The 60,948-nt window shown below is 32.8% G+C and overlaps 2 protein-coding genes and 2 long non-coding RNA genes across 20 annotated transcripts; 2 read left to right on the top strand and 2 right to left on the bottom strand.

The window, feature by feature from the left end:
* Positions 1-3,850: 3,850 nt before the first annotated feature.
* Positions 3,851-8,769, bottom strand: LOC121216158 (L10-interacting MYB domain-containing protein-like). 4 transcript variants are annotated; one of them, XM_041091491.1, is made up of 5 exons: positions 8,424-8,547; positions 7,511-7,561; positions 4,741-5,088; positions 4,460-4,633; positions 3,851-4,426 (listed from the first exon to the last, which is right to left on the bottom strand). In XM_041091491.1, exons 3-5 carry the CDS (start codon positions 5,086-5,088, stop codon positions 4,295-4,297), a joined length of 654 nt encoding a protein of 217 aa, XP_040947425.1. In that variant the 5' UTR covers positions 7,511-7,561; positions 8,424-8,547; the 3' UTR covers positions 3,851-4,294. The 4 variants fall into 4 exon arrangements, with proteins under 4 accessions (XP_040947425.1, XP_040947423.1, XP_040947424.1 ...); XM_041091489.1 differs by lacking the exon at positions 8,424-8,547 and adding an exon at positions 8,632-8,769 and having other exon boundaries at positions 3,851-4,633; XM_041091490.1 differs by lacking the exon at positions 8,424-8,547 and adding an exon at positions 8,628-8,761 and having other exon boundaries at positions 3,851-4,633.
* LOC121216159 (uncharacterized) lies at positions 5,598-13,473 on the top strand. 6 transcript variants are annotated; one of them, XR_005912182.1, is made up of 5 exons: positions 6,266-6,467; positions 7,346-7,443; positions 9,276-9,411; positions 9,552-9,633; positions 9,741-10,716. It is a non-coding gene; the product is annotated as an uncharacterized lncRNA (long non-coding RNA). The 6 variants fall into 6 exon arrangements; XR_005912183.1 differs by having other exon boundaries at positions 6,275-6,467; positions 9,324-9,411; XR_005912181.1 differs by lacking the exon at positions 9,276-9,411 and adding an exon at positions 13,325-13,473 and having other exon boundaries at positions 6,299-6,467; positions 9,741-9,953.
* A 16,357-nt stretch (positions 13,474-29,830) lies between these two features.
* On the bottom strand, positions 29,831-31,805 carry LOC107899521 (uncharacterized). Of its 9 annotated transcripts, none has more exons than XR_005912177.1 (7): positions 31,421-31,772; positions 31,045-31,229; positions 30,728-30,880; positions 30,542-30,644; positions 30,316-30,395; positions 30,104-30,210; positions 29,831-30,011 (listed from the first exon to the last, which is right to left on the bottom strand). It is a non-coding gene; the product is annotated as an uncharacterized lncRNA (long non-coding RNA). The 9 variants fall into 9 exon arrangements; XR_005912175.1 differs by having other exon boundaries at positions 31,109-31,229; positions 31,421-31,771; XR_005912176.1 differs by having other exon boundaries at positions 30,125-30,210; positions 31,109-31,229; positions 31,421-31,771.
* Positions 31,806-57,009: 25,204 nt separating this feature from the next.
* LOC107921378 (cytochrome P450 76A2) lies at positions 57,010-58,915 on the top strand. Its single transcript, XM_016851242.1, has 2 exons — positions 57,010-57,998; positions 58,075-58,915. Exons 1-2 carry the CDS (start codon positions 57,081-57,083, stop codon positions 58,693-58,695), a joined length of 1,539 nt encoding a protein of 512 aa, XP_016706731.1. The 5' UTR covers positions 57,010-57,080; the 3' UTR covers positions 58,696-58,915.
* Positions 58,916-60,948: the final 2,033 nt, after the last annotated feature.

The raw sequence follows: 60,948 nt of genomic DNA, 5'->3' as shown, positions 1-60,948 counted from the left end.
TTAGGGTTTATATGGTTTACGGTATATGGTTAATTTAAGATTTAAGGCCAGTTTAGGAGTTACTATTTTAAGGTTTGGGGATTATATATGGATTTAGGAAGTATGGATTAGGGATTATGGTTTAAGGGTTGGGATTTAAGGTTTAGGGGTTATGAGTTAGGGGTTAAGGGTTAAGAGTTAGGGATTTAGGGTTTCAAGGGTCGAGTTAAGGTTTAGGGTTTAGATTAATTAGTTTTTTTTAATTTATATATTAAAATGTTCTTATATAATTGTAAAAGATATAATAATAAATTTAATATATTAAAATTATGAGTATAGTTTATATTATTTAAGAGATATATAATAGATAGACTTTATGTATATTGAATGGTTAATTTAGGGTTTAAGGTTTTTTTGAGATTTGTTAAATTATACAATTTTATACAATTAATTAATGCTTTTATATTTAAAAATATTTAATAATTCTTTATGTAAAATTTATAAGAAATATACAATAATTGAATATAAAAAATATGCGAGCTTTAGCGGCGTTTTCAACAAAAAACGCCATTACTATGTATTAAAATTTCCTAAAACGGCACCGTTTCAATAGAAGAATTTAAATTTCTTATTGGCGTTTTCAGGAAAAACACCGCAAAATGTACACATTATCGGCGTTTTGATAAAAAATGTCGCAAATATGTATTATAATTTTTCAATATGGTGTCATTTCAATTTAGGTAGTGGTGTTTTTTCTTTAAAACGCCGCAAATGTGGAAGCAAATAAAAGATAATCAAAATCCCGCTCACTTTCAAAAAAAAATTTTGGTTACCCGCTCATTACTCCCTCTTCTTCTCATCTCCGTCGTGCGCCCTAAATCCCCGAAATAAAATTTTATTTTTGTTCAGCTGAAATCCCCCAAATTTCCCATTTCCAACAACAGACTTCAAGGAAGAAAACCAGAACATGGGATGGGATCACCCAGACATATCGCTGGAAGAAATGATGAAACTGATAGAAGGGTTTGTTGATATCCTGGTTTTTTGTTTTGCTTTATTTTTTTAATTTTATTTACTTTTGGGACTTTTTAAGGAATGACAAGAAAAAAGAATTTGGCGATGACAAGTTTGACAAACCCATATCAGAGACTAGGGTTTCAAGGGAAGAATGTGGTTCAAATGGGAGAAATCTAAATAAGAAGAGAAGTTATGCACAGTTTCATTTAGAGTTAGGTCAATCTGATTTTCTTCTCCATGCCTGTTCAATTTGTGGGGTCAAGTGTTCTCCCGGGGATGAAGCTGATGAAAGGAACAATTCCATTTTTCACAAGAATTTCAGTCTTGGGGTTCAATTCAAGGTACATCCCTAATTTGCTTAATACTATATATATACACATGAAGAAGCTTCTCTATGTTTTCGCTTTGTGCTTTTTAACATGTCTTCTGCAGTTCAGGATTGTTTTGCTGCTATTTACATAAATACAATAGTAGCAAAAAAAGTAGTGAATGAAGAAAATAGAGTATTTGAAGAATTTGAAAAGTAGTGAATGAATGGTAATTTTCACAGAATCTTTTGACTTCTAGCTTCATTTTACAGGGATGATGAAATGAGAGGGTTGTTCATGCATACCTTAAACAGAACCAAGGACCATTTTTCGCAACATAAGTATTAAGTACTGGCTGAGCTACTGTTAAGAAAAATGGATTTTGCTATGATTAAAAATTTAACATGGGCTATGTTGTTAATCATTGTTCTCTCTTTTTTCCTTTTTTTGTTATTACTTGTCTACTTCAGTTTAAAGTGATAAAAGGGTTTGTTTAGGGCTAGTTTGGATGGGCGGTGTGTTTACCTCCGGTGAGGTTAAAAACAGCGGTGGCGGTGAGATTAGTTACTGTAGCGGTGAGATTGGGTACTGTAGCGGTGATATTAGAAACAATGGTGGGGTGTGTGTTTGGATTCAAACGCAGCTGTAGCGGTGAGGTGAGAATGAAAAATGACTATTAAGGACATCAGATTAGAATTGATATATAATAGAAGTTATTTAAATTATTTTATTTTTTAAAATTATTAAAATATGCAAATTCATTTAATAAAATATTAAAATGTATCTTTCAATATTTTAATGAATTATATAAATAATTTAAATTATTTATTAGATAAAATGATAATTATTTTTAATTTTTTTATAGTTATAATTAAATATTTTTTTATAACAATGATAAATATTATTTTCATAAATAATAACATTATACTTGGATCTAATTTTGAAGTATCTAAACGGATGATTTTTAATAAAAAAATATAGTAACATAAGACATAACAAGTTTCATTATACTAGAAATTAGGTTATGATACAAAATGTGTTTACAAATATTGATTCATTAAACTAGTTGCAATGGTTTCCCTTAACATTGTGATTTCAAGGTCACTTTCTCTGTTAGAAGAACTCGATTCACCTCTGTCAAATTGGCTTGAAGAGACTGGCATGTCCGGTATATTCTCAAATTTTCAAAAATCCTCATCATTTGACCAAGCATGTCTTCGAATGTAATTATGAAAAACCATTGTTGCAATAACTATTAAAACTTGCTTGTCGAATGAATAACTTGGAATATCTCTTAATATTGGCCATTTTTTTTCCACACTCCAAATGTTCGTTCAATCACAGAGCGTAACGAAGAATGGGCATGATTAAAGATTTCTTTTTTTCCAGATACTTGATGATTACCTCGACGAAAATCAGGTAAATGATATCGTTCCCCCCTATATGGACCTAGAAAACCTGCCATTTGTGGATATCCGGAATCCACAAGATAATATTTTCCTGCAAAAAAAGTAAAACATAATATCAAGTTTAAAAATAAATTAAAAATATTTTTTATATAAAAAGTAATTAAAAAATTAAAGTTCGACCTGGTGGAGGGTGTGGAAACTTCAACTCTTGCTTTCTAAGTGCTTGCAAAAAAATTCTACTATCATGTGCTGTTCCTTCCCAACCAGGAAATGCAAAAATAAAGCACATGTTGAAGTCACAAGCTGCCATAATATTTTGAGTTGGTTCACCTTTCCGTCCGATATAAGGTATTTGAGAAGAAGGCGAAATGCATGCTTTTATGTGTGTTCCATCTATGGCCCCAATACAATCCTTTAAAATAAATACAAGTAATGAGATAAAAGTTAGAAATAATTTATGTTTTAAAAATATAAAGATTGTGTAAATTTTACCTTAAAGTGAGGCCAATATCTTGTATCATGTCGAATATGGTTCGGTACTTCCTCGAATTGACCTTCAATGGGTTTAATCGTGTCTATTCCCATTCGAGCAAATATATGCAACATATCAGTAAAAATTCGACTAACAGTTTCCCCAGATCGTTGAAATCGCTCTGTTGCATTTGAATTTGATTCTCTATTTCCAAGAATGTACAATGATAATGCTAACTTCTCCATTGCCGATACTTTCCCATTCTTTAAGCCATAATTTGTTTGCAAATCATGCAACAATCTGTGAAATATATTTTTTGGCATTCTAAAACTAATCATGCAACGATCATCGTGCCCATTTAATACTTCGTCCACCCACATTTGACCAGTATAATTTGAATCCATACGCGGTTGCATAGTGAAATAAGTTTCATGGTGTACCAATACACTGCTTAACACATATTCTTCCTCATTATGATAATTGTTGTGCTCAACTTGGGTAACAATTGTGGCTATTCTTCGTTGAGCTTCTTCACTTAATTCAGAGGGATCATAATTCATATCAAAACTATTATACATATTGTTAAATTCATCCATAACCTGAAAAAGTAATCAAATGAAAATAAATCCTTTAAAATCTCGTGACATTCTATACAACACAGAAACTTGATTAAAAGCATAACATAAAAATACCAAACATACAAAGTAGCATACATTAGTCTTACATATAAAAAAGTAGTATAGTTATATTACAATAATATTTCTAAGGAGCTGATGGTGGAGGTGGTTGATGGTATGGTTGGAAGGGAAATGGGGATGTTGCTACCAAGGATGAAAATGATGCAATTGGATTTTGTTCAGCATACTCACGTCGAAGCCACCAAACCCTATCATCTGGATCTAAGTTCAAAAACATTTCTCGTTTCACTGGTATTTGGAACATTTTGGTGGCAAAATAGTACAGTTCATCTCTTTTTGGAATTTCATCTCCCAAAGCACGCAAAGCATCCATTGCATTTGAAATAGTATATTGAGAGTGAGGAAAAATAATTTCGTTCACTGACTTCCTTGGACTAGCCATACTCTCACACAATTTCTCAATCCGAGTAGTTAATGTATTTCTTGATGATTTTCTACTTGAACTTGATTTTTTTCCCTTACCGTGTACAACCCCAAGTGTTTCCTTTCTTCGATTAGGGATTCCATGAGAAGGGTTTGATGGTACCTCATCAGGGGGAATACCTTCATTCTCGTTACTATGTTCATCTGAATCACCAAATCCCTCATTAGGTGCATCATCTCCCATAGGAACCCCACGTGGAAGAACACCAGACGAAGGTGCCATGCGTTCTCTCCAGTGGCTACAATGCCACCAAACATTTGCCACATTAACTCATTCAATTGTGGTTCAATTCCTTTCTTCTTAAATCCTTTAAAATCAGGATTTTCCTACATAATATGTTAAACGTTAAATGTTATACTAAGATTTTTATAACTGTAAATTATTAATTTTAAAAAACTTTATGCATTAAAATAATGATAAAGTTAACATTAACCTGTATTTTTTCAGCCCACCACTCTTCGGTAGCATCGACCGTCTTTTTCAATGGACACCATCCAATACCTGTAGATTCCTTAAGCAACTCCCTCCATAACCTCCATTCCTTTTTTAATGTATCCCACTTATTTTTCAATTGAGGTTTTCCATAATTTTTTTGTGTTTTTGCTTGAAAAAGAGCAATGACATTTTCCCATCCCTTTGAGTTTAGATGAGTTGTCGGTCTATTGCCAGCATTGACTTCATTTACGCAAAGTTCACAAAATATCAACGCCAACTCATCGTCCCAAACAGCTTTTGTTGCTAAGCTACTATCTCCCTCCACAAAATTTCGTGTCTTTACCATCTATTATTATTTTGATTTTAAATGTCAATAGACCATAAATATATAATTAGATATAATAATATAGTTTCATAAAAAATAAGAATAGTACATCACGAATGGATGAAAGCCATAAGATAAACACTAAAGAAAAAATTCTCAAAGATCCTAAATAAGCTCATCAGGGCCCTCCTCCCCAACCACAACCTTAGTTCTGTTTTACTTGGTTCAGCAAACTATTAAGATGGTTTTACAACTTAGGATTAGGCTATGTATGTATTGTAAAATCTCCTTGATGAGCTTTGGCAAGATGGTGTTCAAGACTATCTAACTCATGCTTTAAACATCATGGTAACTTCTGATTTTTTTCATCGACATTTGAAGTATTCATGGTCATGAATGTGCAGTTTGTGACTGTATTTGATTGCAAGTTTATGGCTTTAGTGATCAATTGATTGAGCTCTGACTTTAAAGGACTTTTGTTTTGTGGTTTCATGCTACTGTTGTTTCTATACTTTTTGTACTTACTAGCATTTTTTTATAAGTTTGAAAAAAACTTTATGAGATATTTTGGTTATTTTTAGCTTTTATTTTTGCATTTTTGAGATAATTTTCTCTAGTTTTCATCATTGGTGTCACTAAAAATTATCTTTACTGTCATAGTCTACAATTTGAGTGTCTTTAGTTCTTCTCTTCTTCCAGGGAAAATTACCAGAGGAGTACATCGTGTGCTTTTTAAAACACTTAACACTAACAGGTAACTCGTGTTTAAATTTTAAGGTTTGTGTGCTTAATTAATTAAAAAGGATATGATTGCAAATTATGAAAATATTGAGGGCAGTTTTAATAGGATTGAATTGTATGTGGTTTTATTAATTAAAGTGTTTGCATGGTTATTAAACCATTTAGTTGTAATGGACGGTAGAATAATAATTTAAATGGCATTATGCATGATTTTTTTTATATGTTATTTAAGTTTATTTTGGTAAGATAATTATTATTGTAAGTATTATAAAACATAAAAATTAGAAAGCCATGCATGCATTCATTTTAGTGCCGAATTGGATTGGTTTTATAACTTTGAGTGCTTATGTTGTAAATTAACCTTAGACAAAAGCATAGACGGTAATTTGGAGATTGTTAAGATGAAATTATTAGTGAAGATTGATCTTAAGTACTTAATTGGTAAATAACCCTTTTAATTTGATGAGTGCCGTATATGTCCATGCTATATGTGCCGGTTTAAAATCAATTAGAAAGGCTAATATAGTAAATTAGTAATAACTCAAATATTGATAAAACAAAACACAAATATGTGAGTGCTTGCATGTTCATCTTTTGGGGAGCCGAATGTTGGAGAAGAAAAGCTTTGAAATTTCGGCAATTTGAGATCAAAATTCAAGGTGAATTTCTAGTTAATTTTGTTACATTTTAGTAGTTTTGAACTCCTTGCTTAATTCTCTTCAAAACCCACTTGATAATTTTTGTTATAGTGACTAATTGATAATCTGCTATGGTTTAGAAAGCTATGGAATTTGAGTTTTTATGATAGAAATTTAGATATAAATAATAAGAACAAGAGTTTTTGATAAAATGAATTCCATAATTCTCAGCTTATTTGAAATTTTCTCGGGAAACAAACATAAAAGTATTGTAAACTAAACCAAAACACAATAAAGTTAAAAGAAAAAAATTATTGCCATTTCTTTCTCTCTCAGCAAACTTGAGAAAGAATACCCAGATTTCCCAATAAAAAGAAGCTACTTTGTTATCAAATAATTTTTTAAGAACCCATGCCATTGATAAAGTTTGACCTTCCACTCTCTTCTCTTTTTTCTTTTGTTTTTTTTATCTCTTTGTAATAAAAAACTTTGTTCCTTCTTAGTTTCAGATTTAAAATTTTAATAGTACTTGTTGAATATAAATTAAATTGATAAATTGTTCTAGATGTGGTATATTTGGATTACTGATTGTAAATGTGAATTGAAAGTGCTGGAGTAATGACTTTTACTAGTGTTTCGGCTTATGAAAGTTAGCATGATCAGCTTAGAAAAGCATGAACTATGCATGTGAAATGACTTTTGTTTCGGAGTAATGACTTTCATTTGTCTGCATTTACATATGCATGAAGCGAATATAGTTGAGTGGGCTCCTATCAAGAGTATTTTTGAAGCATGACAATATCAGATGTCTTTAATAATGGTGATACTACTTGATAGGATTGACTTTTGTTTTGTTCTACAGAAATGGCTTAAAATTGTTGATATGTTTTCATTTTCAGGAGGCTGATGCATAAAATAGAGTTTACTTCAGACTTCACAGGATTTAAGAAAGATGGGGCACAATGGTTGGTTGATAACACAGACATCAAACTTGTAGGTAAGATTTTACATTTTTCCTCGCAGTTACACGATTTTAAACAAGTTTCACTATTTCAAATACATACCTTGCCTGCTTCTACACTAACAAATGAAGTAGGCACCTCAGAGCCTCCAACCTGCAAGACACAAATCATAAGAACAGAATATTGAATGTTGAACTAAGCTCACTTTTTTTTCTCACATTTCATAACAAACAAACAAAGAATTTATTTAATTGTAAGGTTCATTTTCTTCTCACTTTTCATAGCAAACAAACAAAGAATTTATCCCAATGCACTTCTAAAAACTCAATCCCATCAACACAACAAGGACTTGTTTTTTTTTCAGTTCCCATATATTTTTTCAATTAACCAAATTCAACTAAGTTTAGTTTTGGTGTTCAGGACTTCAAATTTAAGTCCCAAAGAAAATCAAAATAGGCTCATATGAAGAAAACAGAAATGGGAAAAGTTCATCTTGCTTTTCCTCATATTTATTAGCAAACAAACAAAGAATTATTTGTATGTACTTCCAAAAACTCAACCCCATCAAGGCCGAAGTCTATTTTCTTTTCAATTCTCCAAATTCAACTAAGCTCATTTTTTGCTGTTCAGGGTTTTAAATTTGAGTGCAATAATAACAAAACAGAAATGGTAAAAGTTCTTTTTTTAAGCTCACATTTCTCAGCAAACAGACAAAAAATTAACCAAATACACTTCTAAAACATTAGATCATTAATCTACTGCTTTAACATCAATAGTCAAAAGGACTAACAACTGCGACAAAGAAGAGTAGAAGAAGCCAGAACTAGAGATAATAAGAAATTAATGAAAATACCTCAGCCACAACCAAGAACAAAGCAAAAAGAGGGGAGAAATCAGTGTTGCAAAAGAAAATGGTTGTTTCGTTCTCAAAAATAATAGTAATAATAATAACAACTGTGACAAAGAAGAGTAGAAGAAGCCAGAACTAGAGATAACAAGAAATTAATGAAAATACCTTCAAAAAGCAGCCACAATCAAGAACAAAGCAAAAAAGAGGGGAGAAATTAGTGTTTTACTTCACAAATATGAAAAAGAAAATGGCTGTTCCGTTCCCAAATTTGAAAACAACTGTGGTTGGGGAAGAAATTAATTTAAGTTTCAAGGCTAAAATGGTAAAATAATAAATAAAAGTATGGGTATGTTTGTCTCAAAAAAATACCTACAATTGTACTGGCTTTCACTGCAGCTGAATCCTCCAGCCTGTTTTCAGCATATCAGTGTGGCTGAAATAAGTTTTCACTGCATTGTGCTGTTGAACCAAACAGCATACCAGTGAGTTTACTATCCCTCACTGCACCACACTGGTCTTCACTGGTAAACCAAAGGAGGCCGTAGTGTCCTTTAATCATCATTTTGGTGGCCATTAATGAGTAAAAGGGGGCGTGTAGGGCATCAATGACATAACTTTATCATATATATGCTACATAACATAATGTGTCGGATTTATATTCATATCTGATACTTGTTTTGTGTTTGGTGCTAGATATTGCTTTGTATTGTTCATGATTTATCTTTTTAAATAACAATATTATTAGAATAACTCCATGAAAGGGGTTGAGAAGCATATAATAATTACATGGCTAAAGTGATGTCTTTTATTCACATGAATCAATGATGCAAAGCCAAAAGATACTTATTTATGACTTAAATTTTATTAATTTTTGGGTAAGCTACAATTATGCTTTAAGTTTTATTTTTGGTCATCTAATTAAAAAAATTACAAAATAGTTATCCAAATTGTATTTGTTTTTTTGTTTTTTTTTGTCTAATTTTGTTAATTGTCGTTGACTTTGTGATGAAATTGCAGTTCTAAAATCTTCTATTTTCCTTTTTGTTCTAAACTCCTTCCCCATAGAGGATGGATTTGGGAAAGTAATGGGGGAAAAGAAAGGAGAATACAAGAGAAAAAAGAAAAAAAGTTAGGGAAAGAAAGATGAAAAAAGGTTATAATTAGTTTGTTTTTAAATTACTTTTTAAGGCATGCACTTTTTAAGACATGCACTTTATACAAAAATATATGTCCTCTACATGAAATTAACGTGTTATTCACTTTTGTTCTGTTTCCTCTTTCTTTCTGGATTAGTCATGGGGAGAAGTTGCTAGATGCATGTAGAATTGCTTCTGTGTTGTATGAAGTACTAAAGACAGTTATAGCTGGTCCTCAGGTTCTATTTCCCCCTATGATTTAGCCTTCTTACCATAGTATTTTGTAATATCTGGATTTTGTTACTATGATTGTCATCTTATGTTATATCACTTTTTTCCTTTGAAGGCCCTTGCTAACAGAGAGAGCATTCAAGCTAGATCTGAGTTGTTTGCCTACAATATTCTGCCACTTGATCATGGAGGTATTCAGCAAGCAATTATGAAATTTCCCGAGGTTTGACACTACACGAATATACTCTGGTTTTGTTTTTTCTGTCCACTTTTGTCTCTAAGAGGTAGTTGGCTGACAAGATGAGCGGCAATATACTGCTTGACCAAGGTATACGTTATCCCTTCTGTTGGCCAATGTTGCTGTGATTTTTTATTTTTCTTGAAATACCTGAGTCTGGCACCCATGTTTGAGTCATGTTTGGACATGATAGGTATAGAGTTATGACCCTTCAGATTCATGGAAAAACTTGGAAAAATTGAATATACCTGTATTGGATAAATTGAATATATCAATGATCAATTTAATTATTATGGTGTTCTTCTTCTTTTTTTTGTGCCTTAGTTCTCTTTTATGCTATATAAGACATTTCTATATAACAGTAAACAACAGTAGTGCAGCATGTTTCTGTTTTGCTTTTTGCAAATTAATACTATTGTTCGTTGTTAAAAAATTGAATAGTTTAGACAATCATTAGAAAGAATGCCTATTTGTGACACATGGAAGAGCTATGATTGAGATTGTTTGTTAGTATGGTTCAAGCTGCTACTAAAGCTGCACATAATTGTTTGTTATATTTTTTTTGAGCCTTAATGGCTATATATATTTTTTATTTTTAACATCTCTGTTGTTTACCAAGTTTGTTAGTTTATCTGATCATTTGGTTTTGCATCCTTTAGATATTAAAGGTGTAGTAGAGGATTCAGTCTCTTCAAGTTGGAAAAGCCAAGGCTTAGCACTTTTTCAAGTGGAGTGTTATTTAATGTTGCATTCCATGGTCGTTTATCTTAGTCGGAACTTGAATTTGGTGTTATTGAAACAGGGTTTTGTAGCTACCTTGTGTACTAGCTTCTTTAACCATGATTGTTAATTATTACGTGTTTTGTAGCCGAGTTAATATAGATCAAATGAGTTGTGAGGTAAATTGGTCATTTATTTAAACATAATATTTTAATTCTAAATTTAAATTTATTAATTTTATATTTAGCTTTAAAGTTAAAATTTTAATAGAAAATTTAATTTAATTAATTTTCTTTTAACCTTAAAAGTATATAGTTTAAAAGTTTAAATTACAAAAATAAAACATAATATAATATTTATCAAAGAAATAAATATTATTTAATTAATTTTTTAAAAGTCATGTTTTTAGCGGCGTTTGTGGTAAAAGCGTCGCTAAAGATCATGACTTCTAGCGACGTTTGTGGTAAAAAGCACCGCTAAAGATCATGACTTTTAGTGGCGTTTGTGGTAAAAGCGCGGCTAAAGATCATGACCTTTAGCGGTGTTTGTGGAAAAAGTGCCACTAAAGACCATGATCTTTAGCGGCGTTTGATGGAAAAGCGCCGCTAAAGGCTATGATCTTTAGCGGCGTTTATGTAAAACATGCCGCTAAAATTAGTGGCGATGGTTATTGACAAGCACCGCTAAAAGTAATAGCGGCGCTTAAAACGCCGCTAAAAGCTTAAAAAACGCCGCTAAAAGCTTAAAAAACGCCGCTAAAAGTCTCTTTTGCTGTAGTGATACAAATAAAGCTCAAAATTTGCCCTTCCGAGGTCGAGATGCTGGTGATTAGTTTTATTTTTGAACTTCATCGCTTCCTTGTTGAACTTGATAGGATCGAAAAAATTCTTTCATTAATCAAAACCAGTGTTTTTAGTGTCACGCCCCAAAATATAGGAGGTTAATTGAAATAATTATCCAATAAATGACTTAGGCTTGATGGTTAAGTAGTTAGTACACTCCTTAGAGTCTTAAGTTTAAGTCACTGTTCGCCCATTTCTTCTCTTTTTTCTTTATCATTTTTTTTCCAAAATATTTTCTCTTCATTCCTAAAATTATTTTTGCATCCTGAATCTGAAATTAATTTTTGTTCGAATCATTTTTCCTATCGATTGTCAATTTCATTGTTGTTAGCACTCATTTCTTTCATCCAAGACCAGTAAGTATTCCTCGTTTCAATGATCAAAACTTGTAATTTCTATAGTAGTAATGAACGACGTAAATTTTTGTTCAATCTAACAATCTTTTTCGGATTCTTGCCCAAATCTTGAGTAAATCATGTCAATCTTGAAATCCATCATTAACTTGTGTATAAATATCATTTGAAGGACCTGTTTTAGGTGCATCGACCTAGATTTGAGTGCAAAGAACGTTGGTTGAGATCCTGGTGATAGATGTGTGATCTTTATGAGTAAATCGGAGCAAACTGTGTCTAGGATTAGGGCCACATGGATGTGTGGACCATACGTATGGTCCACACGTTCAAATACACGACCATGTGCTTCTAAAACCCTAGGATAGTTCAAATTTCACATGGCCAAAAACCCTCCACACGGCCTACCACCAGATCGTGTCTCCCCTATAGCTTAATTTTGAAAATTCCATATGGCTACAATCTGTTACACGACCTGGCCACACAACTGTGTAACCCCTCCACACGATCTATAGCATCCCATACGGCTGCGTGCCCATACTTTTCAGAATTTATAATTTTTCCCAGAATTCTATGATTTTTTCAGTTTAGTCTCTAAATGGTTTTCGAATTATTTTTAGTGTTTTATTTTATTCAATCAAGTCCTTGATGATATGAATAATGTTAGAATCCATGATTTGATTGACTAGAGTAATATTATATATATTTGCATGAATTGTGATTAATACATTGTCTATTGTATCGGTATTTGAGATTGTACGTACAACATGCCTTATGTTACTGTTAAACCGAACACATAATAAGCATGACTTTTGCCACCAAATTGATCTGTTATAATATATTATTTGCTATTATATCGAACTGTTATAAACATATTGATTGGCACCGTATTGTTCTGTTAAAATCATATGAAATGCTATAGTATTGATTTGTTTTAAGCATGCCATATTGCATTGCATTGGGTGGGATGATATGTATGTAGGAAGTACTGGCAATTTATCTGCAAAATTTGGTATGTATCCACAGCTAGAGGCAGATTCCATTTGCGGGATATTTGTTATGTAATTTATAGCCAAAGGTAGATTTCATCTGCAAGACTTTGCTGTGTACCCACCCACAGCTAGAGGTAGATTTCATGTGCGGGATTTTGCTGTGTGTCCATAGCCATTGGCAGTTTCTCTACAAACTATTAGTGGCTAAGCCACAATTTGGTGTGTTAGTGGATAGAGTTCAAGGGAACTCTCAATTTGGTGTGTAGCAGTGGGGTAAAATATTTGCTGTTAAAACTGAAACTGTAAGGCATCCATAAAAACATGTGCATACAAAAACTGGATTTTTGATATGACATATATATATTTTGATATGACATATATATGTATATTGTTGAATGATCTGAAACATTGATATTCTGATGTTGCCATTGTAAATTATCTCTGTGTGACATATTTCCATATGCTTAATTGTTTGTACTGGTTTTCTTGTGATTGAACTCACTGAACGTCATAGCTCACTCATTCTTTAATTTTGATCCTTACAAATAACCCACCAGGTTAGGACGCGGACGTGACATTTGAAGTGATTGACTTGGTTTTAGTTAATAAAATATTTGAGATTTATTATTTGATCTTTTAATTATTCAATGACTGTATTATTTTATTTTGGAATTGTGGCATGGGACATAGAATCTGTGTTTTATTTTATAGCTTGCATGACATTTAATTTAATCTTAGGAGTTCAAATTATGAATATAAATTAGTTATGCATGAACCTCGATTTTATTAAAAAACATAAATAAATATCACTTTTCTGTTATTAAATTATAATTAAAACTTTGAGTAATAAAATAATTAGTAAATTAACTAAGTTTTCTTCTAAAATAAATAAATGTTTTAAGGTGATAGTTTAATAAACTTTGATAGCTTATTGGGACACCTTGGTGGCTAATGTAATCTTCCAAATTCGGATCTAACGTTTAGGTCGGGTTGTGAATGTTACATTTGGAACCAGGTTAAATAGACATGTTAATCTGGGAACCAATAGCGGTATCGGTCTGGCGAGAGGAATTGAACCAGTTGACCTATGAAACAATACGGGCCAATTGAATAGATTTTCTCTATTTTTAATCATTTTTATTTATTTTATGAATTTTTAATAATTTATTTGATCGAATTGATGGCTTGACCGGTTTGATCACTTATCCTTTTTTAGATAGTGAAATACAATAACAGGGAAAAAGCTGAACAACAAATGCTACTAACGCGACTTGAACCTAGGCCACGCCTAAAGCAGTGAACACCCTTAAACTATCAAGCCATCACATGGAGTTCAAGAAAAAAGTAGTTTAAGTACTACTTGTAACCCCAAAAAATTTAGGTGCCAAAATAGAAAAAAAGAGAGATATAATTTAGATACCAATTTATAGATTAAGCAAGAAAAAAAAGCTAATGAAATGTTGTGACTTGCAATAAATATAAAAAACCCTCCTTAAATTCTTTTAAAAAAATTAAAATGGTGAAAAATTTATGTAATAAATATATTTATAAATATTAATATAATAATAAATGAGATTTTGGTTAGAATGGTAAAATTAATATTTATGAAATCCCGTTACCTTTAACTTAAATCCAACTTGTTTATTTTTGGGTAAACTACATTATAAATCATCTACCTATGTTTGATTTTATTTTTTTTGTCGTTTAATTAAAAAAATTACAAAATGATTATTCGATTAATCGCATTTACCTTTTCTAGTTCAATTCCATTAATTGTCATTAAGTTTGTGAAGGAATGATGAAGTGACAATTTAAAATTTGTATATTAATAAATTTAGCCTTCAACATTTGTAAATTGTATCAATTTGATTATAGTTTTTTAAAAAAATAACCTTTAATATTTACATATGTTCCCAAATTGGTTATAATTCTAAAAAAAAATCAAGAATAAAGTTAAAACTAATTAAAAATCTTACATTTTCCTTCTCCACTTCCCTCACTGCCTCCACCCCCGCCACCTCCTCTACTATTTTGTCACCTCCCACCCCGCTTCTCTCTCTCAATCAACCTCATAAGTGATATTAAATTGGTAACAAAGATCAGAATTGTTTCTAATGTGACTTAATACTTAATTCTGCATGGTTTCTTGGTTGGAGATAGGTTTCTTTTTCCTTATTTAACCTTTTTAGATAATTATGGGTTTAGATTAGAGTCTTTTAGGGATTTAGACTTGGCTTAGTAGAGTAAAAGAAATTGAAGGGTAAAAAAATAGAAAGATAGGAAAATATAATTTGAAAATGTATAATTTTGAATTAATATACACATGGTCTCATTTTCTTTTCTCTCGTGTTTCAATTTGGAACGATTTATTTTTATATATTAAGATAGAAAATGATCACCACTCCTATTTTCTTTTCTCTCACTTTTTTTTCTCTACCAAGCACATTTAAAATTGATTTTCTTTTTACTTTTCCACTCTCCTACTCTCCACCTAACCAAATACACCTTTTAGATATAGAATTAATTCTCTTTTCTATTTATCTCCTATGGTAATTTGGCCAGAACATGATTAGAAACAGAAATCAAACTTGCCTTTTAGGGTTCATGCCTGGATGATTATCATTGCATTTTTTAACCACATTTGGCTTTCTTACAGAGAATTAGCACAGATCGGTGTTACTATAGGTATAGAATAAAAAAAAAATCGAACTAGAGTTTTGGATTTTCTTTAACAAGGGCATGAAGATCAGGTCCTCGAACTGTCAAGGGCTCTCTTTAGTTAGTTTCAACTCTTCTTTCATTTACCTTTATTCATTTTATGCTTCATTTTTAGTGAACTAGGAAATGCCAATCTGGACTTGTTGATGAATATCTCCTCCCCTGAAAAGATGGATATTTGAAGGCTTTAATATTAAAAATTTGGGTGTTACATATTTCAGAGTATTGTGTATCCCAAGATTTAATAAGCTTTTGTGGGCTGTGTTTGTTAAAATCCTCTATCCCAAAAATTTCTTGATTGAGCAAGAAGCATCAAATCACTGAATATTCATAAATTTATTGAAATTAGGTGGATCAAACTGAACACGCGGTGTAATGAAAACGGGAATTGATTAATGGGATATAACAAGAGAAATGTGATTTGCAATGTGGTTCATGCTGAAGTTTGGATAGTCTTGGATGGTTTGATTAGGGCATGACACAATGGACCTAGAATGTGACAATTATATGATGGTGAACATGTTCAAAGCTAGAGATGAATAATCACCTGTCCTTAGTGAGAAGTATATAATAAATCTTGCTATTAGTGGCAAAGCTAGGGGGAGGAGGTGGCAGGGGACAGGCCCTTAAAATAGATTTTTTTTATTTAAGTCCCTTTATAATTTATAAAATTTTAAATTAATAATAGTAAAATTATATTTTGGTCCCAAAAATAATAAAAAATTGATTTAATCTTTTAAAAATTATAAAAATATATATTATTAAACTAATAAAATTACATTTTTATTATCCTAAAAATATACAATTTAATTCCAATCCTCCAAAAAAAAAATCATGTTGTTGATTTTAATTATCTTTGTTTAACATTTCAGTGTTGATTAATTTTGGGTTTAGCACTTTAGAAATGGCAATGGCCATGGACTCTTGCATGATGTGCCATTGAAACCCAAATGTTAGTCGATGCTTGGGCGAGAGAGCTGCTTAAGTCTAACCATGTGGTCTACGAAGGATATCAATTCGAATTAATACCATTGGGGTGTGGTCGATGAGCCCAATTTCAATGCCTTATACGGGAGCCAGAGAGTTGCATAAGCCTAACTTTGTTGTCCGACGGCTGAATCCAAACTATGCTTAAAGATTACAGTGCAAAAACTTGTGATTTTCGTCTCTACATGTTTGGCTAACTAAGAAATCTGTCCCGACAAAACATTCAGGAATAACTAAGAATAAAAAATATTATTTATGAACTTTGATTCAAAATAATTAAACATAAAAAGTTTTATTTTTAATTTAACTGTACACATATAAAAAGAATAAATAAATTCAATTATTTTTTATGTTATATAAATATAAATATAAATATTTATGTATGCAATAAAATAAATACACTTAAAATGATACTGCGATGGTAACATTATTAATTACTCCTGGCAATTAAACTGTAATAAAAATTTCATATATATAATTTCACAAACTCAAAGTTTATTTATCATATTGTGCTTAAATCAAGGTTAATACTTGTATTTAAGTATTTTACTGTATTGATGTCATTTTTAAATGGATCATCAATTCAATTATGAAATTAGAGAAATACTAATATTATTATGATAACACATTTGTCTTTTCATACTTTTATATCGTATTCAAATAAAGAGATAATTATACCAAACATCTCCAAACTATGACCCTCATTCTAAATTAGTCCTCAAACTTTAAAATATTCTAATTACATCCTTAAACCATCAACGCTATATTAATAAGGTCATTCTATTCTTAAAATAATTTTTAACCGCTAAATGAGACGTCGTGATATAGTTTAAAATGAAATATTTAAAAAAAGGTGAATATTGTAAAAAAAATGTTGTAAAAATCTTGATTTGAGGTTTTCGAAGCTTTTACGGAAACAATAGTTCATTCTTTTTTTTTTCGGATTTACTTTATTTTTAGTTTATTTAATTTTGAAAGTTGTGTCAACATTTTACTTTTCTTTGAAAATTTCATTTTAAATTATGTTACATAAGATTTTACGTGTCATTTAATGGTTAAATTAATAATTTTAATAATTGAAGGACGTGATTGATATAACATTGATAATTTGGGGATGTAATTAGAATATTTTGAAGTTTGAGGGACTAATTTAGAATGAAGGTTATATTTAAGAGATATTTGATGCAATTAACTCTCAAATAAAAGAATAAAAAATTACAAATTCAATGTTGTTTAATTGTATTAAAATACAAATTTATTAGCACTACACCTATAGTCATTATTGAATAAAATTTAAAAGGATGTGTGTGAGAAAATCTAATATAATTATTAAATTTATCCAAGATTATATATTACTATCAAAATCCCAAAAAAAGCTTGTAAGATTAAGGAATTTGACCTTTTATATTTGTTTTTAGAGATATTACACAGATGTCAGTGTAACTCTGTATACAAAAACAGAAATGGACGCAGGTGACTTCTAATGCCTCTTTACTCCATGGTTAACTTTGATTTTATGTTAAGCATCAAATATTATTAAATGTGGGCCTTAATGGGAAAAACCGCTTGCCTCCTAAAACTTTTGACCTTTTCTTTCCTTAACTCATCTTAGTTGACAAAATGGTTAGCTTTGATACGCAAATTTGTTTAATTACTTACGTTTCCAAAGATTTTTATATTTCATACATCTAAGCTTTATCGCATCTTCTATGCATCTCAACTTACTATGCTTCACTTTGTCCCTTTGGGAAGAGAAAATTCTAAAATATTGTTTATTAGTAAGAAATTAGTAGAATATATTATATAAAATTTCAGTAAATGAAATAAATTATTTTTTTCAAATAATGAAAATTTTATTTTAAGAATAGAAATATTCGCTAGTGTAACAACCTTGCACTTGTACCTAAGATCAAGATTTTCCTCCATTAAGTTTTCTCCTTAAAAACTTAGTTTCTAAAATCAAGTTTCTTAGCTTTTATACTTACAAAATGCACATTATAAAATAGGTTTCTATGAACAGGTTAATTGTTAAATCATTTTATGCCTCTAACCCATACAAGTTTCACATATATAAGCATTTTTAGATTTGTTGATATACATATCAATTACAATAACAATCCCCACCAAACTTGCCATCAAAGTAGGGCTACCAATATCCTATTAAAGCCTATGATAAATCAAAGATATCCCGTATATTCTTTCAAGACTTTCATGCCAATCTCCACAAGACAAACGGTTCAATTTGTTTGATCCATATCAATCCAATCTCAAAGATGTGTTCTTCCAAAAGATCGATCTTTATATATGGACTGACACACGTCCACAATATCAACGAAGTCATGGCCCATTTATTTTAGTTCAAAAGATTACCAACCCCAAATAAGGGAAGTTATGCAACTGTAATCACTGTTGTAATTGCTCTCATAACATCATTAACAATCACTGTTGAAATGTTTCCATTGACGGTTTTTAATGTTTTTGATGTTAAATGACTTCGTTGTAAGCTTAGATATGATTAATGACTAATTTGAAAAGTAAAGTGGTTAGTTTTGAGTATAGGGAATAACTTGTAAACATTTCAAAATTTACATGAAAATTTTATAATTACTAATTGTAGAGGGCTGCAGAAGGATGTATTTGAAATTGGAATGTAAAACAATGTTTAAATGTGAAATATATGATAGCTTCGGTTTTAGGGACTAAATTGAATAAATTGTAAAAATTTAAGGAAATTGTAAAAAGTTATAATAGGATATCATATGAATTAAAATAAACGGTTATAAATTAATTAGCACTGATATTTTGAAATAAAGTACCGTATAGATCAAGAATCGAATCAACCAGAACTTAATAAAGGAAAAGGAAAAATTGCTTACTAGTCCCCAACGCCTAGCTTATTATCTATTTCAAGGTAAGTTCATACGATGTAGTTATATATATATGAGTAATGTATTGTGTTTGGTTTGTCAACTTATTTTATGTAATTATACTTTGAAATTGTATTCAAAATGGTACATAAAAGTGAGTGATGGATTGAATTGTAATGATTGTATCAGATGTATAAATGGTGCCTGAATGAACGATAAGATAGGATACAATTGGCATACCAATAGGCTTATTCGTTTGTTGTACGGGATTATAGATGAGATGTGATTGATGTACGAGAATATACTAATTATACCGGAATCTAACATTTGTTGCAGATTACCGAGTTTGTCCCTATGGAGACCACTACTACCCACTACCTCTATGGAGATTCAGGTGTGTTCTGGAGGGATGTGTAGCCTACGAGCTTGGCAATTTTGGTGCTTAGGTGCGTATTGGTGGTTTAGCTTGTTTGCGCAATCTGGTGTGTTTTGGTGGTTACCCGCATATCCGTATCTATTTATTATAGTTCATCGGGCTAAAATGGTAACAAAAAAGGTAATAAATAGTATGATGATATCCTTGATGATAAAAAAGTATTTATATATGTGATTGAAGGAATGAAAATGATAAACTTGATAGATGATATAATAGATAGGTTTTGAATGGAATTATATGGTAAAATCTAAAGTGTTAAAGTATCATATTTATTAAACTCACCATATTGTTGGGATCGTGTTGACAGGAAAGTAATGTAATTATTTAAATTAGAAAATTAACTGTATATGACAGTAAGCTATATAGTTTCTTAACCTATGAACTTACTAAACTTTGAAATGCTTACTCGATTATATTTCTATTTTGTAGTTGTCTTTTACGGAACTCGACTATTGGATCGCTCTAGAACTTACACTATCCAACTTCTGTTTTGGTTGTCTTTTAATCTTTCAAAAAATCGGTTACATGGTATGTAATTAGGAGTTATATTGTATTTATGTTATTTTAGAAGTTGAATGTTGAAGTATGATGTATAAAAGTGTGTGTGTGCATATTAGTGATATGGTAAGTTAAGTTTGGAGCTTTTAAATGGTTACTTTTGAAATTAGTTGATTATGCTTATGTGATAGTATTGGCATGGTTGTTTGGCATGAAAATATATTGGAACATTGTGAGTTAATGGTATGATTTAATGTGGTTATAGATGACCAAATAGGTGAAGTGCTTGGTGCCAAATAAGGCATTTTACTTTTTTGTTACATTTAAATGATATAGGTATGATACATGGAAGGTTTTGGTGCATAACTTGTGGTATGGAATTGAACCATATTGAATAGATGAACGGTTTGAGTTGATTGAATGATTTAAGTTGATTCATAACATGTTGATTGATTTGGGTGCCATTTGGGGCATATTGGTATATTGTTTGAATGTGGTTAACATGTGATAAATTGGTATGTGTTCTATTGAGTTTATGTAGGTTTTAAGTAAGTCTAATTATACAATTGAACAAAAAAAATTATGCTTTGGTTATAGTTTGGCATGAAGTAGGCACTAAATGACATATTTTGTACCATATGATTTGGCCACCTGACCGTATGTCACACACGAGCTAGTGACACAGTCGTGTGCCACTAGAAAATAGGGTGCATTAGAAGCATATAGTTCCCGATTGTCACACGGCTAGCCACATGCTCGTGTGAGTACTATAGATTTGGTCATTTAGATTTTACACGGTCTCAGTTTGTTACATGGTCAACCACACGACCGTGTGAATTTTGATGAAATATTGCAATTTGATCCACACTGCTTCAGAGAGTTACACGGCCTGGACACACAACCGTGTGACCCTTATTTTGCATGATTGCCTTTATCTTTTGAAAATGTTACAATTCGATCATTCTTTGTTCTCAGGTCAATTCTAGAGCTTATGTAGGCTTATATAAGACTCGGGAAAATTTTTAAATGGTATTACATGATTGAAATAATTAGAGTAATTGAATATTTTACTACTAATTATTTATATCTATTTCATTTTGTGTTATAGCATCCCGTAACTTGACTCGGGCGACGAGGACGGGTGAGGGGTGTTACATATTTCCTTATTGATTCTTTTATGGTAAAGTTAGTATGACTTTAAAAGAATTAGAATCGGATAGATAAAATTATTTAATTGGAAATTAATTTAGTTAATTAAATTAATTAATTAATATTTATTTTGGGAAATAGAAAAAAAATGTTGGGTTGGATTAAATTATAAAGTGTTAGGTCAAAAGTCCAGTAAGCACATATAATTGGACCTAACACATAAGAGGCCTAATACTACCCCTCATGAAAGTGAAGGGGCGACAACCTTAGTAATATTTACTAGGGTGTGCTACCCACCCCTTTCTTAGCTAGATTGAGAGAGTGATTTCTATTTAAATAGTACTATTTGTTTAAGCCTTATTCAATCAGGATTTTTCCTATCTCTCCTTATAAATAGGTGACACTAGTAGAGCTATTTAAATAAGCTTCATATATCATTATTTTGCCAAAAAGTAGTGAGAATTTATTTTATTAAAATAAAATCTATATAAAATCTATTTTATGGGAATTACGATTTCTATCAGTTTTTATTGAGAGAATTACTTTCCTACTAAAAGTAATAATTTCATTTCATGTTTCGTGTTTGGTTCATGTTGCTCGAGCCCACATTCACGTAATTTGGGGTATAAGGATATGAGATGAGGTCATTCGGTTGAAAGCCAGGATCGGCTTGAATCCTCTCGCACAAAGCGCAAATACTTTTTGGAAAAAAATATTTCTATAAATATCACAAATCGACTCTGTTTTCAAATTTGCTAAACTTTCGCTATAACTAAAAATTATTTTCTTAATCGAATTTTTTCAACATGCTTTACACAAACCATTGATAGAGAGAAGTTTCTTGAACAAGAAAGCAAATACTGAAGAAAGAAATCAAGGGTTTCTTGAAAATATTAGACTATTAAAGAATCAATGAGGAGTAGTAGAAACCAATTGTAACTGAATAAGGGTATTTATTATCCAAATCACAAGATTACTCTATGTTAATAAATTTTTCTTCTTAGATTTCAAAATGTGAATATAAAAATGTCACCCTTCCAAAAAAAAAAGAAAGATTTGGAACCAAAATTTTCTAAAAAATAAAAACATTGTAAAACAATAAAAAAGACATGTGTTTGGATGACTTGCCTTAATTGCCAAGTCTCAAATTCGACACAAAAAAAAAGCTCCTTTGTGCTTCAAATATGGTCGAATCAAAGGCATTGGTAAAGAGATCAACCAATTGATGTTCAGTAGACATATTTGTTAATCAGCAACGCCATTTTCTACTAGTTCTCGAAATGCAATAATGGCAAATATCAATGTGCTTTGTCTTGGAATACATCATTGGATTCTTTGATATGTTAATGACACTAGAGTTGTCACAGTATGTAGTTGTAATTGGTAGTGCCACTCCAAAGTCCTCCACCAATTGGTTCATCTAAAGAAGTTTTGCACAAAAACTTCCAAATGCAATGTACTTCACTTCAACTATTGATAAATAGATTTATGTTTGTTTCTTGCTATACTAAGAAACCAAATTTGACTCCAACTAAAAACAACCTCCAGATGTGCTCTTTCTAACATCTACCAATTTCATCATGCTGCTTTTCGAAAGCCATGTCTTTAAATCTAAAGTGCCATTAAATTGTGATAAATTCATAGCTAAACCACTATTAATGTTGCATGTGGTAATCACGTACCTTAAAGAAACCTTCCATTTCCCAAACAATAGCAAAATGATTTCCCTTAATTGCAAAAATCTATGCCTTTTGAGGCTCGCCTCTTTAACATGCTTCTTCAGGCTCAATCATTAAGGCTCACCTTTTTGACCTACCTTTTCAAGCTCAATCCTCAAAGCTTGCCTCTTTAAGCTCACCTCCATAACTTGCCTTCTCTGGCTCTATCACTAGGCTCATCCATTATTTACCTCTCCAAGATCAACCACCAAATTAATGTACATGATTCAATCACCATAACAAAAAATAACAAACCCAATTGTTTAAAAAATGTCATTTTATAACACCTTTCCTTCGACCGGGAGAAATTATTAAACCAGTACCCTACCATTCCTATAATACCTAAAGGGTTTGTGTGATTAAAGGGTTCACCGACTTTAAGGCTCACTTAACAAAGAACTATTTGTATCCTACCAAAGATCAATTAAAGTATCCTCCCATCTCATTTGCTATGTCCTAATGTTTGTCATAACACATTGACATCGACTACCTATCTGGTAGCCTTTCCAAACTAGTCACATCATAATAGAAGCTCTATGATCTTATTATTCACTAAAACCTTATTCACTGATACCGATAGACAATCTACCACTAAATTAACTATCAATATAAGACCTCCTACCCCTTAAAACAAGCTAATGACCTTCTTTTTCACTAAAATATTAATTTGTCAACCTTTATTTGTCTCTATTTAAAACTTTTGACATCTTCTTTATAGTGTGAATTTCCCTTAACTATATTCTTAAACCTTATATCAACAAGGTTACCGATTTTTAGACTAGAAGAATAAAATATTTCGATTGTGGTTGCACAAGAATAAAGTTTGTTTTAAGAACTTAAAAGCGCAACCTAAAACTGTGATTGTTCAAGGAAGTGAATCAGCAGTGGGATGGCTTGTAACCTCTGTTAAGCCCAAATTCGGAAGATTACATTAGCAACTGAAATGGCCTTGTAAACGATCGGATTTTATTAAACCGTCTTTTCAAAAAATTTGCTTACTTTAGTAGAAAAAGTTAGAGTGTTTTCAAAAGGTAATTTTTTTTTCAAAAACCAATTAATTTCAATGTTTACTATTAAAAAAGTTGAATTTCAATTTTGTGTATTTTTTGAAAACTATTCACTTAATAATGCAGCGAAAAAGTGATATTCAATATAGTTTTAATGAAAACCAGATTTCATGCAAAATTGAATCAAATTCCATGCTTTAGCAACTTAAAATCAATTTAAACGTCATGCATGCCAAATAAATCCAAAAGCTAAGTTCTATGCCACAATTCAAATACACAATACAATTCCAACATAACAAAATTTATAGAAATATGTCAAATACTTTTAACTAAAATAAATTGAGCTGAGTCCTCCATATATCGAGTCTGCGTCCTAATGTGATGGGTTATTTATAAAGATGAAAATTAAGGGGAAGTGAGCTTAAGAAGCTCAGTGTGAGTTCAATTAAAAGAAAACCAGTTCATCAGTAGATGAAGCATACAAAATAACAATTCTCAGAACAATTACACTCATATAGTGTTTTAGAGTATCAGTTCTTTAGATTAACACATCAATATAATATTTCAGAATTCACAGTTATACATACACATGCTTATGAAAGGTGATGCAGTTTTAATTAATCAAAGAAGATCCTACCCAATTCTACTACACACCACAGTAAGAGTTATCAGAACTCATCTATCCCTACATACTGCATTGTGAATAAACCACCAGTAATTTACAGATAAACTGCCATAAAAAATTATGGGTAACGCATTAGTATTTTTTTTAAAATATTTGTAGTTAAACTGTCAGTAAGTTGTGGATGAACCACCATTATTTACATATTATTAAGTTGCCAATACTTCCTTATTTCAATCGTCCCACCCCATGCAATGTAATATGGCATGCTAGTAACAGTATAGTACAGAAACAATAAACATGCTTAACATGTATTCGATTCAATAGAAACAGTAGGCATGCTAAACATGCAATCAGTAATACAGTGACAGAAACAATCAATAATACAGAAACAGTAGGCATGTATCATTCACATATCATGCACATAACAATAATAATTTAGTTAATTAGATCATATATTCCAAAATAAACATCTTATCAGGGGCTCAATTGAGTGAAATAAAACTCTAAAAACAATTCGGGGACTATACAGGAACTAATATGCACAATTCAAAAAATTCTAGACAAAACTATAAAACAGTGGTCATAGGCCGTGTGACAAACGCTAAATTTACCTTATAGGAAGGACACAACTGTGTGGCAGGCAGTGTGGAAGGATTGTGGCCATATGGTTCACGAACTAGCCTAGGATTTACAAGGGGCACATGACCATGTGGTCTAATTATGTGGTCTACACGCCCATGTGGGAAACTGTGTGGCCTTAAGCTTCACACGATTTTCCACTGATTCACTTGGAAAAGAATACACACCTTTCACCACGGGTTCGATTCACGTGTGGTCCAGCACATGATACAATTTTTAGACTAACCATTCTTTTTGTTTTAAGCTTTGTATTTTAAGCATACTCTGGTGATTTCTAATTATTCACTGAGTTCGCAATGAACTCACCTACTCCTCTCTTACTTCATAGGAAAGTAGGTCGCGGATGACAGTGGTGAGGTAGATGACTTGGTGAGGCTCATCCTTGAACAAATATTAATGAACTTGGGGAATAGACAATGATGTTTTACTTACGTAGGTTTAGATTTGATTCTGTTATTAAAAGAAATTCCTTAAAATTTAAGTTTATTTTAATTTCGCAAACCTTAAAGTTAAACCTTTATTACTAATTTCTTCTTAGCATAAATAAAGTTTGATGTTTCTTTAGTTCTCCTTGCATGCGTGCCATGTTGTATTCTTTCAATATTGCCAAACTATGCACAAATATCATATGCGGACCAATTTTATTGCGAAGTATTATTTTCTACGACCCTATATGCATGTGAACCCTTAAAAGCGATAGCCTTTCTACTTAGCGAACCCTACCTAAGTCTGAAACCCTTGCATGAATGTCCCTTTTGTTGCAAAGCCCGATTGTGTGCAATCCTATGATGTTTTGTTTTAAGTGCGAACTCATGGTTATTGATGCGAACTCACACGTTATTCTATTCTTCAAACCCTTCCTTTATTTGTTTGATAAGCTCACATGCTTTACACTCTATGTAAGATATTATTTCACTGTTATGCTATAACTTATCATAATATAGGTTGTAAGTAAGTGGTGTGCTGGAGGTTAAGTTGGGAGTCAGTGGAGAGTCACTTCGGTGCCTAATGTTGCTCGCCAAATTTAGATCGAACCTACTCGATTGGGTTTGGGGTGTTACAGTGGGCAAGGTAATTTTAATTTTAATTTTAATTTCTCTTAGGATTTTTGTAGTTTTTATTTTCTTGATGTTTATTTTTTTAGATATTTGTTTGCTTTTTTTTTTCACCTTTAATTCGTTTGTACTTAAGCTTGTTTTAGTATAACAAACAGTATTAATATCAATTAGGCATAATGCTAAATTTAGGGCCAGTTTAGCATTGCTTCGAATGATCACTTTTGGGGTAAAAGGCACTTTTGAGACAAAAAGCACTTTTTGAAATAAAAACATTATTAAACAAGATGCTTTTGAGCTTTTCAAAAGTGCTCTTAGGATAAAAAAAATGTTTTACAAAAATACTTTTTTAGCCAAAAGCAAAAGTAAAAAATTTTAGCTTTTGCTCAAAAGTGCTTTTTGGCTCAAAAGCACTTTTGAGAAGCAATATTGAACTAAGGGCCTGTTCTTTATTGCTTAAAGAAAACACTTCTGACTCCAAAAGCACTTTTGAAAGAAAAGCTGTGCAGAACAATCTGCTTTTGGCTGAAATTTTTAGCTTTTCAGAAGTGCTTTTCAAAAAGCACTTCTGAAAAGAAAAAACTAAAAATTTTAACTTTTCCTCTCCCAAAAGCACTTTTGGTGCTTAATTACTTTTTCACCCCTCCAATAATATAGTACTTTCCTTTTTTTTCTTGGTGCTTAATTACAAATGTGTTAAAATCATTAATTAAAAATAAAAATTATTTTTTAAAATACTAATTATAAATATTTAATGGTTATATTTAAATATTTAAAATATATTTTATATATTCTAATTAAATTTTATAAATAATTAATATTTATTGCTTAAAAATATTTAAAATTTATATTTCATATATTAAAATATTAACAACAAGTTATAATAATTATTTTATATTCTTTCTAAAATATAATAATATTAACTAATTTAAATATTATTTAAATGTATATTTGTTACTTGATAATAACATGTCTAAAATGGACATTTTATTTCTCAAAAGCGCTTTTTGAAAGCAATGCTAAACACTCAAATTTTAAACCAAACCTTTCAAAAGCACTTTTCCACAGCACTTTTCAAAAATACTTTTCAAAAATATTGTCAAACTAGCCCTAAACCTTAGCCCTCAACATCTATATCTTTTAAACCAACCGAATTGTTGTTTTTTAATGTTAAATTTTTAAATATGGTAGCCTTCATGACAATCCACATATACTTTATATTTTTTATTCTTATATATTTTTTGAATTTTGATATTTTATTTTTTTGAATATTTGCATAAAATTATAAATTATTTGTTGGTGTGACATATAAGACAAATAATATCATGTTAGAATGAAGTACATGTGGACTACCACACAAGTTGTCACCCCAAAATCAATAAAAGTTACTATTTTAGTCAGTATTTCTATTAAAAAAATTAATACTCTTTTGAAAGGTTAATGAACAAATATAACTTAAAATAATAATAAAACTAAATTCAAAAAAAAATATAAACGTATTCGAATTAATTAAAACATGTAACAAAAGAGAATCTAAATCCATCTTGTTTAGGAAAATTGATGTGATGTATGGTTATTTTATAATACTTCGAATTTTTAATATTTTATTCTTTTAATATATCTGATAATCATATTAGATACATATGTAAAAAAAAATTCAAAAGAAAAATGTTAAATAAAATAAATGATTGTTTTTTATTTTTTTTAAATTTCACTACCAATTAAGAATATATGAAATATTACATAGTGTTGTTATAGTTATAAAATAAAGTTTAGAAAAATTATTTAATACTAGACATTTTATCAAAACGTATATGTGTGTAGAGACCACTTATTTAAAAGATAAAAATGCATTTAAAAATAATATATAATAAATAATGAAACATATAGTTTGAAACTGATTAATAATAACAAATGAAATATGTATAATATTAAAATTAAAAAATAAATTAAATTATGAGTAAAACAAAATTTAAACACATAAATATATTATATTAAGAATACTAAATGAGTAAAATTGTTTATCCTGGTATTGTTATCAACCTTGAGTTGGTGTTGAGTTAACTTGTGACATCAGCTCAATCAACAACATTAATATATATATGTATATATATAATGAAGGTAATAAATTGCGCATATTAAAATAAAAATAAATAAAATAAAGTTTTGGTTGAGTGGTAAACTCAAGATTTTACTAATTCAACCGCTATAAGTTTAAATCTCGTTATATACATATTTTTATTGGTTTTTTAAAAAAAATAAAGAGACTAAAATACGCTCAAATAATATAACTTATTTTAATTATAGAATGATATTTTCATAATTTTTCTAATTGAGTTGGTGCTCGGTTGACTCGTCGTGACACAACTCAATCGATCATATTGGTTGTATGTTGTGATAATACATGTTTAAAACTTGATTTTAACTTGATTTGAATGCCTTGTTATGACTTGTTGATATACAAATTATTGTGTTTAAGTTGGTACCAAATTGAATGGAAAATTTGGCTTGAAAATGATCTATTTTTGTCCATACGGGCAGAGACAATAAAGTTTTGGTTGAGTGGTAAACTCAAGATTTTACTAATTCAACCACTATGAGTTTAAATCTCGTTATATATATATTTTTATTGGTTTTTTAAAAAAATAAAGAGACTAAAATACCCTCAAATAATATAACTTATTTTAATTATAGAATGATATTATCATAATTTTCCTAATTGAGTTGATGCTCGATTGACTGGTCGTGACACAACTCAATCGATCATATTAGTTGTATGTTGTGATAATACATGTTTAAGACTTGATTTTAACTTGATTTGAATGCCTTGTTATGACTTGTTGATATGCAAATTGTTGTGTTTAGGTTGGTACCAAATTGAGTGAGAAATGTGGCTTGAAAATGATCTATTTTTGTCCATACGGGCAGAGACACGGGCATGTGTCTCAGTTGTGTGTGACACATGGCTAGGTGACACGGCCGTGTGTCCCCTGTATCTTCAAAATTGTGCAAGTCAGTATGCTCAACACGGCCTAACACACGGGTGTGTGACTTGGTGGTGTGACCCAAGTCAAAGAGTTACAAGGGTACAAACACGAGCTGGGACACGGTTGTGTGTCCCTATTTCGAATGTCCACACGGCCTAAGACACAGGCGTATCTCCTGACCGTGTCACACGGCCTAGCCACACGGCCATGTGTCCTCTGCAACTTTAAAAATTTTCAATATTTTCTAAAAAATTCTTTGAATACCCAATCTAATATTGACTTGTTTCTAACGTGTATTTTAGGCCCCAATGGATCATATAAGGGACAATATGTTTGATTTCGATTGATTTCTGATACTAATATTATATGATGAGAAATGTTTAAAAATCCTTTCTATTTGTTCTGTATACTCCGTAACACGAAGTAGCATTTCAGATATAACACTCACACAAACCTAATACCTAAAATAAATGAGCATAGCCAAGCCAGAGAGAATGAGCTTAAACAGACCAAATATTCGAGTATAATTTCCTCCGATCATCACATGTAAGTTCAATGCTGCAAAAAGTAAACCACACCAAACATGTTTATTAGAAAATACATGGTAAGAAAATATATAGAGCAAAACTAGAAAACCATATGAAGTAAACCTTTTACATAATTAATAGCACCTATTAATGGTGATATTTACATCCCTTCTGTCAGCCTCAAAGGGAAGGAGGTCAGACATGATCTCTGTTGTCGCACCACCAAGTTTCTATATGAAAAAGGAATGTTTAACTTAACAAGTAGGGAATGAAAAAAAGTAGAATAATCCATATTCAAAAAGAAATGCCATCTTTCTTTTGTATTAAAAGCTTACTTCGAAAATTTGTAGAAGTCTTCAATGTATGCTCTGTAGAGGGTGTTCCTCATGATTTCAATGTTCATGTCATCAAGATCCTGGAGAAAGTCCAAGATAAATGAAGCCAAAATAAAAGGTTTAAAAATTACATCATTAAACACAATCAACACCCCAACACAACTACTAACAGGCGGACATGTGTGCTTATACACAGATAATCAGGAAAGTTGTTAGAAGCATGTACCTTAGAGGTAATACACTCAGAGAAGTGTGGAGCCAAAGGAGTGTCAACAAGAACCAATCTATAGAGTTTGCGTATGTTCTAAGCAACTGCCAGGGTAGCGATACTGAAGTAGCAAAATAGAAAAGTGAGCATAGATATCAGGTGAGGTTAGATAATAACCTGATCTCAATCAAGGGGTTACAATACCTATCAAACATGCCCAAAGGATGGCACTTCTCCAAGAGCTCTTGAACATCTCTCTCATGCAAGGTTAAATTATTTGCATATTTACACCATCTTAACATACATCTTTCCTTACATCACTGAGAACTCAAAAAAGCCCAACCAAAGTCAGCAACCCTACAATGCCCCATCCCCCCCAAAAGTGAATTAGCAACATAAAAATGTAAACAATTCACACCGTCGTATCAAAAACCACCTGTAGATGATACTGGACAAGCTTAGCACTGCTAATATTCAATTAAATGAAACTCAGATCATTAGATGTGAAATAAATCAATTACCATTGTCTAAGAGAAGGATAATTCGATATCTCACAAGCAATTCACAGAAAGAATTTTTACATACGTGATATATTCTAAGAAGGTGGACAATGGCTCCGGAGCTTTGCATAACATATGCTTATACTCATCAACAAATTTAAGAGTGCATTTCTCCATAATTATAGTCGTATGCAATGGTGAAGGTTCTGCAAAGCATATAATCAAATTATAATGAGATCCCATAATTCATAATATTAATCAGATATACCTTGAATTAATAGCATAAAGTTAGTAGTTAATATCAATTTTAGCTCAATTCACATCAAAATAAAAGAATTGCCTTACCAGATTTGAAATTGAAAAGGCAATTAAATTGAAGATCATGAAAGATACGTACCGTTTTGGAGATAAGAGCCGTACTCGGTGGCGGAGAGATGCATCTTGATATCATCAAGGGTTTCGCAAACCATAATCATAAAAAATTCAAACATTGGGATTGTCAGAGGAGACCAAGTCCTCCGTACCCGATTGCTGCCGGGATATCATTTTTTCCGGCAAGGACTTAGTTATGCCGAACATCGGAAGATGTTTGATGCAGAAAGTGAAGAAAACAAAACAAAAGAGAAGAGTGAAAGATAGATTGGAGATATGGAACGAGTGAATTTGGTTGATTTGGGGGAATTTGTGTGGGAAGAGTGTGATGGTGAGGAAAGGTGGGGAATACTCGGGAATGAAAGAGATTAATCGACTCCTTTTTACCTTTTCATAAAATTTATTTAATTAAAAATATATTCTCCTCTCATTTGAACATCTTAATTGGTACTTAAAATCTATTTAGACTCTCATATAAGATTATCGTTAGAGAAATAACAGAATTTAACGGTAAAGTGATTACTTCGTAGTAAAATGATAACATAAATAATTGAAACGTACCATTTCAAACATAAAGACTAAAAACAAAAATAATTATTTTTACAGTTTACCCAATTTATTTTTACAAAAATGGAAACATAAATAATTAAAGAAGTATCTTACCAGACACTAAAATGCATTTAATCACACATCTTCGCTAAATAAATTATGTGCAAAAAAAAAAGTATTATTGTCAAACAAATTCGCAGCAAATAAAAAGAACCATTAAGTATTTTCCTATTTTTTTTTCAATTTTTATATTTATATTACATCACATATATATACACAATAGTAATACGAGATTACAAAAGAACCAAATAAATGATCATGCTTACATTATACAATAGTAATATGAGATTACAAAAGAACCAAATAAATGATCATGCTTACATTACAGTTTTTCTTTTTACAAATGACGCTTCTATTTAAAGCATTTATTCACAATTTGAGTAAGATATTCTTTTACTCCTACATCTTTTAATATTTTTAAGTTAGTCCATGCCTTTTGTTTAAAAAAATTTATTCATTTGTTTGTTTGTTAAATATAAAGTTAGTTTTTTTTTAAAATTATCTTTTTATTTTAAGAATTTACTAAATTGAATTATCCTTTAATGCTATACTATTAAAATTAATGAATATTAAATCGTTAAAAATATAGTTTTTTAAAAAAAACACATATTAATAACATTTGTTAAATTAGATTTATATTTTTCAAATATAATAAGAGTTAATTACTTTCATTTACTAAATAGAATAAATATAAATGTAAAATTAAAAAAAAGAATATTAACAATTTTAATGTTAAAACAAATTGATATAACAATATATAAACTAAATAACCTATAAGAAATTATTAGAGGTGTTCATGGGCCGGGCCGGACTTAACTAAAAATTCATGCCCATTTATTAGGCCTGGCCCGACTCGAAAAATGGGCTTAAAATTTTGTCCAAGCCCGACCAGGATAAAAATGCTAAAACCCGAGCCCAACCCGGTCTGTCCGTATTAATTTTTATATTATTTTTATATAATTTTTAAATATATATAATACATCAAAAATACTAAAAATGTAACAGCCCGATTTTCGGCCTAGTTGGAATAGTAGTTTCAAGACCACAAATCTGATGAGGGAAAATATTATTATCATTATATTTTTATGGTCTAAAATTTCACGGAAAAATTTTGTAAAAATTTCGTTCGAAAATTTCGACGTTTGGGCACTCAATTTAGTCAAAAGGACTAAATTGTAAAAAGTGCAAAAGTTGAGTTCTACATGTTAGAGGTGTCCAATTGTTGTGAAATTTTAAATTGGAGGTCCTTATGTGGTAATTAGACCATTAGTTAATTGACGGACAAAAATGGACATAGGATTAGTGAAATAGATTTTTTTAAGTAAGGGTATTTTAGTCATTTGGTAATAAAAAAGAATTAAAATGGGAAAAAGATGGAAAAATGGTGTTCATCTTCATTAGTTGCTGCCAAATTTTGGAAGACACCATAGCTAGGGTTTCTTCACTTTCTCAAGCTCATAGTAAGTTCATCTTAGCCCCGTTTTTAATGTTTTTCGCATTTTTGAGGTCCTCGTAGCTCGGTTTAGCTATTTCTACCATTAATTCATGTTAGGGTTCACATTTGGAAAAATACTCATAGGTGAAATGTGTTTATTTTGCTGTTTTATGGTAGAATATGAAGCTAGGAATTATGTTAAACAACTTTTGCTAAGCGATTTTAAGTGAAAACGGGTAAATCGATATAATCGGTAAAAATATTTAATGTTCATAAGTACATGTTAGAGTGAGAATTTGATATTGCCATAGAAGGAAAAAGTGTTCAGCATGTTGTAAAACATAAGAATAAGGGGTGAAATTTAATTTTTGAACTTGGGGACAAAAATGTAATTATGCAAAAGTTTAGGGACAAAATCATAATTTTGACAAAAGTTGATTCGAAGCTTGTTTTAATAAATGTGAATGTTAAATAAGCTCAATTTTCTGTTATAGATCAAGAAAGACAAGAAGTCAACCTTAATCGGGGAAAATAGAAGATTGGAGATTAAATTCCAAAATCTTTACATTTTGTATCGAGGTAAGTTGTATGTAATTAATACATTGTTATAATTATTTTTTTTATATTTCGTGACAATATATGCAAAAGGGTTAGATATGAAATAGTTATGTTAAAGTTAGAAATTTGAAATCGATAGTTAATTTGTTTAAAATCAGCTTGGTTTATGGATATACCAACTGCAAGTAATGGTTGAAGTGATTTAAATCGAATTAGTAAATTGGTTATGGAGTTGAGTGGAAATATTGATATTATAATGTGATATGGAGAAATTGTAAATTATTGGAAAGTAAGAATCTTTGTGTAATTGTTGGAATGGTAAAGATTTGAATAAGGTATCGATGAACACGTGTGTAGTATTGTGTGAAAGCTACTACGTGTATCGATAAATGATGGTCACATGTGTAGTACTAAGTGAAGGCTACAATGTGTACCGAGAAGCTTTGGTCACGTGTGTAGTACTGTGTGAAGGCTACTACGTGAATCGATAAATGATGGTCACATGTGTAGTACTAAGTGAAGGCTACTATGTGTACCGAAAAGCTTTGGTCACGTGTGTAGTACTATGTGAAGGCTACTACGTGAACCGTAAAACTTGATCACGTGTGTAGTACTATGTGAAGGCTACTACGTGTATCGAATGATAAAAGTAACATGGGTAGTACTGTGTGAAAAACCCCAAATATTTGTTGTTATACCGACATGTTCAATGAGATATGAGTATGTGATTGGAACGTGATAAGTTGCGAAAGAGTGACTGAAGTGATGAAGTCTTGTATTTTGTTAAAAAATAAATGGTTATAGTGCTATGTGAATGGGGGATGTTGGAATAGAATAGATTTGGACAGTGACAGTGATGTTAGTTTGAAAAATCACCAAAAATTATAGAAATTGAGTTAGTGGTTGAATAAGACATGAAATTAAATATTAATGAGTCTATTTTCACATAAAATAGAAAGAATGGCCAAAAGAGTTATATATTTTGAGATATTGGAATTTTAGTGAGACAATGTCTGAATGATTTCGAAATCCTCTGCTCTGAATTTGGAAAATCACTAAAAATTTTAAAAAATAATTATGTTTTGAAATTTACATTCTTAAATTTCTTATTGAATCTATGTTCAAAATAAATAAGTGGAAACATCATTTGAACTCTGTACTAAGAGATAACTGACTTTTAGTGAAGAGAGGTCAGAAGTGTCAAGTAGTGAAACAAGGTAATCTTTAGAGAATAAACTGTACTAATTGGAAAAACCAAAAATTCTGAAAATTTTATGGTAGGAAGATATATGAGTCTAGTTTCAGGGAAAATTTACAGATCTTAATTTGAAGTTTGGTAGCTCCAGATAAAAATAATTTAGTGACTATGACGTAGAGAAACAGTTTGCTGGAAATTGAATAGATAATAGATTTATGTGTGATAAAAATTATATTATATATGGTATCATGCTAGAAATTTATTTATCAATTACATACATAATTACTAAGATATAAGCTTATCCCTCTTTATTTTTCTCTTGTTTTATAGTGATATTAGTCAGTTCGGGAATTGGACGGGGTCAGAACATCATCCACACTTTCATCATCATCTTTTAGGTATTTTGCAACCAATACTTTGAAAAATGGCATGTATAGATGACTTAATGTAATGTGGTATAAATATATATATATATGTATAAAATATTGTTTGGTTTAAAATGTTGGTGTATATTAATTGATAAATTGTTTCCTTCAACTATTTACAAAGTAATTAGAATGTTGTGGATGGATAATTGTGTCTGAACATAATTGTATTTGGTTGAAATATTGAAATTGTTTGAAATTGTGTTTCGAGAATTTGCAGGAGGAATTGAATGTTTATGAAAAGAAATTATGTTTTTTGTAAAAAAAAAATTCAGATCGTTTGATAACACTTCTTACTTTGTTTCGATGATGAATACGGGTAAGAGGTGTTACAAAAAACATCAAAATAAATATTTCCCAACAAATTGAAAATAAATTTTAAAAAATATGTTGACTTAAATAACACTAAGATAAATGCAACTTAACAAGCAAATGCCTCTAAAATAATAACAAAATTAACAAGTGCCTTTAAAATAATAAAAAATTAATAATAAAATAAGTTTTATACAATATCCAAACAATAACAACAAAATAGTAGTAACATAATAGTAAAATTGTAGCAAAATAGGGAGAAAACAACAAGAAAGTAACACTAAAAAAAAAGAGCATATTTTTTTGTCCTTTATTGAATTCGGGTCGAGCCGGGCCGGGTCCAGGCAAAAAATATCTTACTGAGGCCCGGATCTTTTTTAAACGGGCCTTATTTTTTTGTCCAAACCCATTTTTTGGGCTTATATTTTTGCCCAAACCCTCCCACATTTCAGGCGGGCCTTCGAGTCGGGCTGGGTGGCCCGACCCATGATCAGTACATTATAACAGTAGTATTTATAGAACAATTGAGTAACTGCTGTTGCTAACAAACTCAACTACTTGAATAATAGACTAACAGCTAATAGTCTAGCTCAATAACAGAATTACTACTATTAACATTCACCCATCTGTCCGACTGGTAACACTTGAAGAAGATTCCAAAATCAATTAAAAAAAGGAGACAGAGAGTGGCTTAGTAAGAATGTCAGCAACCTGCTCACAGGCAAGAACCTCACCAAAAATAATGGAGCCATCGGCTACCTTTTCGCGAACAAAAAATAGATCAAGCTCAACATGTTTGAATTTGGAGTGTAAAACAGGATTAGCAGCCACAACAACTGCACTTGAATTGTCACACCAAATAATAGGTGAATATTCACTTTGAAGATGTAATTCTTTTAGTAACGAGACTAACCAAATAACATCACTAGTTGCGACAGCAAGACTTCGATATTCAGCCTCAGCCTTAGATCGTGAAACTGTCGACTGTTTCTTGGAGCTCTAGGAGATAAGTGCGTCACCAAAATATACGCAGTAATGTAGACCGACGATCATCAAAATCTAGCCCCTAGTTAGCATCCACAAAACCAACTAAAGATAGCCGGGCAGACGGACGAAATACAACCCCATAATCAAGTGTACCACATAAATATCGCAGAATTCTTTTCAAGGCAACCAAATGAACAGTAGTAGGTGCATGCATAAATTGGCATATACGATTTACTGCATAGGCATATCAGGACGAGTCAGAACTACATACTGTAAAGCACGTGCAAGACTTCTGTATTCAGTAGGGTCATCAAGATAATCCCCGTCATCATTGGATAGAGTAGATGAGCGAACCATTGGAGTATGAAAACTCTTTACACGAGACATAGAACTCCGGTCAAGTAGATCGCAAATATATTTTTTCTGACACAAATGAAGGCACTTTGTGGAAGATCGAGTAACCTCAATTCCTAGAAAGTAGTGGAGATCACCCATATCTTTAAGCGAGAACTCGTTATTCAACTGCTAAACAAAACTATTTATATAGGAAGATAAATTTTCGGTAATAATAATGTCATCCACATACACAAGCATATAAAGAGTGTAGCCACTCGTATCTTTAACAAATAGAGATGCATCAGACTTGGATAGAACAAAGCCAACCGAAAGAAGAAAATGCTTCAATTTATCAAACCAAGCACACGGAGCCTGACGAAGCCCATATAGAGCTTTCTTTAGACGACAAACTAAAGGTTTCCCATTCGAATCACACTGAACATGCCCAAGAGGTTGACGCATGAACACCTCATCAGTAAGATCACCATTTAAAAACGCATTATTCACATCAACTCGACGAAGTTGCCAACCTCTGGACACAATAGTAGACAGAATAACACGAATAGTAGTAGGTTTGACTACAGGACTGAACGTTTTCTTAAAATTATACCCAGGTACATGAGAACACCCTTTTGCGGCTAATCGAGCCTTTCGATGACCAACAGTGCCATCAGGATTTCTCTTGACTTTAAAAATCCATTTACAGCCGATTACCTTGTGATTATGCGGGGACGAAATAAGATCCCAAGTAGAATTAGTAATGAGGGCATCATACTCAGCTTAGGTTGCAGCACGCCATTCTGTGGTAGAAAATGCCTCCTCGATTGTGTGAGGTTCAATAACCTCAATAGACCATGCCTTAGGCTTAAAAACGTCAGCTTTAGACCGAGTAACCATCAAACGAGTATTTAGTGGAGGCACCACTGACGATGGTAGATGAGAGGATGAAGTAGTATTGAAAGGCATGATAGTGCTAGGAGGACCATCACCATTGGAGAGGGACAAAGGACTACACGACTCTAGATCAAAAGTCACCTCAACCTGAGTACCTGCACCTAAAAAAGAAGAAGAACAAGGAGCAGGAGAGGACGATGTTATAGGCGAAAACTCGACGGGCTGAGAAGAGACCTTCTTAACAATAAGAACAAAAGTTGACAAAGAACTAGACGAAGCCACGTCATCCTTTTTTATAGCCGAAGTAAACAAAAACCGTTATTCATCAAACACAACATGTCGAGAAATAACGACCTAACCATCCGGCAAAAGACATTGATAACCTTTGTGTTGAGAACTATATCCCAAGAACGTACAAGGTTGAGAACAAAAATCCAACTTATGACATAGAATAGGTCGTAAACATGGAAAATAGCAACACCTAAATACTCGTAGATGTTCATACGTGAGATCCCGACTATAAAGAGCCTTATAGGGAGATTGTCTATTCAGTACAGAGGTAGGAAGCTGATTGATGAGATGAACAACACAACTAAACGCATAACCCCAATACTCCATAGAAAAATTCAATTGGGCCAAAAGCATGATACCCATGTCTACAATATGCCGATGTTTGCGTTTAGCCACTTCATTCTGTTCCGATGTATGTGGACAAGACAACCGATGAAGTATCCCTTGCATTGCTAAAACCGACGTGAACACGCGAAATTCCCTGCCCCAATCACTCTGAAATTGTTTGATATCTTTTCTGAACTAAGTTTTGACTAACTGCTAAAACTGAACAAAACACTCTACAGCCTGAGACTTTTGACGAATAAGATAAATCCACGTAAACCGAATGCACATATCAATAAAAGATACATAATACCAATTACGACCACATGCAACCGATGCAGACCCCCAAAGATCAGAAATAACCAAGGCAAATGGATTATTATATTCAATAGTAGAAGGAAGAAAAGACAATTTATGAGACTTCTCTTTTTAACAGATAGTACAAATATTATCAAACAAACCTTTAGTACAAACAATATTATATTTACCTAAAATGGATTTAACTACAGAAACAAATGGATGACCAAGACGTTTATGCCACAGGGAAAAAACACCATCATTGTCACATTTATTTTGGAGGCCAACCGTAGAAGACGTGTCAACAAATTGAACAGATGTAGCCGACGGAGAAAAATGATCGAGCCCATCACGAATGTGGCCCCTTAGTAAAATTTCCTGAGTCATGATGTCCTTAACAACACAAATTGTCGGATGAAATTCAAAAAATACATTATTGTCAGTGGCAAACTGAGACACAGACAGAAGATTCTTTCGTATATTCGGGATGCATAAAATATTGGATAAACGAAGCAACTAAGACTAAGTAGGAAAAATTGAATTACCAATATACGAGATCTTGGCGAGAGTCCCATCACCCATTAAGAGAGAAGATGTACCTGAATAAGGTGTAGAGTCATACAAAGCAGAGGCATCTCGACAAACATGATGTGTATCCCCTGAATCCAGATACCAAGACGCAGTTCCAATGGGCACAAGAATATATGAGTCAGTACCATCACAGTTGGAATTTAATTGAGTGGTATTCATATGAGACGCAGTGGAGTCAGAAACATCAGAGGCATGCAAGTCAGGGAGACGAGGAAGCCCAATGTAGGGGTCAAATCCAGTGTACACACGAGCCCTCGGTTTAGTTTGCCAAAGAACAGACGATCCAAACATATTACAAATACCATCACCCGACGCCCCAATTTCTCGACCACGGTTATGAGGAGCAACAAATTCTACATAATTTGAAATATGCCCAGTTAGCCTATCACTAGCCGACCCATAAATCTGACCATTCGGCCTATAAATGTAACACCCCAAATTCGGTCTAAACGTTATGACCGAATCTGGCGATGTCACATTGTAACACCCCTTACCCGTATTCGACGCCGGAATAGGGTACGAGGCATTACCAGAACACATACACTTATAAACATGTTAAACTGAGTTATAAAATTTTATTCAAATTTAAACTCTTCAAAATTTTAACATGCTTTTATAAATCTTCACGTTATAATTTCAAAATACTATATTTGTAATTAATAGGGCTTCTGAGACCCAATACATACTCATGCAATTCAATACTTCATTTCCATTTCATTTAATTCACGATTCTCATGTTCACGATTCAATTCAATTTCTCAATCCAATATACATTTCAATACCACAATAATTCATTTAATTCAAATAATATCATTTGCAATTTCCATTTAATTCACGTACAATTCAATTTCATTAAGTTCAATACTAATACATATTTATCGTTTAACTTAACGTCCCCTTTTTGCGTCATTTTACACTTCAAGCATGAACTTAGTATTTCATTTCCTTTCCACTCCCGTTTCCTATGCATATCACACAAGATATAAACATTGCACTCAACCATAGTCGCAAGCTAGTCTTTTTTTGAAGACTAACTACATGATAAACCATTTTAATAAAGATTACAAACTTTAAACCTTACCACCCTTTTATGATCACAAGCATATTTCCATCTAGACATTTACTATCTCAATGCATAATTTTATAAATTTAATGTGGCATAATCCAGCCACAACTTGGTCAAATCCTAAGCATACACACCAAATATGCTAGCCAAATAAATATATAGTATAAGCATTATAAGCATGGATAAGCACCACATTTATTTATGTATCAAACTCACCAACATGAGTTAATTCATAAACCATTTCTGACATTGCTACATACCAAATCATATACCAAGTATACCACATACACATACTATGAAACTTTATTTTCTCACATGAACTTTAACCATAACAAATAATGCACAATTATAAACATCACTTCTTTTCAATCGTTTATCGATTATAATCAAGCATATGGCCAATTATACACAAATCATTCATATGTTCTTCCAATTTTCCTCCTCCTCCTCTCCATTCCACATCCTTAATATACATAACACACTTAAACAACATTAACTACAATTTCACTATTCACTCACATGTATATTCAAAGCTGTCTATTCGAGTCAGAGTCACTAAATTATTTTTCGCTGGAGCTACAGAACTCCAGATCAAGATCAATAAATTTTCCCCAAAACTAGATTCACATATCTTATTACCATAAAATTTTTATAATTTTTGGTTTAGCCACATAGTACATTTTATTCTTTAAGGTTTCCCATGTTTCACTGCTCGATAGTTCTGACCTCTCTTTACTAAAAATTAATTATCTCACTTTACAGGATTCAAATGTTGTTTCTGTTTGTTTCTCTTGAAAATATATTCACTGAGGATTCTAAAAATATAAACTTTATCCCATAATTATTTTTGTACAATTTTTGACAATTTTCCAAAGTCAGAACAGGGGATTCTGAACTCATTCTGACTTTGTCTAACTAAACTTCAAATATCTCAAAATATATAACTCTTTTGTTTGCTTTGTTTCTTTTATGTGAAAATAGACTCATTCAGATTAAATTTCATATATTATTTAGCCTCTAATTCAATCTTCACTATCTTTGGTGATTTTTCAAATTCACATAACTGTTGCTGTCTAAATTGTTTTATTGCTAAATGTACTCTTTCATAGTTTCACTTTTTCACTTTCAATCACAATTCAATTCAAAATTCACGTTTCTATTTCTAAGTCGGTATTCAATTCAATTCCACACCTATATTCTTTATTCAATTACACTTAGTCAATTTCCAGATGAACACTTCGAAATAATAACAGATACTCGGTGGATTCAGCACATAGCAACCGCCTTATTAATCAATAATGTCTAGTGGAATTAGCACATAGCAACCACCTTACTAATAAATGATGTTCGGTTCACATAGTAGCCTGCACATAGTACTACACACGTGATCAAAACTATTCGGTACGTATAGTAGCCTGCACATAGTACTACACATGCGACCTATCATTTCGGTACACGTAGTAGCCTGCACATAGTACTACACACGTGACCATCACTTTCACTTTTACATAGTGGCATACACACAGTCCATGCCACACATGTGATCATTTCTGTCACTTCATTTGTATCCCTTTTTATTCCAAAGGTTTATTCGGGAATTTTTCACTTTTTCTCACTTTTTTTTATCGATCAATTTCAATTTCTCGTCTTTCTTGATTTATAACAATACATTTAACTTATATAACCTTCACACTATTCATTCCAGTCCAAAAATCATACTTTGGCAAAATTATGTTTTTGCCCCTAAAGTTTCACAAAATTACGATTTTGCCCCTAGGCTCGTAAAATAATTTTTATTCAATTTCCTTTCATTTTAGGCCTAGCTGAACCATTTTCATAACTATATCAGTCCACAATACTCACTTATTCATACACTTGTGACATATTTTATAACTTTTGCAAATTAATCCTTTTAGGCATTTTCATCGAAAATTACTTAGTACAAATCGTTTATCACACTCCAAACATTTATATTCTTCCATAAAACATCAAAATACATGCATATCATTCATGGGTAAATTTTTAAACACAAACCCTAGTTTAAAACAATGGTAAAAATAGGTAAATCTTGTTAGGAGGATTTCAAAAACGTAAAAATCATTAAAAACGGGGATAGAACGGACTTACAATCGAGCTTGGAAGCTTGAAAAACCCTAGACATGATTTCTCCATACAATTTTCGGCCTAGGGTTTGAAGATGGACAAAAAATAGCTTTTAATTTTGTTTTTAATTCATTTTAATAACTAAATGACCAAAATGCCCTTAATGAAAAACTTTGGAAACATGCCTAACCATACCCATTTTTTCCACCAACTTAATCAATGGTCTAATTACCATATAAATACCTCCAATTTAAAATTTCATAATAATTGGACACCTCTAACATATAGAACTCAACTTTTGCACTTTTTCCAATTTAATCCTTTTGACTAAATTGAGTGCCTAAACGTCAAAATTTTCGAACGAAATTTTCACGAAGTCATTTTGTGAAATCGTAGATCATATAAATATAATGAAAATAATTTTTTTTCTCGTCAAATTTGTGGTCTCGAAACCACTATTTCGACTAGCCCCAAATTCGGGTTATTGCAATAAACTCTAATAGCAGCAAGCCTATGTGCATGATAAGGTGCAGGCTCAAACCCATAGTGAAACTCTGACCCAACTAATAGCCCATAACTAACACCATCAGCTCTGTCTAAGTATGAATTAGAACCTCTAGGATGTTGAGGCGTAGCAGTCGGCCAAAACAATTCTCCCGAACTAGCGGCTTGCGACTCCATCAGCCCCGGGACATGAGGCAGACCAGAGAACGGTGACGAGACATAAGGCGAACCAGAGAATGGCGATTCACTAGTGCCATAATGATCAATTAGATTCGCTGCTCGAATCGCCGACGACCCTTCATAACCCCGATTATAACGAAAGAAACACCGTTGGGCTATATGGCCGAACCTTTCAAAGATTTGGCACTGTAGGCGGGATCGAAACCCTCTACTGTGTTCTTCAGACAAACTACGAGCACCACAAATGGAGCCCACTGGAACTGATGATAGCCCATCCTCCAGATTCGACAACGAACCAGTCTTCAAAAGATTAGCATGAAGGGGTACATTCTGGATCGCACGCTCTTGACGACTTTCATACTTGAGCAGTAAATTAACAAGCCGTTTAAACGGTAAAGGCTCTGAAGAGAACGAAGATAAAGTGATAACTACATCGAAATTTGGAGGTAACCCGGTAAGGACAATTTCTACCTTCTCTTCGTCTGATATTCGAGAATCGGACGCCTCTAACAAGACACTAATATTTTGAATCTTGGAAACATATTCTTTGATCGAATAACTACTTTTTTAAGCGAATAAAGATCATGCCAGAGACGAGAAAGTTTCGTACCTATAACCGCAGTGAAAAGTCGAGTGGCAGTCCTCCACACATTACATATCGATCGAGCCTCTGTAAAGGAAGACAGAAGGGAGGGATTAATTGTGGTGAGTAACCATGAAGTAATTGGTCCTACTGTACAAATGGCGAGGCATTTGGATTCGGAACTAGCGAACCTTCCGGAGACGACACAAATCACGGTGGAGCAGGTAACGTTCCATCCAAAAATTCGGTCAACTCATAGCCTTCGATAATCAACCTATCATGCTGTTGCCACTAAACGAAATGATCTTCATCCAACTTGATAGTTTCATGACGAGGAAATGCTTGAACAAGCCTAGCCGCTGTGAATGCCGGAGATCCATGGTTGACGAGGGCAGAATCAACAGACGCTATGGTGGTCATGGAAGCAGACAATTAACAGATCTCAGTACCTTAGGTGACTGGTACCATGTTAACATATAATGTATATTGCTAATATTGAAAATATATTGAGTATTGAGAAAACTCTTTTTGTATTTAGATTGTGTTTTTGGGTTAGTAGAGAAAAAAGTCACTGATGATATGAATGCTCTTTTGCTTAAATAATTCACAGAGGAGGAAATCATACATGCTGTTAAGACAATGGCGCCACTGAAAGCTCCTGGCATTGATTGATTCTCCGCAAATTTTTTCCAAAGGTATTGGCATTTTATTGGTTCTAAAATTTCTAGTTATTGTTTATCTATTTTAAATGGGAATTTTGAAATAGAAACTATTAACAAAACTCGTATAGTTTTGATCCCTAAAAATGATTAGCCAAAGAATCTCTCACATTTTAGACCCATAAGTTTTTGTAACGTAGTTTATAAAATTATCGCGAAAGTCTTGGTGAATCGTATGAGTGCTATTTTCAGAAATTGTATTAATGAAGCTCAAGGGGCTTTTATCCTAGGAAGACATATTTTGGATAATGTACTAATTGCTTATGAGGTTTTTCACTCGATGAAAATGAAAAAGAAAGGAAAGAAGGGGAATTTTACGCTGAAACTCGATATGAGTAAAGCGTATGATCGTGTCGAATGAGATTTCTTGGCAGGAATGATGACTTATTTAGGGTTTTGTATGGATTGGATTATTGTCATAATGAGATGTGTTTGTTCGGTTTCCTATTCTATAAGCCTCAATGGTTCAAATAATGAGTGGTTCTCACCTTCAAGAGGTTTAAGACAGGGCGATCCACTTAGCCCTTATCTTTTTCTTATTTGTGCAGAGGGTTTCCCAACCCTTATTAATGAAGTAAAACAAAAAAGGGCTGATGAGGGGTGCTTCTGTTGGAAGGGAGAGATTTTCAATAAACCACTTGTTTTTTACGGACAATTGTATTCTTTTTGGAGATGCTTCTAATGAGGGTGCCAAGGTGGTTAGAGATATTATTAAGGAATATGATATGCTTTTGGGGTAGAGGGTAAATTTTTATAAATCTTTGATCTATTTCGGGGCTAATGTGGATGCTGATGTAAAAGACACCATTACTAATGTTTTGGGTGTGAGGGTAGCTTCAAATCTTGAGAAATACCTAGGGTTGCCTATGATGGTTGGACGAAAAAAGAATTGGTCTTTTGCCCATTTTATCGATCGATTTAGAAAACGCATCACAAGTTGGAGTTTACGATTTTTATCTATGGGGGGGAAGGAAGTATTCGTGAAGTCAGTTTTGCAGGCTATTCCGGTTTACGTCATGCAATGTTTTGCTTTGCCAAAATTTTTATGTCATAAACTCGAAGGTCTCATGAACAAGTTATAATGGAATAATAATAAATCGTCTAAAGGTATTCATTGGAGTGATTGGTACGTTTTGTGTTGTCTAAAAAATTATGGTGGGCTAGGATTCAAAAATTTGTTTTTGTTTAATAAAGCCTTATTAGCAAAACAAATGTGGCGTCTTTTATCCCAGCCCAATTGTTTGTTAGCCAAAGTCCTTAAAGCTCATTATTATCCCTATTTAGATATTCTGGCAGTAAAGATAGGATCTTACCCATCATTTACTTGGAGGAGCATTTTATCGTGCTTAGGATTTGATTGAAGATGGGATTTTATGGCGAGTTGGCAATGGAGCTAGCGTTAACATCTGGAATGACCCTTGGCTTCCTAGAGTTGAAAACAACAAAATATCAGGTCATCACATTAACCCAAACTGGACGACAGTGGAGCAATTAATTAAGGCTAAAACCAATACCTGGAACAAGGAGCTGGTTCGTAATATTGTTGATGATGCGCATACAACTCGCATTCTGTCCATTCCGTTATCTGGAGCTAGATCGGAGGATACTTGGTCTAGAAACATGAAGGCTCTAGGGAATATTCAGTGAAAAGTGGATACTGGGTCTTAATTACAGAACATCTCCTAAACACAAATTACATCAATCCTAACATGGTGGTTTACAAGGATTTTTACAGGTCATTCTGGGCTATGCACATACCAGCAAAAGTTAAAATACATGTTTGGAGGCTATTCAACAATTTTTTGCCTAATTACTGTAATCTGAATCAAAGAAAGTTGCGGGTTAGAGTTAATTTTCCTCTTTGTAAGGAAGCACTAGAGGATACTGATCATCTATTATGGTCTTGTGGCTCTACAGAGTGTTTGGGCAACTCTTCAAATCAAAATAGCTCCCGTTGATAACGCCTTGAGCTGCAAAAATCATTTTGTTAATACTTTCTAACTAGCAAATGAACTAAACAAACAACTTATTGCAATTTCCTTATGGGCCCTGTGGTACAAGAGAAATAAGTTGATTCATGAAGGTATTAATTTTTCTTTGTAGGAACTGTTAGGATTCATTTGAGGTTATAGTCATGAAATAAATCTATGCCAAGAGAAAATGGAAGTGGCCTGTGTTTCTCAGCCGAATGAAGTATGTAGGTCTCTAGATCTAGGTTTTATCAAATTAAATTTTGGTGTAACCTTTCAAAGCAAATCTTAAACTTCCTTAATAGCAGACCTAGCAAGAGATTCTAAAGAAAAAGTAGTAGGAACAGAAACTTGTCTGTTTATGGATGTAGTTGATACATTCGTGGCTGAATCTAGGGCGTGTGAAAAGACTTCAATCTTTGCACTTCGAATGGGTTTCCGATGCCTGATTGCGGAAGGAGACTCTTTGATGGTCATAAAAAAGTTTAAAACACAGGAAGTGTTAGAGTATCTGGAAGTTAGTTAGTTGACTGTTAAGATAGCAGTTAGTTTGTTAAAGAAACAGTTATCAACTATTACTATAAATGCATGTATCAGGTCATTAATATCACTCAATGAAGGTTAATATACTTTTTCAGTTTTATAATATTTTTGGTTATATTTCAACATGGTATCAGAGGTCTCTCTCTTTCTGGGATTGATGCTTTAAGTTTTGATTTTTTTGCTTGTTGCATGGATCCACCAGCGAGTCCTTTTACTGTTCAGTCTGCTGCACCCACGATAGTGTCTAATCTTGCTAATGGTGTTCTTGATAGTATATTCTTCTCTACTAAGAAAGTGAGTATACTTCTTGATGATTCCAACTATCTTTTATGGCGGCAACAGGTTCTGTTGGCTGTTAAAGCTTACAAACTGCAAAGTTTTCTTGACTTGCATACCGTACCACCCCCTTCGATGGTTCCAGGTGATGATGCGGTGCTTCAAGAAAATGTTGAGTTCACTAGGTTCGAACAGCAAGATAGCGCTCTTGCTTCCTGGCTTTTGTCCTTGGTAAGTCAAGATGTTCTTCCTCATCTCATTGGGCTTGACACCAGTGCTCAGATTTGGAATTCTATTGTAACATTGTATGGTAGCAAAACTACTTCTCGACTGATGTTCTATTGTCGTGCGTTACACTCTCAACAAAAAGGTGATATGTCTATGAAAGAGTTTTTGCTGAAAACCAAATCCTATTGTGATAATCTTGCTAGCTGTGGAGAGGCTATCAGTGCACATGAGCATATCACTGCTATCTTTAATGGGCTGCCGTTCGAATATGAGTCCATTGTTTCAATAATTCTTACTGATCAGCTTTCATACACTATTCAAAATGTCACAACTATGCTAATTGATGTTAAAGCTAGACAACATGTTATACTGGCTGAGACTCTTAGTTCTGCCAATTTAGTTTCTCAACAACCTACACAGTTAGTTACTAATACTTCTGTACCACCTTATCGTGCATCAAATTCTCAGGGTCATGTGCGTGGTCGCTCATCTGGAGCCCGTATTCAAGGTCAGTTATGTGGAAAAATTGGACATCTGGTTGATCGATGCTATCATCAGTTTGATGCATCTTACAAAAGTACCAACTACAGGCCTTCTTCGCAAGCAAATATGTGCATATATGCACCTAGTCCTTCTCCCTAGACACCATCTGCTGTGTCAGTTATGCCACCTATGGTTTAACCTTCTCCTAACTGGTCCTATTAGTCAGCGCCTACGTCTAACTGGGCTTGTCCATATATGAGTGACTCCACACAACAGGTTTCACCTTCCTCTACTACTGTTTCTCCACCACATGCGTTAATTGCTACACCTGACACTATGGGCGACCCTGCTTGGTATCCTGACTCTGGGGCAACGTATGATCTCACTCACTCTGCTACCTCTCTTGGTGATAATCTATCTCACAATGGGCCAGGTAAGGTGTATGATGGAAATGGTAGCTCTCTCATTGTTCTGTGTTCTGGTCAGTCATCTTTGCTCACTAGGACACGACCACTTTACATGAAATCACTTTTATATACTCCTAGCATTACTAAAAATTTGCTATATGTGTCTAAGTTCACAAGAGACAACCAGGTGATGTTTGAATTTCCCCCGACACAGTGCCAGGTATGTGACTTAAGGACCAATGAGGTACTTTTTAGAGGATCAGTGCACCATGGCCTATACAAGCTCCATTTGACCAATGCTTTCAGAAATTCTTAACCTATGTGCACAGCACACTGTTTTACAGCTAAAACTTCTATTCCTTTGAGTGTGTGGCACTCTAGACTAGGACATCCTTGCAAAAATGTATTGCTCAAGGCTTTACAGCATTGTAATCTGTCGTTTGATGTAAATAAAGAAGAGTTTGTCTGTGTTGCATGTCATCTAGGAAAGGAGCATAAACAACTGTTCTCTTTCTTGATATCTCAGTATTCTGCTCCTTTGCAATTGGTTGTCGTTGATGTTTGGGGACCAACCCCAATGACCTCGAATGGCTTTCGTTACTATGTGGCTTTTACTGAAACCTACACTAGATATTCATGGATTTATTTTTTGCATAAAAAATCTGAGGTTCTGACTGTGTTTTCTTAGTTTTACAGACAAGTTGAGCGCGTTCTTGGTTTACAACTACAGACTTTGCAAATAGATGAGGGGGTGAGTTTCAATCTCTTAGGCATTATCTCACTCAGCATGGAATCGTGCACCGATTCACCTTTCATTGCATTTCAGCTCAAAACGGCATTATTGAACGTAAGCATCGTCAAGTTGTTGAAATAGGTCTCTCCACGCTTGCGCATGCTTCCATGCCTATATCTTATTGGAGTGATGCTTTTAGCTGTGCCATCTACCTCATAAAAAGGCTGCCTTCTGCTCCTCTAAGCTACACTTCTCCATATGAAAAAATTTATCGAACCAAACCCAACTATGTTTTTTCTCAAAACCTTTGGGTGCCTATGTTTCCTGAACCTTAGACCATATAATAGTCATAAACTTCAGTTTCGATCCACTCCACGTACCTTCTTAAGATGCTCTCCCATTCATAAAGGGTATCGGTGCCAAGACAACAATGGTCAAATATACATCACTCGACACGTTACTTTTCATGAAAACACTTTTCCATTCAAAACTACCTGCACCCATTCTTTCACACCCAAAGACCGCATGTCAGCTAGTTCCAAGTTGCTTGTTCTAACCCCCAGCCCACCACCACATAATCCTTTCTCACCTAACACTATGGTTAAACAATCATTCTTCATCCATGCCATCCACTATACCTAATTTTCCTACATCGACACCTCTTGTTCAGTCTAGCTTGCAGTTCTCTTTTTCTACCTCTAATAACCTTATGGCTTCACCAAAAATTACTACATGTGCACAACCTCTACTTTCTACCCCATAAAATTCCCATCTGATGATCACTCGTAGAAAAACTAGTATCTTCAAGCCAAAAGCTTATTTGAGCAGTACATGCAAGTCACCTGATATGCCTACTGATGTTCATACAGCTATGGCACACACTTGCTGAAGAGATGCAGTTCATACTGAGTTGCAAGTTCTTATCAGCAACAATACCTGGAGTCTATGTCCGCTCCCTTCACACTGTCGCACCATTGGATGTAAGTGGTTATTTAAAGTTAAAAAAAAGGCTGATGGTACTGTAGATCGATATAAATCTCGGTTGGTAGCCAAGGGATTTTCTCAGCATGCAAGGACTGATTTTTGAGATACATTTAGCCCAGTGGTTTGTGCAGTCACCATCAGGACTGTTCTTGCTGTTGCTATAATGAAGGGGTGGTCTCTGCGACAGGTTCATGTGAATAACGCCTTCTTAAATGGAGAGCTAGCTGAAGAAATCTTCATGGATCAGCCACCTGGGTTGAGGTGTCAGGACCCAACAATCAGAACTTGGTGTGCAAGTTGAACAAAGCCTTATATGGGCTGCGCCAAGCTCCACGGGCATGGTTTCACACCCTCAAACATTTTCTGGTCAGTAAGCTCGGGTTTCATGCGTCAAAAGTTGACCCGTTTTTGTTTATTCGCGTTTTTGGTGATAGTCAACTCCTGCTTATGGCATATGTCGATGACATTGTTCTCACAGGTAGTTTTAATAAAGATATTAACAGTGTGATACGTCAGCTTCACAATAGGTTTGCTCTTAAAGACTTGGGCCAACTCAATTTCTTTTTAGGCATTGAAGTGCAATATACCAATCAAGGGTTGTTTCTCAGTCAGCGAAAGTATGTGCAAGAAATTCTGTTGAAAATAGGTATGACAGGTGTAGCTGCAACTCCTACTCCTATGATAAGCTCGCTTAAGCTTATTGCCATTGACAACAGCCAAAAGCTTGTTGATGGTCAACTCTATCGCAACACTATTGGCATGCTTCAATACCTGTACATTACACGGCCTGATCTATCTTTTTGTGTTAACAAGCTCAGCCAATATATGAACTTTCCCAGTGAGCCCCACTGAAAGGCAGTTAAACGTGTGCTACGCTACCTGGTGGGAACTATGGAGCATGGATTGTTTTTTGCACAAAGGCAGTTTCAGCTTGTTTGCTACTCAGATGCTGACTGGGCATCTTCAGTCGAAGACAGACGCTCTACTACAGGCTATGTCGTGTACTTGGTGTCTAATCCGATAGCCTGGTGCTCCAAGAAGCAAGCAGTGGTTTCCAGGTTGTCCTTAGAAGCTGAATATCGAAGCTTGGCCAACTATGTGTCTGAGTTGGTGTGGGTTCAACAACTGTTAAAAGAACCTGGTGTATCCCTGGACCAAACGCCAGTGGTCTGGTGTGATAACACCTCTACTGTTTCTATGGCAGCTAATCCAACTCATCATACAAGGGTCAAGCATGTTGAGATCGACCATCATTTTGTTCGAGAGAAAGTCCTCGATGGCTCTTTGCAGGTCAATTTTGTACCGTCAGTCAGTCAAATTGCTGATGTGCTCACAAAACATGTCACTCCCAAGCAGTTTGCTATTTTTCGACATGCTTTTCGGGTCACAACAAGGGATGCACCATCTTTTTTCAAAGAATTTGAGAACCAGGAGAATGTTAGAGTATCTGGAAGTTAGTTAGTTGACTGTTAAGATAGCAGTTAGTTTGTTAAAGAAACTGTTCTCAACTATTGCTATAAATGCATGAATCAGGTCATTAATATCACTCAATGAAGTTTAATATACTTCTTCAGTTTTATAATATTTTTGGTTATATTTCAACAAGAAGAAGACAAATCGATTCTTAGACCCATTATTAACCATATTCGTATGATGGAAAAACAATTTGAAGTTCACTACCTGTTCGTCCCACAAAGGATTAATGGAGCGACCCACACTTTGGCGATGGAAGGAAGAAGAAGATATTATTCTGGTATTTGGGCTGATGGGTTCCTAACTCGGTAATGATGATAGTGGAAAAGGATCGTGTGGATCGGTCTCTAAGACATCAAAATTCGTCTTAGACTGCTTCGATTTTAGAGAAGGTTCTTTGAATCTCCATGTTTGGACTCAAAGCTTTTGGGTTTCTCTGTTTTCTCTTTTGCAAGATCGTCTTTTACCAAGAAGGGAGAAGCTGTTCGGCTGGTATTTTATGTTTTATGGTATTTTGATTTAGGCTGAGGGTGGTTTTGTTTTTGCTTTTAAGGGTCTGTTTTTGATTGCCAGTAAAATATTTTCCGTAAAATGATTTCTGGAAAATGTTTTACTTTTCTGTAAAATGATTTACTGGAAAATATTTTCTGGTGTTTGATTGAATCTGTGTAAAATATTTTTTACTGCTTGGCAGATTTTTTGAAAATATTTTTCGAAAAAATTGTTTTTACATATATTAATATATATTAATAAATTTTTATATTTTAAATTATTTTTACATATATTGCAATGATTTATTTATAATAATACTCAATTATTAAGCTACAATATTAATCGTTATAAATTGAAAAAAACTAATATCAAATAAATTATTTGTAATTGTGTTAAAAAAACAAGTATTGAATAATTAAAAAAACAAGTTACTGGAAAATCGATAAACAGAAGTAGTTTTCTACCGGAAATGAAGGAAGGAATGAAGGAGGCGATAGAGAGGAGAACACGGAAAATGTCTTACAGAAATTGAAAGGGTAAGACATTTTCTCTAAAATGTAACCCATTTTCCCTTGTTTTGGAGTTCATTTTCCAAATAGAAAATGTTTTCCGCCAATCAAACGCTGGAAAAGTTGGAAATGATTTTCCGGAAAATCAATTCCGTCAATCAAACAGACCCTAAGTTTTAGATTTCCATTGGGCTGTTTCTTTGTTGTTTCTTTGATTTTGTTAGGCGTCTGTTTTTAATGTTGCTCTGTCTTTTCATGTTGCTTTACAATTGTATTTTTTCTTTTTTCCACCTTAAGCCAAGTGCCTAATAAATGCCAGTCTCTTCAACTAAAAAAAATTTATTTAATATTTATGAATTAACTTGCAAAATTAATATAATTTTAAACCTAAATTAATATTATAATAATGATGATATTTGTAAATGCACATAAACTTATTACTTATACAAATCTTAACATTTTATTGATAAAATTTATAAATATGGCCTTATATATATTAAATAATAATTTACCACTTTGTTATGAATTATCAACTATTATATTATCCAGTTTCTTGTAGAAGTTGGGAGGGGAGTTAAACGTCGCAAATGCGAGCGTAAGTGTCTTTGGCGGTACCATTAACAATCTTTTTCTTATAGTTCTTTTAAGCGTTTTCAAATGAAGAATATGTTACTTTCGTTTATGTTTTTAAGCTTTCATGAACTTTTCGTCTATGGAAGAAACATTTTTCTATTAAAGTTTTCTTACAACGATATTGTCTACTTTTATGGCACGTTTATGTCTGCTTCTATAGCACAGTAGTTTGGGTTTCTGTTTAGTTTTTTCGGCTTTCCAAGCATCTGGGAGAAAGAGAATAAAGTTGCGGTTCGACGATTTGTTGAGTGGTTATGGTGGTGGTTTTGACAGCGTTATCCATAAAGGGTGGGGAAGTTGATAAGTGGCATATCAATTCCAGCGAGGGGGAGGAGGAAATCAGGCGAGGGGCAGGCAAGTGAGAGGCAGTGTCGAATGACAGGAGGATGGGTTCCAGGTGAAGCCTTGCTATTACGCGTTGTGGTGGGTTGGAAGGACTTTAAATTGTCGAGGATGTTGCCACTGGATCGAGGAGTGGACACGGACTAGATGCTATCGTCTTGGAGCATATCTAGGGCAAATTAAGGGTGAAAAGATGCTGGCGGATCTTGCCAGAATTAGGGTCTCTCATCATTCATTTATCATGGGAGACGTGTGGTATTAAGAGAGCTCTATATGTATCAATGTGAATTCTATTATTAAATATTTATAAAATTCAGATCTAAATAAAATAATAAACTTACATATTCAAATAGGATATCTTTGTTAATTTTAAAAATTTAAAGGATATTTATGTGAAGCACTTTTCACAGTTTTTTAAGTGTTTTTGATAGTTAATTTGGAGTTGAGACATAAAATTCTTTTTGAAGAACTTAGACTTATATATATATATTCCATAAATGAAGTAGGATTGAAAATTATCTTCAAAAACCAATTTTAAAATGAGGCTATTGCAAAGGGACCAAAGCAAACAATATCCAAATCAGGTTGCCTTTTTTTTCTCGACGGGTAAGCATATTACATTGTCCACGAATAATTAAAAAAATTTGATTATCAATCATAATATAAAATTTTAAAAATATATAACAAATTGCATCATAATGAAAAGACAAAGGGTAAATTCTGCAGTGGTAATCCAATTTTCATAAATTTTCATTTTAGGCACTAAAAATAGAAATTTTGCAATATGGGCACAGTCGTTACATTTTTTTTATCATTTTAGTCATTGTTGTTATATACATTTATCATTTTAATCATCCGTCGTTAATTTGTCATTATATAAACTCATTTTCGTCACCCAACTTTAGTAAATTTTCATTTTAGTCACTCAATTTTTTATTATAAAAAACTAGATTTTTACAGGTAATTGAGTTATTCATTTACTAAGATAAAAGTCACAATTTTCACTTGTAACTCATTATCATGTAAAAAATTCAGGCCTTTCCCTGTTAAAACACAAGTAATTTCCCATAAAGTCCCATGTTTTTCTCTCGAAAAAAGCTAAAATTAGAAAAGAAAAAAATGAAGGAAATTAAAAAGATAAAATGAATTTCCCCTATAAAAACCCAAATAATTTCCTATAAATCCCAGGTTTCTCTCTTATAGAAATAAAACTAAAATTAAGTGAAAAAATAAAAAGGAAATGAAAAAGATAAATTGATTTTTCTTGTAAAAACTCAAGTTTTCCTATAAAAACCCACTTAATTTCCTATAAAACCTCAAGTTTTTGCTTCTCTTTTACTAAAAAAATTGATATTAATACTAACATGAAAATATATAAAATCATTTTTCTAAACCAATTTTCCCTATAGAAACTAGGTTTTTCCTTTGCTAAAAAAACTAAAATTAATTCTTAAAATATAAAGGAAATTAAAAAGGTAAAATGAGTGAACAAAATAAAAATTTGTTAAACTTGGGTGACTAAAATGAGTGTATGTAATGTCAAATTAACGGTGGGTGACTAAAATAATAAAAGAATGCAACGACAGTGACTAAAATGATAAAAGTATGTAACGGAAGTGCCCATATTGCAAATGTTTTTATTTTCAGTGTCCAAATTGAAAAGTTATGATAGTTGGGTGATCAATTGTATAGTTTACTGGAAGACAAAATAAAAAAAAATAAAAAAAGCTTAAACTATTACTCGCTAAACTATGTGTAAGTTTTCATTTTGATCATTTAACTAAAAAAAGTTACAATTTAGTCACTGAACTATTTGAAAGTTCCATCAGCGAACTCCAAGCGGCGATTTGATGATCGATACGGTGGATTAGTACCCATCAATGAGCAGGACATGCCTTAGATCTAAGTCGATTTGAAGATCAATGTTGGAGATCGGAGAAAAAAGTAGTTTAAATTTTAGTTTGCAAATTCGTGACGTCTAAAATTGTTTTATGAAAAAAAACTTCAATTATAAAAGAGGAGAAAAGAAAGAGCTTTCAATTGATAAAAATAATAGGGAGAGAAAAAAAAATATAACATCAATTTTAATCTAATAACTTAAATAACTAAATTGAAATGGAGTGCGAATGTAGTGTGAAATGAGGACGGCTGAATCGAAAATATGCTCAACAATTACAGTACAAAACTTGTGATTTTCGTCCTTACATGGTTTGGTCAACAAAGGAATCTCTCATAAAAAATATCGACGAATCTCTGTCAATTATTAATCTTTTATTATCAAATTCCCAAAAGAATATATAAGTTTAAGAATTTATATTTAATATACTCAAACTAATTTATTGTTTTTACTGGGTGTTAGTGTGTGATTTATTATCATATACAAATTTATACACCCAAAATATAATAATTGTAAACCTAAAATTTAAATATAAAAAATAAAAATGGGTGCTGGTGAGGTTATTAGTGGAATCACAATCATTTTCAGAAAATAATCTTTTGTTTGATTTTCAAATAATAATTTTTAATCATTTTATTTAAAGATTATATATAGCTATGAAAAATAAAAATATATTAGTTATTTTTAAAATAATAATATTTTAATAATTTTATAACTGAATTAGTACTGAATTGACTCATGATACTAACTTAATAGCCGGCTCAACTTTGATAACTTTGATTTAGACTCTTAGCCAGGGGCTGCCGATGGGCAAAATTTTCTAAAAAATTAATAAAAAATTAAAATTGAATCTATTTAAATATTAATTTAGTTTAATTTTTTTAAATATAAAATTTTAATTTTATCCCAAAATTTATAATCTTATCTCAAGTCTCTCCAAACAAAATTTTTAATTTCACCTTGTTAGCCAATTAAGCATAAAATATTAATATTAATTATACGTAGTAATAAAAAAAAATGGTTGTGGGCGAATAAAATTGCTTGCCCACCTTTCTCCCCAACTCTACAAAACCATTAATCTTAGTTGACAAAATACTTATAACATTATGGCATCTCCTAGGCATCTCAGAATATTATATATGTAGTAAAAATTATTAGGAAAAAAAACAAAAATAAAGTATAAATAAATGTAGTATTCAGGTCAGGTGTCTTAATATTATATTTTGTGATAATATGTTGGGGTGTTCCATTACTATGTCCATTAAAGAAAACCAGAACTCAAGAACTTGGCCTGCAAAAAACGATGGATTTGCCACCAAGTTTTCTTCTTTGCTTTATCGTATTTGCATCATCAGCCTTATTTCTATTCATCCAAAGAAGAAACAACTCCGTTACAGGCAAGCTCCCTCCAGGACCACCAGGATGGCCCATTTTTGGCAACATGTTTGACCTAGGCACCATGCCACACCGGACGCTGACCCGCCTTCGAGACAAGTATGGTCAAGTCATATGGCTCAGGTTGGGAGCCGTTAATACCATGGTAATCCTATCAACGAAAGCAGCCACCGAGTTCTTCAAGAACTATGATCTCACCTTTGCTGAGCGCCACATCACGGAAATCATGCGTGCCCACGGTTACCACAAGAGCTCAGTGGCTTTAGCACCATACGGTTCATACTGGCGCGTGCTGAGGCGGTTGGTCACGGTGGATATGCTGGTCAACAAGCGGATAAACGAAACGGCTTGCGTACGAAGAAAATGCCTTGACGATTTGCTCGGGTGGATCGAAGACGAGGCGAGCAAGATTCGAGGAGAGTCGAATAGGGATGGAATCCATGTGGCTCGTTTTGTGTTCTTGTTGAGTTTAAATTTGCTTGGAAACCTTATGCTGTCGCAAGATTTGTTCGATCCAAATTCTAAGGAAGGCTCTGAATTCTTCCTTGTTATTCTGAGGCTAATGTCATTGTCTGGAACAGGAAATATAGCAGATTATTTCCCATGGTTGAAATGGTTTGACCCTCAAGGATTGAAAAGGAAGATGAACAAGGATCTGGGTAAGGCCATTGAAATCGCCTCAAAGTTTGTAAAGCAAAGAATGGAAGATAAGAAGTTGAGTGAAAATAATAAGAGGGATTTCTTGGATCTGTTGCTTGAGTTTGAAGGAAATGGCAAAGATGAACCAGCTAAATTATCTGACCAAAACCTCAATGTCTTTATCCTGGTACTTCCCTTACTTATTGAAACTATATGTCATATACTGATTTTTTTCTGACACGTTGCTGCATGTTTCGGAGCAGGAGTTATTTATGGCAGGTTCAGAAACAACAAGCAGCACCGTAGAATGGGCATTGACGGAGTTGCTTTGCAATCTAGAAAGCATGGTTAAGGTCAAAGCAGAGCTTAGTCGTGTTGTTGGACCAAACAAAAGGGTAGAAGAGAGTGATATTCAGAACCTTCATTACTTGAACGCAGTGATCAAAGAGACATTCCGATTGCACCCTCCAATCCCATTCCTTGTCCCAAGAAGGGCAATGCGAGACACTGAATTCATGGGATATCATATACCCCAAAACACACAAGTTTTTGTAAATGCTTGGGCAATTGGAAGGGATCCTGAAGTGTGGGATGACCCTTTGTCGTTCAAGCCAGAGAGGTTTATTGGGTCGAAAATAGATTACAAGGGCCAGAACTTTGAGCTGATTCCTTTCGGAGCTGGAAGAAGGATGTGCGCAGGTGTGGCACTGGGTGAGAGAGTTCTTCACCTTGTTTTAGGCTCATTGCTTCACCACTTTGATTGGGAACTTGGAGGCAACGTGACCAAAGAGACAATTGACATGAGAGACATTTTAGGTGTGACAATGAGAAAACTAGAACCACTGCTGGCAGTTCCTAAAATGTGCTTGAAATCTGCAGGTTAAAGTAAAGTGGGATATTATTACTAGATTTAGATGGTCGATTTGAAACCTTTTGCAAGTTCATTATTTATATTAAGCATCTGATGCATACTTTGTATTTCACTGTTCTTTTATTTTTAGCAAAACTGTCAGATAAGGTTGTTGAAATGGTAAAGTAAATTTTCACTCAGGATCAGCATTTCTTGAATGGAACAATGTCTATAAAGCTTCACTATTATTTGGATACGGTGATTGCAACAGAGATATTATTTTATTTTATGTTGCATGAACATTCAATTTCTTATGAATTATTCGATAAGTTTGTATTCAACTAGCATTGCCACACCATAAACTTATTGAATCTAGTCTTGAAAGTGGTTGCATGCTTTCTCCCCCTGCATCCCGTCATTATTTTATGTTTGGTATCAAAGCATTCAAAGTCATAGAATTAATGTATTGAACTAACAACAGTAAAAAGGGTAGAACAACTTATTCAGCATGTAATCGCTTGAGTGATGCCAATACCCTGATAAGGCCAAGGCAGCCCATTGTAACAGTAAGTAAATATTCTTTACAAAATGGCTAGAATTGACCCAAATTCATCAACTTTATAAACATTGGAAAAGGCTTGCTCTAAACAAAATGCAGTGAGTTTGACATAAGCACACTAAACGTCCATTGTACCTCAACAATGGGAAGAATTTCTCTTCTTTCTTCAAGACTTTAAAAGAAGCCTTAAAGCAACTAGGGTTGGGAAAGTCTGAATAGTTTGATATATTTCAAGTTGATTCGATCAAAGTAGACGCAAAGTGGGGTGAGATGGATTTTTATTTTGGCAATGGGTATAGATTATAGAGTAGTTATTTGTAGAGAATGAAAAGTAAGAAGAATACTTTTGTCTGATATGTCTTTTTGTATTTCCTTAGTAGAAGAAGAGGGGGTGCTTCTTGTGAGGGTTGGATATTAGTAGCATTTGTGTTGCCTTATCCTTTAAGGCTCATCCTTATCCTTATCCTTTAAGCTATTTTTTGATGATTAAGGTAGTGATTTTTGTTCAAAAATATGAAACTATCAATTTGGTGCGAGAGGAAGTGCTCACTTTCTTGCCCACCAAATATTTGTGGAGACAATCTCCATATTGAAGGTGTTGACAATTTATTGAATTGATTATTTGGACTATGTTGATTATATGGACTAATCTAGCCCATTATGGAAGATATATCACTTAGGAAATTATATATTGGTGATTGGATTGAATATGGTTACCCTTATCTAATCCTATGAATCAAGGAAGTTGGATTGGATTGAATCACTAAAGACTTAGCTACCAAGAAAAATTGTTTATCTTGTTCATTATTATTATATTGTATTCAGATTATATAGTGGTTGTTTTATAGGGATTGTGATATATCTTATGAAATCAAGTCTCAATAAACTCCATATAATTGAGAGACTTGTATAAGTTTATTTATGAAGTGAATTGAGCACTTAATCTATTCTAAATGATGAACTTTATTGCATGAGTGCATATTAATAGTTAAACCTTTGTGTTGTAGTTTTACTTGCTGAATTTACAATGGTTAAATTTAGTAGTGAGAGTATCTAGTCTTCAAGATGCAAAGGTGAGGAAAATTATTACGGGGTGTGATTGAGTAGGTTCACTTTGTGTAATTATTGAAGAAAGTGGATATTTCTCACTAAGTTAGGCTCCGTAGACATGAAACAACCTTATTGTGTTATATTCTTTTTACTATATCCGTTTGGTTGTTCAAAGAGTGCCCACTACCTTAGGCACCACTTCACTTGAGCAGTTTGATTCTCAACAATGTTTTAGTTATTTCAATTTTACTTGGATGATAAGACTATATTATAGGACAATTTTTGGATGTTTTTTTTATCCTGAATTATTATGAACCAAATTGAAGTATTTATCTCTACAAAATCTAATTTTGAAGGCTACCTTATTGTGCATATAAATAAGCATCTTATTCGCATGTGGAGATGTGTGGTTCAAGAGTTTTTATGATGATTTTGCTTTTATCTTTGTTATTAATTTACTCTTATATTTTGCACTTATTTCATAGGATTTATTGGAGAGTTTTACAGGTTGTATTGTGAGGGTTTTGGGTGAGTGATTTGTAACAAGTCGAGGTTATCTATTAGAGCTACAATTACTTCTTTGTGTAAGGGTAGATTGGGCTTTAGCCAATAAGTTACTGGGTCAATTATTGAATAAAATCATTTACTGAGCGAGGCTTCGTAAAGTAGGATTGGTGA

Source organism: Gossypium hirsutum, chromosome D04, assembly GCF_007990345.1.
Source record: "Gossypium hirsutum isolate 1008001.06 chromosome D04, Gossypium_hirsutum_v2.1, whole genome shotgun sequence".
Lineage (NCBI taxonomy): Eukaryota > Viridiplantae > Streptophyta > Magnoliopsida > Malvales > Malvaceae > Gossypium > Gossypium hirsutum.
The sequence above is the reverse complement of the archived record's forward strand: the minus strand, read 5'-3'. Positions and strand labels throughout refer to the sequence as shown.

Excerpts from the sequence above, each read along its gene's own strand:
- LOC107921378 (XM_016851242.1), top strand. The coding sequence starts at position 57,081 with ATGGATTTGCCACCAAGTTTTCTTCTTTGCTTTATCGTATTTGCATCA. Across the intron at positions 57,999-58,074 it reads ACCTCAATGTCTTTATCCTG|GAGTTATTTATGGCAGGTTC; the intron begins GTACTTCCCTTA and ends GTTTCGGAGCAG.
- LOC121216158 (XM_041091489.1), bottom strand. The coding sequence starts at position 5,088 with ATGGTAAAGACACGAAATTTTGTGGAGGGAGATAGTAGCTTAGCAACA. Across the intron at positions 4,634-4,740 it reads GGTGGGCTGAAAAAATACAG|GAAAATCCTGATTTTAAAGG; the intron begins GTTAATGTTAAC and ends CATATTATGTAG.